The sequence below is a fragment of the Onychostruthus taczanowskii genome, unplaced genomic scaffold (genome assembly GCF_017590055.1).
Source record: "Onychostruthus taczanowskii isolate IOZ18803 unplaced genomic scaffold, ASM1759005v1 scaffold57, whole genome shotgun sequence".
NCBI classification, from domain to species: Eukaryota; Metazoa; Chordata; class Aves; order Passeriformes; family Passeridae; genus Onychostruthus; species Onychostruthus taczanowskii.
The window spans coordinates 5,022,832-5,093,602 of NW_024503346.1; the positions used below are offsets into that span (position 1 = coordinate 5,022,832).

A 70,771-nucleotide genomic window follows, 5' to 3' on the forward strand; every position below is an offset into this window, starting at 1 on the left:
TGCTTTATCATCAAGACATTCTTTGCTAAAAGTCATGGTTTGTCGTAGACATACATAAGAAAAAGAACAGTTGCTCAACCCTTATTTCCTGTTTATTCATCTCTTTCTGCTGTGAGGAAAACTGCCCTTTTGAGCATTTACCAAGCAGCTCTTAATGCTCACAGTGAGCTGGGCACAGGCTGCAGACAGAGCAGCAGCCTTGGCTTGCTCCTGTCTCCTTGTCCCTCCAAGGAGCAGCACTGATGGCAAATCTCCAGCACGGACTGGAGAGCTAAAGATGATGTCAGGAGCCACCTTACATCTTGGTCCCCTGCCCAGGGACCAGGCAGCAGCACATGCACCAGCACAGCTCCAAACTGTCTCTGCAGCCCCAGCCCTGCCTCCCTACTTGACTAAACAGGACCAGAGGATAAACCCCCCCACTAACACTCAGTGCCTTTATGTTGTGATCCATGCTTGTCCCCAGCTCCCCCAGGAAGCCCACACACTGTACAACAGCCCCAAGAGAAGTGCACACAGGTACAGAGCCAAAAAATGTCAGGTTTGAAATTTAACTGATGCTAAACCCAACTAAGCAGAGACAGTCTTTGTTTTCCTCATTTAAGCAACAAAACCCATTTTTCTGTATTAGCTATATATAACCTTGCCATCCTACAAGGTTAAAAATATTATAGGCAAATTCCTGTCTTTGCCTATTTTTAGTTGCTATTGTCCCCTCTGACATTTTGGTGCACATATTGACTTGGATGCTCATGGAGCTGGCAGAGGTTCTGCAGGGGTTGTTCAGTAGGAAGTGACCAGGGAACACAAGCTGTGATGCATTTCTGCATTTTAATTCATTAATTAGAGCTCAGTCCAAGGGAAACTGGTGCACTTCCTCAAGCACCACTGTACCTTCTCCCCCAGGGACCCTTGGTTTTGGAGGGAGGGAGGAGGTGATCACACTGCCTGTGTGGGAGCAGCCCTAGACAGTGGAGTTTACAAATGAATATTTGCTTTTTGCTACTGTATTTTCCTCCTTCAAATGACTCCCACCTCTCTTTCCTCAAACATTACCTGGCTGGGGGCAGACTGTGCAAGCAGGCTGTGTTCAAGTGAAGCAGCATCAAGTTTTTCAGTCCCCAGGGTGTTTCTGTTGCATCATCACTTTCTGGTGAGAATTTTTATCTAGGATTGCAAAAAGTGCTTTCTCATTCAGTCAGTGCAGTACAATGTTTCCAACATCAGCTCTTGGTCCCTCTCTGTTCCTTTGGAACACATTTTGAAGCCACTGATGGAGAGTGTAAATGGAAATGCGAGAAGCTCAGAAGCTGCACCAAGCTCCTGCTTGTTTCAGTAGAACCTCAGCAAAAAAGAGTGAAGGTGTCTACCAGACACTCCAGAAACACTGCCTGGATAAGCTTGGGAAAACTGGTAACTATTAATGATTTAGTTGTCTTTGTAACATTGCAGCAACCTCTGAAACACAGAGCCAGGCAGTCTTGCCGGCATGAGTCATGAAAATCAGACTTATCCTCACCACGTCTTGATCCACATTATCCCATTCCCAGCCACTTCCCTTCCCACAGCTCTGAAGCACCCTGCACCCCACAACTGCTCTCCTTGCCAGAAAAATGTCTCCCTGACATTTGCACACCCTCTCCCGTGACCAGCCTCGGCAAAGTTGGAGTCTGATGCAGAAGGGAAAATATTCCCTTCACTTGGCATACCTAGGTGTTAAAATGGAACAGGCTCGTACAGGGAAAAACCCTGGCCCTTATCAGTGTGACATTGTGGAGTCTCAGGATCATAATCCAACATTAGTGTGTGATAGAGGTCCTGCTGGTGGTGCAGCCCATGCTGGGCAGAGGTGGGACCTTGTGAGTGACCTCTGCGAGGGTCACCTGCCTTAAGCCCCCTGCCCCTCCCTCAGATGGGGATTTGTGACTTTGGGAGGGGAGAGGAAGGTCTAGGACACCTCCTTCCCGGTCACTGCCCTTGTGCAAAGTGCTCTGCAAGAAGGGCAAGCCATGGGAATAATCAGATCTCTCTCCAAGTCTCCTTCATGCCCCAAAAGCTCCACAAATTTACATCAGGAAGGAGTGTGGGAAATGCGGACAGCTCTGTGCTGGAGAGGTGCAGAGGGGCTGAAGAGGAGGTTGGATGCAAATCAGTGCCTCTGTCCACCAATCCAACCACCAAATCCACCCTTTCCCCCACTCTGCAGGCCACAAGGTCATTTGGGTTCCTGCCCTTTATCTTAGAATTTCTCAATTACTCCAGGTTTCAAGGACCTCACCTTTTTGACGCCGGAATAATCCATCCAGGGGCAATCTCTGCACTCTGTGCCCGCAGGGAGGGCAGTCCTTGGCTCAAAGGTTATTGTGTGAAACAGAGTTTGGCCCCTGGTCCTGCTTCTGGATAAGGATGTTGGACATCAGGAGGCAGCTTTCCGTGGTCTGTCTGCTCTGAGCACGTCAAGGCTTTGCTGAGGAGAACAGAACAAGACCGTAAAAATCCCACATCCAACTGGGATCCATGAAATTCACCTTGTTCCCTCTTCCTGCCATCAAATCCCAGCCAACAGAACCCAAAGGGACTCTGAATCTTTCCTCTTTTTGTAAATAAAGAGATGTACATGTCAAGGCATTGTACTTGGATGTGAACCTGGAAAAGCCCTGTGCCAAATGATGGCTTATGAGTATTAAATCTCTGCACTTTAGTCCCTCTGGCACCCTGGCATCCCCTAAGCCTCCCCCAAAACCCTGCTATAGCTGTCAGAGCCAAACTGGCCACATGTGCCTGATTAGACAAAGATGTTTATCTTTGTCTAATCACTCTGGCTCAAGGAAGGACATTTAGCATGTCAATCATATTCCCATTACTGTAGCACTTCATTAGTGCAGTAGAATGAAACCCTGAGAGAAATTCTCTTGAAGGAAAGGGGTGGAGAAACAGGCTGGGGAGTCTGCAAGGTTAATTCCCTGGGGAATTGCCTTACTTTTTAATTCAGTGCAAATTCAATCTTGTTTGGCAGCTATTTTAGGGAAAAAAACAATTACCTTGGGTGCTAAGACACCATGGAGACGAGGATAACTTGGGACTGGTTTGAGTTATACCCCTAAATACAAACCAGATTAAAATTGTTCCAAACCAGGACAACAAATGGCACTGCTCACATAGGCAGCCACACACCACCTCCCCCAATGGTGAGACCTTAACCTAATATTAAAGTTTAGTGCGAGCATGGGTAGATGGTGCTAGAAATCCTTCTTTCCCTTTATTTTCCACAGCCTGTACCAGATAACTCCATCAAAACAGCAGCCCCTGCTTATTTGCACCCCACACAGATCAATGGGAGCACAAGAGCTCCTCAAAGCCCAGCATTTGTCCCTGGCCCAGACTCCAGGGCTGCTGAGAGCATCCATTTATAGCAGAGACAGTGGAGATCCCTCTCAGCACTCCAGAAAGGCTCTTTACGTCATAAATTGTGTTTAAAGACTCTTTCAAGGAGACAAGCAAATTTAAGAGGGCAGTTAGCTCCTGGCACTTAGATGCATAACTTTATTTGAGTATTCAATTTCCTCCTTCATTCATAAAGTAAACAATCTGAGTTATCTGAAAGTGACTGTATACTCCTGCAGTGTTTTCTTAAAAGAGTCAATAGGAGCAAGGCGACATAAAATGCTTCAGAGAGCATGACACAGGAAAACACCAGCCTTTAAATTATACACATTCAGGAAACGGTTGAATTCAGCGTTTTAGATGGAAAGGTTAAAATGTTTGTGCTGAATTGTATTAAATCTTTCACCAGTAAATCCTGTAGGAAGCAGAACATTTGAAGGAACCTACTTATTCCCAGTGTCTAGGAAAGACTCCCAGAGTTTCAAAGGAAAACGTTCATTAATCTCATTGGACAAGTGCAATCTAATAAAAGCTGTTGTTAAGTTAAGGCAACTTGGTTAAGTGTTTTCCAAATTTAGTTTATTCCCCCACACCCCCCAAAAATCCCCTTTTGGTCTGAAATGGAGAAGCTTTGCTGCTTTTCAGCCTGAAATGACTTTTTTAAATCTAATAAAAGCTGTTGTTAAGTTAAGGCAACTTGGTTAAGTGTTTTCCAAATTTAGTTTATTCGCCCACACCCCCCCAAAAATCCCTTTTTGGTCTGAAATGGAGAAGTTTTGTTGCTTTTCAGCCTGAAATGACATTTTTTAGGAAGATTTTGCCAGCCTTTGGGGAACTACAGCTGGGTGCTGGCAGGAGTGGCCAGGATCCTCAACAGCAGCTCAACTCCACTCTAGGATGGGTTGGTGGGGTCAGGTCCCTCAGCAGGACAAACCCACTGTCCACTAGCAGTGGTTTCACTTCTCAGGCACAACCCAAACTTTATCATATGGATTGGTTTTGCCCCAATTCCACAACAAAATCCAGAGCCAAGAAAGCAGGGCCATTCCTGCCTCTGACCTCCTGCTGAACCTTTCCCAGGTCACTTTGCCTCATGACATCCCAGATCCAGTCACTGATGAAATGTGGACGTGGCAGATGACTTCTGACATGAAGATGACACCACAAAGTGCCCTCATAACTACAGGGTTAAAAATGGGGAGCCAAGCTTGAAAGTCTGACAGAGTTTAAACATTTTACCGCTGTTTGACCAAAAATCTCTCTGGGGAAAGGAAGGAAATCAGCAAGGCAGCATATTCACAGCCTCTTTCCAAATTAGAACAGAATTAATTATTTCAGTGGAGGACTGAAAATGCACAGCTATAATTTGTAAAAAGGAATTCAGCACTTCTGGAGTCCGGAGTGCCTGATGATCCAAAGCTGAAATTTGTGAGCTTCCCTATGGTCAGTTCAGCCTTGGCTGGGAAGGGAAATTCTCAGCTTTCTTACAAAACAAACTAAAAGCAAAATAAACCACTTTTCCTGGTGAGACTTTCATTCAATTCAGCAGACTCAGGAAGCCCCTGAGATAAGCCTCCACTCCAAGGATACACTCCACACTGAAGCCTAGACCTGACCTGGCAATTAGCAGGAGCAGAACATGCATAATGAGCTACCACATTTGGGCAGCCTGGCTCAGGAGGGAGAAATAACCTAAACCTTTGCCTTGTGCTTTCTGCAGACCAATTGTGCACTTCAATAAAAGACATCAGTGAAAATGAAAAGCATGTCAATCCCTCAAGAAACCTTCTGAGGAAGTCCCTAGTTTTCCTGCTTCTGAGCAAGATTGAGAAATCACAGGAATTTCTCCCTGATTTTTTTTTTTTTTTTTTTTTTTTTTACTCCTAGTTTTGGGTTTCAGTGAGACATTCAGAAGCACTTAAATACTGAGTTTAAAAAGCTTATAAACCTCAGATCAGATTCTGGTTTGTTTGGATTTGTTTTCTGATTAAGAGGTAAGTAGATTTCTGTTTTATCCAAACCAATTTGCCATGAATTAGGGACTGATCTTTAGCCAGTTGCTCTTTGAAAAATCAAAACTAAATTTAATTACAGGAGTGGAAGCCAGCTATTTTAGAAACTGTGGATGGTATTGTGGTTTTATTTTTGGCTTTTGCCTCTCGCAAGTGGAAGAGGGTTTGGTTGCCATTTATCCAGGCTGCCTTTAAAAACCAAAACCAGCTCCATCTCCAGTGACCTCTCTCAGCTTTCTCCAGATGTGTCTGATTTTGTGGTTATGTTCCAGCCTCATTGACACCACTGTGGCCAAAATGATTGGTGGGGCACCAACCAAGCCACAAAGGCAAAGCAAGACAAGAAAAGGGAAGAGGTATCTACGTTTCAGAGCAACCAGAGGGTTCCAAAAGTTTAAGAAAACATTTTGTGTGAGCAGAGATTTTCTGAAAGCTGGAGCTCCTGAGGAGAAGGTGCCAACATCTCAAGGCAGTTGTGGTGTCTCCAGCCTGCCCTGGCTGTCCCAAAATGCTGTAAAGCAGTGCTTTATAAAAGTCCTGTTTGCACTTTGGTTTAGATATGTCTAAAATTTGCAGGGGCAGGAAACAAGGGCAGGTCCAGCACCCATGAGCACCCCAGGGTGCTCCTGCTCTCCCAGCTTTGTGACCTGGAGGTGATGGGGCAGATGTGGCTCTTCTCTCCCCAGGTTTGGTGCCATTAGCACCACAAAGGGGTCACTGTCCCTGAAACTGGAGTGCCCAGGGCACCCCACAGAGCAGGGAAAGGGGGGAACACAGCTCTGCATTCCTGTCAGGAGGTGAGGGCAAGCAGCAAGGTCAGAGTCAGTGACCTCAGAGCACAGACCGTCCGAGGAGGAGCACTGGTATTAAAAACTGTCTGCTCAGAAATGAGCTACCCATTATTAATATTTTAAATTGCTAAATCCTCTCTAGTCGTGTGTTAATATGAGACAAAGCTGCATGACTTAAAAGTAAAGCTCAAGCCACTGTCAATCAGTCCTGGGCATGCAGCAAAGCCTGCTGCAGGAATACTGATGGGACCAAATCTCCTTCTGGGATAGATGCTTCTGGAACAGCTTTGCTGAGTCCTCAGCCTCCTTCCAGAGAAGGTGATGGATCCTTCCAGTGAGGGACCTTTCATGTGTTGGGACTGTCCTGTGACCCACCCTGAGTGCAGAGCACAGGACAGAGCTGGCACACCAGGCTCCCTCTCACAGACCCCTTACTGTGGATACAAGGTTGGATTTAGGAGCAAGCTCTGCAATGGACCAAGAGAGAAACACACTCAGGAATGATGTCATGTCCCTCTACTGTTTGTTTTTACCATGGGCTTTCTACAGACTCCCATGGAGCACCAAGGTCCTTCTGGCACCTCTGCACAGAGGAAGGGTTTTCTCTGGGGCAAAGCCTCAATTTTGGGCATGAACTGAAGAACCCCAAGCTGAAGACAGGAAGTTCTGGGCTGCTGTTGGCTGGGGCGAATGTAAAGATGGAGGAATGACAGCTGTATTTATAATTTTTTCCTCCTGAAGGAAGGTGATGGCAACATGTTCAGCTGTACCTGGGTGCCAACTCAATCCCAAATCTCGGCTTGTTGTTATACCTACATTATTTAATAAGAAATAGATACATATTATAATATCCACGATGACCTAATTTGTTAAAAATGCTTTAGCACAGCAGAAAAGCCAGCTTACAGTGCTTCCAAAGCCATTCCCACGGAGTGAGGCTCAAACACCACCGTCATTCCTGACTCACCAGGAGCTATCACCTTCCCTGTAAGTGCCCTGCTCCTGTTTGGCGCTGTGACACTGTTAATCAGGGAGGAAAGATGTCAAGGCCAGGCTCAGGAGTGGCAATCACCCTGCAGCCCCCATGCAGTGATGGCCTTGCCAGTGACAGAGCACCCACAGCACAGGAAATGTTCTCCCACAAAGCAAACAAAGGTGGATCTGAATCAAGTGCCTCCCCAAAAGGCCACTCTCAGGCGCCCTTTGAGCAGCAGCAGCTTCCCTGTTGAACATTCCTGCTGCAGATCCCTGCAGACACACACGGAGTGTCTGTTACAGCCTCCAGGGGTAAATGATTAACACCCATTCCACCCTGGCACTCGCCTTAGTCCTGCTCATGCAGGAGGGGTGGGTTCTCCAGCAGCACGTCCCAACCCTCTGGCTGAGGCCACAGCACTAAAAGTAGCTTCAACACCCCTCAGTTAGTTCAGTTAGCACTAAAAGTAGCTTCAACACCCACCACAGTGGGCTCCTGGGGCTAAATTCCCATAATATTCACTCATTTCACGAGATGGAGCTGTTCTTCACTGCAAGCAAGGAGGGAGCAGATGGCAGGAATGACACCAACACCTGCAATGACAGTGGCACAAAGGCCCTGCTCCACGTCCTGTCTGTGCCCACTCCTCTTTTCCTCCCAACAGTCTCTCAGGTGGTCCCACAGAAGGGTCAGACCCATGCCTTTCCCTAGGGAAGGGAAATCTGAGCACAGGTGAAACGAGCAAGATCTGGAAGTTTCTACCAGTGTTTGCTTGGAGCCATTTGCTTGGTTTGGAGGAAGAAAAATATAAGAAGCATCTTACTTTTCTGTTTTCTATCCAGCTGTCCTCCCATGTGTGCTTATTTGCACTCATTCCCAATACAAGGGCTTCCAAAGCTTTCCCAGGCATGAAACAACTAGTTTTACACCAAAACCAAGACAGAATCTTCCACTTGGAGGATAAAATTTTCCTACTTTTTGCTGTTTTCTTCTAGGTCATCAGGAAATGCAAATAGCATCCCCTTTTTGAGGTTATTGTATCTGTGGAAGAGTTGCTGAGGAGGATTACCTTGCACCAGCTCAGAAATTGGCCCTGGAAGCAGCTCAGCCTCCAACAAATATTTTCAAACAGCACAATGACCAAGGTCTGCTGTTGGCCACATTTAACACTGCTGTGGAAATGCTTGCTGTAAAATCTTTCTTGAAATTCCAATATTAATGCATTTCCCAATGATGTTAAGGAGAGCGTGCAACAACAGGGCAAAGGCTGGCAAACCCCAGCAGACCCAGGGCATCAGAAAACTGTAGGTGAAGATGCTTTTTGCCAAGTTTGACCATAAAAACTGCCCAAAACTTCTCCCCATCCTTCTTCTTAGCACCTGCTGTATCCCTGACACGTTACCTGTTATGGTGCTCTTGGGTAGAAGTTTTACTAGAACATGGAATTGCTGTTTTTCAGAGAAGACAGCTGGATGAGGAAAAACTCCCTTTAACAAGACCCTTTCTGGAATGTGCTGCTCAACAAGCTTCCCTTTGAGGAGGGACTTCTTTGAAATAAAATCACTTTGCTGAAGGTGTTATTGCTCCTCATTAAGTGTATTCTATGCAAATTTGATACTGAACAGAAGAAATTCTTGGGGACACCACCTCCTACCAACCCCTGGCCACAAAGCTTTCTCCAGGAAGGACCACCTGATGTGATGAAAGGACTGGTGCTGTTTGTTTTCTTCTTCTATGCATACAATGGTGAGATTGAATATTCAGCTCTGCTCTAGCTGCTGCACGAGTAAATAGCCTGGATATTTAATTACTGCAGCACATTGACCTGGAAAGCAACGTGAGTTTTTTTCCTTACTGGCACACGACACCAACTTGGCAAAAAAACCCCAAAACATTGGAGAGGAACAGTGAATCAGTGGACAGGGAATGGGAAGGAACATTAAATTTACCTCTGTGTATCACCTATCACTTCCAGAGAGATAAAAACCAGCAACAGAGAGATAAAAACCCCTTCATCCCCTAGAGCACTGCTGTACCTGGCTTCCACCTTCTTTCCAGGAGAAATCTCTTGGATCCACACAATGCTTCAGAGGCTTTTCAACCACAGGACCAAGGACAGGAGGTTTGATACCCCCATCCCTCAGAACCATGGTGGGGGTGTTCCCCAGCTGGCACAAAGCAGCCAAACCAGAGACTTGGTGCACAGCTTCTCCTGGGGGCTCTGTGTCCCCAGGGCTTGGGCAAGGAACACTCAAACCCCTCACCAGCTGGGTGGTATTTGCAGCTCAGGCAGAGCCCAGGGAGCAGCTGAGCTGACACACAAGTTGTGCCGAACATTTCTGTGTGCAGCACAGGAAAAATGATGGTTCTGTGCTCCAGCATAAATGACACCCCATTAGGGAGTCTGGGGCTTTGGGGGTCCGGCAGACATGAAACCACAACTTTCCATTTTCCATGCAGAAACCTAAAAGAAACAAAATATTTTTATTTTTTTTTAAAACAACTGCTTGGGTGAGCAATGATTTTATTGTGCTATTAATATGACCATAAACAAGAACAACATGTGTTTATAGGCTCAAGTGCTTCATTACTCGCTCGCTGACATGGTAGAAATCACCGTGGCATCAGTTTAAAGTGCAAAATGGAGCAAATCATTGTAGCCACGTTGTAAAATCATCTGGGCAGGCAACCTTTGAACAAAGGCAATTGATAGCTCTGAGGCAGCTGTACAACAGCAGTAAACAGAATAGCTGTCCACAAGCCACCAGACCTGCAGGAGAGCAAATACACCCCATGCCTTGGAAGGGAAGGGAGCACCAAGGGGGCTGAGAAAGGTTTGGGAAAGAGAAGTAAAGGTTGTTCTCTGAAGGTGACGGAGCTGCTGTTGGCACAGAAAGTGGGCAGATGGATGGAACTAAGAGGGGTGGGACATGCCTGCTCTGGGGGGAGCCCCTGCTCAGCTGCAGGGTCTGGTTCTCCCAGACCTCAGTTTTGCGTGTGATCTCCTCCAGCCCTGCCACCCCAAACATTCAAATTCCTGTGACAAACTGTGTGGGCTGAGCTGGGCTGTGCCACCAGGAGGCTGTGGGAGCAGGGCTGAGGATGTACCCTGAGCTGGGAAGTTTCAAACTTTCCCATGGCTTTTGTTCACATCTGCTGGGGCAAATGCTCCTCTTTGCCATGCACTGGGGGGTACAAAGGGACGTGGGTTCCCCTGGGGAAGGACTTCAAAGTGACAAATGGGGGAAGAATGACTAAATATTGCATGGATCTCCTGGATGTGGGTCTGCAAGCCTGGGACCTGCATAGGGGTGCTGGCTTCTCTGTGGGTGCAAAGACCTGGAGGGAAGGAATTTCCTCTGTCCCACAGGGCTGGGCAGACGCATTGCCTCTGCCATGAGGAGACCAAGGGACACAAGTCTGCAGGAGTGGCTCCTGCCCTGGGAATGGGAGTGAAAGATTGGAAGACGTTGCCAAGAAGTGAAAAACCGACATTGTGGGTGATGTCACCAGTGAGGGCAGGGAGTGAGCAGGAAGGAAAATTACACATGTCCCAGTTGTTTCACTTCTTGTCCCTCTGCCTCGTTTCGTCTGTCACCAGCCCCCGGAGCATCCTGACGCTCGGTCGACGGTTACCAACAGGCAATAAATAAAACCTCTGGAGCCACTGGTGTCAACATCTTGGCATTGTTTAGGTCTCCTTGTTTGCCTTTAAAATAACTCTCCTCCTCGGGGTCACGCAGATGAAAAAGCAAGGACCCCCTGCCACCATCCATAGAAATCATCATGCCATGACTTGTGCTGTGCTGCCTTTTTTTTTTCCCTGCCTGCAAAGTTTGGGGTTTGGGGAGCTGCCTGGGAGCTCTGCTTATTACCCAGGCTATCTGCCTCTTGCCAGCCTGCGCCTTGACACGTCACCCTGGCTGCTGGCAGGTCACCTGAGCTCGGGCCACATCACCCACTTCCCTGGCTCCCAGAGGCACACTCGGGGCTGGATTTGGGATGGTGTACCCCGTGCTGCTGGCTTATCTGCTGCCTGGCTGTGCCTGGCTCTGCTGTGGATGTTGGCTGGCTGGAGAGTGGAAAAACAAACGGTGGAGATGTGGATCCACGGTCAGAGCCTGGCCCTGCAAACACGGGGTGCCAGCACCGGGCCTGGTGCTGGAGGGAGGCCATCCCATGACAGCCTTTGCCCTGGCACTGGAACCTGGCATCATGCAGGTTGCCAATGAGGCTCTGGAGATACAAGAAATACTCCTCCAAAGACAGTTTTCATCCATGGGCTTTGATAAAAGGGTGGCTTGAACCCTCACCATGCCTGCACAGACCACTGCAGGGCACCAGTGCTCCCCAGTGCCTGGAGCATCTCCTTTCCTCCAGCAAGGGTTGCATGGTGGAAAGCATCATCCTCCCTCCCAGCTGAGTTGTGACTTGATGTCAGATTCACTCTCCCTGATCCTCCTTAGCCTGTTGTTTATAATAAAAATCAAACGATCCATCTCTTCTGACAAGAGGAAGAGTTGCTCCAGGAAGCCCTGGACAGGTCAACTTCTATATAAAGGAACTATTACTTGACAGTTTCCTGGCCATAAATAGCTGTACAGCGAGGCTGGGGATTTTATTTAGAAATAACAAATAAAGTAGGCCATAAGTAACTTCATGACCTTGCTCCCGCCTCACTTCCCACCCATCTCTCCCCTTCAGTAGGGTCTATTCCTCATCTCCAGGTTCCTTGGGACTTACAGAACCCCCATTTCCCACTTCTGAGATGCTGCAGAAACATGCTGTTGCCAGCTTTTGGAAGTGCGGTGTGGGTTTTGCATCACTGAAGATTTTTTGCTACAGCTCAGCTCCAAGAAATTGTTTTTTACCTGGCCTTCATTAAAATAATTAAAAAGCAATCTGCTCTGCATGGCTGAAAGCTAGAAATCTTCCACTCAAAACATCCCCAAAACTGGATTCAAACAATTACACCTCCAACACACCCCTTAATTTTCAGTCCCTCAAGCCTTTCTTTTAAATTTTGGAGGACTAACTTCTGATTTTCTAATGTTCATACTTGGCAACATCAAAACCAATCAGGAAATACAAAAGAAAAACCCAGCATTTTAGTATTCTTTTATTATTGGGACGTTTTGACCACTTTTGTCATGTCGTTTGCCTAAAATAATAATATAAAAATCTCTTTGTTTGGAGCTGGAAAGGGAAGAGCAGCGTGTTTATTTCATGTATGACTCATCAGCTCAGTGTTGATACGCGAAACGCTTCAGAAGCTAACACTCTGTAGAGATGATTGTTTTTAATACAAAACAGTAAATGTTTAAAACAACCATTGTTTTTTTTTTTACTCTCTCTTTTCTTCCTGTTGCGGCCAATAAAACATAAGGCACGCCACGTAGCTTACATTTTAATAAAATTAAGTTATTTGGTGCCATGTTATTACAGTCTTTTATTGGAAAGTGGAATAAATTGCACACAGTGGAGTCATAGGAGGGAGAAATCACTGCGAATAAACAGATTCTGGGATGCATTTATTTGCTGGTTTCATCTCAGAGGAGGAAGGCTCTCCCCAGGAAAACGGCGGTTCTGGCCTTGGGGAGGAGGCCTTGGGGAGGCAGCCCTGGGTCTCTCTGTGGAAGGATGAGTTTTTTGGGGAGCTGGTGCCACAGTGGGGTCATCCCAGCCCCATCCAGCTGGCGTTTCCCATGGGCATCCTCCGAGAGAAACTGTCCTGTGGCAGCGCTGGACCTGCCGCAGGCCGGGGCGCTGGGGCAGCTTCTCCTCCTGCCATAAACGTTGGTCCCGAGGCTTTCTGCCGGGGGCTGGCGGTTCCTAGGCCAGCGCCAGGGCACACCAGGAGTCCTGCCGGAGGGGCACGCTCAGCCCGGGCTGGGGGGCCATGCTGCTGGGGGAGAAGCTGTAGTCCTCGGGCTCGAACTTGAACTCGCCGTGGCCGCCGGCCAGCGCCTCGTCAGACTGGCTCTGTGCCTGCCCCGGGGAGGGAAGCACAGCGGGGTTAGGAGGGCTGCCATTAGCCACTGGCCTGTTGTCGTAGTGTAGAGGTAGGGCTGGGATGGGTTGTGAACAGGGCGGGTTATCCCTGATGCTAAAATTCCCTTCAGAGCAGTACGGAGTTGGGCAGGATGGCCCCTGCAAGTAAAATGACCAGGCAAAGAGGAGGCATCTCAGAGCCCATCTGCATTTATTCATTGATTAAGTATGTCCAGGTTGGAGATCTTTAGGTGAGTGCATATTTTTTCAGAGCACAGCACAAACCAGATTTCTTGGTTTCAAACAAAAACCCCACTCTACATAACCAGTGCTGCACCAGGCCTTTGGCTGCTGGGGCTGAGATTCCTCTGCATACACACATGTCCAGCTCAGGGAGAGCTTAGACTCAGCATAAAGATAGTGCTGGGACGCAACATTTTTATGTGTTGGTGGATTTATAGCCTTTTTCTTCCTATATCAAGGTGAAATAGCAACTAGCCCCTAAGAAAAGCCCGGGACAGAAGTGGGGCCTCTGACAGCATCACAGCTCTGTGGTCAGTGAGCACCTCAGGGCTAAAAGGTGCAGGTAACACATGCCCAGGATGCCTTTTCTTGGGAAGTACAGGGGATTCCACCCTGGGCTGATCTCATCAGCTCAGCAGTGTTATGTTTTCATGGTGGGATGTGGGAATTAACCTCAGCTCTGCACTGAAGCCACAGCAGAGCTTGGACAACATCCCAGCTCTCCATGGCAGGGTGAAAGATCCTGTGGCAAGCCAACAGGCTGGAGACCTTTCTATCCACCCCATCTTGGGAGCTTGTGCTCCTTGCTTTCCTCAGCCTAGGGAGCCCACCAGGCTGGTGGCCACAGTACAATGAATTAATTGCTTCACCTCATCAAGGCCCCCAGGACAGCGGCCATGGAGGTGTGTGGATCTCCCACCCCAGCAGGAGATGTCCCTGACCCTGTCCCTTACCTGGGACACCGACACGATGGTTTGTCCGGGGTACTGTGAGGTTGTGCTGGGCTCTGACTTTAAAGTGACCGTGCTGTCTGAGGTGGTAATGGAAGAAGGGGAGTTAGTGGCCGAGGTCGTGGATCCTGGAAGACAATTGCAAGAGGGCAGTGAAGCAATGTAGCAAATCTGCTTTAGAGAAATTTATATTTCACTGTTAAAATTACAGTAAAATGACCATGACATCTCACAGCATGAAAACTCTACTGTTTTCTTTCTAACACACCTGTGTCAGAAAACACTTTGTATTAGGCTGTCAATATGCTGATGGAGGAGGAGCAACCCTTTCACAATCGGGCAGTGTTTTGTTCCCATTACTCAATTTAGCCCAAATCTGCTCACACATGAGCACTGCTCACTGGAGCCAGGTGCCCACAGCCCAGAGGAACCTCACAAGAATATGACAACACTGAGATTTCCCACCGAGCATCTTCCTATCACACAAGGTCTGTGCAGAAATACAGGCCCCAGATCTAAAGCAATCACCAAGGAAAAATTCTCATTATTTTCTAATTATCGTAATTTCTTGCAGAAGAGGAAACATTGTGAAGTGAACTGTGCTCCAAGACCCCAGGATGGATCATAACAGCACTGTACCTGTTGAGGCTTTGCCTTTGGTAATGTTTTTAGGCTTCCTTTTCCTCGTCTGGATGCTTTCCTTTTTCATGGCCAGGGGTCGTGGTACCTTGACATTCATAAAGTTTGAAATCATTAATATTGTATTTTATTCAGCTCCTTCCCACACGTGTTGCTTTCCTATTTCTGTGCTGCAGCTCATGCAGAGCACCTAAAGTCCTTGTCCTTCACTAAGAGCTATTTTTCTCTGCATCAGGCCTTGGCTGGAAGATATATAAGGCTAAAAGCTAAGGCTTTCCCACAAATTTTGTTTTTTCCTTTATTTCCTATTTTTCTTTTCCTGATTTATTAGTGACCTTTGAGACAGGGTCTTATTAAATTACCCTGACAGACTGAGAGCCTACAGGGCTCAGAGGGAATGGGCATGAGGTAAAGAGGCTTCAGACTTTATGGAGAGATGGAGTCTCCTCTTGGGCTGGTGGACACGTCACCAACAGCTCCCATCCTCCGTGGGTAAATTTCATCAGCCAGCCTCCATGTGGGCTCTTCAGCCTCCTTCACACATTCTTAACTAGGACATAGAGAAAAAAAATATGGTCCTTATCTCAGTCTGGATTTGGGGAGCTTCAGCCTCCAGCTGCTGGAGCCTGGTAAGCTTTCATTTCATGGAATCCTAGGATGGTTTGGGTTGGAAGGAATCTTAAAGATCATGTAGTTCCAGCTCCTCTGCCACAGGCAGGGATACCTTCCACTACCCCAGGCTGCTCCAAGGCCCATCCAGCCTGGCCTTAGACACTTCCAGGGATGGAGCATCCACATCTCTGGGCAAGCTGAGAGCATTCCAGCACGCCCTCAGCCTCACCCTGGAGAACCTCCACAGACTGAGCTTTAAACTGTTCAAGGGGATGGGACTGTGGTACAGCTCTGCTGGGCCCAGTCTAGAGGCTGCTCCTTCCAGAGCTGGGCAGTGATTCCAGATCCCAGAGGGTCCCTCCCGGGGTGGCCGTGCTCCTCACCCCGTGGAGCTTCATGTACAAGCCGCAGGCGTTGCAGACGGGCTCGCCCTCGGCGTTCCTTCTCCACAGCGTGGTGTTGGTGGTGTGGCAGTTAGTGCAACAAAGGCCAGCACGTCTCGATGAAGACTTCAAAACAAGCAAACAAACACGTGAGTGCACACGCAGGAGTGATGAGCTGGGAAATTTCCCCTCATATCAAAATGAAATCTCCAAGTACACCATATTCCCGGAAAATGCGAAACGCGCAAGAGCCAAATTCAGATCAAAGAAATGGCATTCAAATGAGATCACTCTAATTTGCAAGTGTTTGTTTGCCTTGGGTTTTTTAAATTTGTTTTTGTTTGGAGGTTGGGTTTTTTTTGGTTTTTTTTTGAGACTGATAAACCTGAAAAATATCCTTGCAACTTATTTCACAAACTTCCAACAAATCTGCTGGAAGGGCTCAGGACTCAGCATAGAGAACTTCCCTCCAGGACATCCACTCAGATGGAGAAAGAGATGGAAAATGCCAGCTGGGCTTTAAATGCATGAAGAAAACTCAGGCTTTAAGTGAACTCTTCTGTTTTCCTGCACTCAGAACTACCACTAAAGTTAGAAACATCCCAATTAATCTCTAGGTTATGACAAGTGGAATCAGTTGGCTGAACTGAGCAGAACCAAACTGAACTGGTCCATGATGAGACCTGGGAGGTTATTCTTCAAGTCTCACAGATAATCTGTTCTCTTACAGGCTGTAGAAACACTCTGCAGGCATTAATTAATGACATATTTTGTGAGTGCAGTGATTGCTGGCTCTTAAGCATTAATAATTCCAAATGGAGAAGGAAAATATTCTGGCAGAAGCAGCAAACTAATTTCTGACAGGTTCCCTCCAAGCAGCTGGAAAATTCACATCTCTCTTTATACAGACTTGTCAGCTCAATAGGCATTTCATTGGAGAGCCTTTTAACACCAGGTATTGAAACTATTTTAATAAAAGTCCTCACTAAGTGTAAGATACCTCTGGCATAAGTAATATCTCAGGCTCTCTACATTCAGGTGTCTAAATATGTTCTTCAGCCACCAGAAAAATAGTTTTGAATCCGCTCAAAGGCAGACAAAAGGTGATGGAGGCAATAAAGAAGTCCCTGTTTGTTTATTTTTCCATCATTGCTTGATATCCTGACTGAGCAATATAACGAATGAGGTGGGAAGAGGAGGATTAAAAATTAAATGTTTTTACAAGGCTAGCAGTCAAATAAAGATCAGCTTTGAATTTCAAGAGGCACAAGTGACATGCCCTAGGTTTGATTCCCTCGTTGCTCAGCAAAGAGATCTCAGCAACTATTTGCAAATAACGGCACCACTTTGGGAATTATTCAGCTTGCAAGAAACAACCAGGCAAAAATAATAATACACCAAAGCGTGAGCTGACAAGCCTGGCACAGAGGATGAGACAACAACCTTTGTCCCTGACATGGTGCCACAGCAAGATCCTGGGGCAGCTACACCGTGCCCTTTAGAGCCTTTCAGCTGCCAGGACTGTGCTGCTCTTCCCTGCGAGCAGGAGGGACCTCGGCTCCCATGGGAGCAGAGGGAGGTGCTGAGCACCTGAAGGATGCAAGGATTCCAAAGTCCAACTGCTGCTGTGGGCACGGAGGGGAATTTGGAGCCACTCAGCCCTGGGATATCTGCCTGCTGCAATCTGTCCTCGCCTGCAGATGGGGGAAGACCAGTGCAAAGCCCTTTGGAAAGTCTCAAATTTTCTGGGCCGCCACAGGTCCCTGTGAGGGAGGGGCACGCTCTCCCCATTTCACAGAATGCTCTGTTGGCAGCTTGCAGATGAGGTGACAATGAGACCTGTGGCTCTGGTGGCCCAAGGGCAATGCCAGCCCTGCCAGAGCTCTGCCCACCCTGCCCAGCACTGCGTCACAACCTGCTCGTGGCCTTCCTGCAGGGACAGTGACAAGTGCCTTCCATGCATCCTGAACGTCACCCTGCAGGCTGGCTCCTCCTCACACAGCCAGGGAGAGGAGAAACCATCCTACATCACCAATATCACAATTTAAACCTCAGAAACCCCGTGAGAACCTGCACCACAACCTGCCAGCTTAGCAAGAGACAGTCAAGGCTAGCATTGCTCACTGAAGGACGAGGGTACAATACATTATTGCTGGTTTCCCAGCAATTCTCTTGAAAGAAAATGCATTTCTGCCTGTCTCCACCCCGTTGTCTTTGTACCATTCTGACCTTGTTAGGAAGTTGTTGACTTCAACATTGTGCTCAGTGTTTATTTATACAAATGCACCATACACTCAAACAAAAACTCTTCACAGACCTGGCTTGACAGCCAAGTGCTGCTGATAAGCTCAAGCAATGGTGACTTGGTGCCTATTGAATTAACTGCGTGTGAGAGCTGCTTGGAGAGCCCAAAAAATTCAAAGCCAGCAGGGAAGGTCCTTCTGAGGGAGACCAAGCTGTCAGGGACTTTGCTTCACCTCCTTTTCAAATGTGGAAAAGAAACCACCGGGCTTCACAGGAAAAAAAATAGGAACTGAACCCTCAAAGTTAATCAATGCTTCTATGCCCCCATTTCCCACAGATTCGAGGGGACCTGTGGTTTGCTGGAAAGCAAAGTGTGCTGAGATATCTGGGCTCATCTCCTGAAAGTGGGGAACTCAGAGGCTCAGAGGCAAAGGCAGCAGCATCCTCTCAGATTTGCTTTGTTACTGCGGCTCTGGGCAAGCCTGCACCTTGGGGGATGAGGGAGCAGTGAGAACTGAGGGGCAGAAGAAAACCAAAGCAAACACCATGAGATGTCTCTAGGATCCTGTTAGACTGTCCCAGGGCTGTGGTGCATCCCATCCCACCTTCCCCTAAGGTGTCACCAAGCCCACTGTGCATTCCAAACCACAAAAAAGGACAGGCTGAAAAAATTTCTCATGGGCAGAGGTGGAAAAAGTATTCTCTGAGCCAAGCTGGAATAATTCAGCTCCAGGTTAGTCTTTCAGCTGTGGGTGGTGTGGGAGCTGCTGAGCACAGGACAGATGCTGCTGAGCTGCATCTGCCCCCATGCCACACTGTGCAGAGCAGAACCTCTCCTAACAGGGGAATTGCAGCTGCCTTCACCTTCACCAGCTGCTCCTGGTTTCAAAGGTGATCTGGATCTTCAGACTAGGTTTAAGATATCATTTTGTGAAACACACCAAGAAACTCTGGCTAGAAAAGGGGCTGCCTAAAATAAAGTGCTGCCTCCATCCTCCTCTAACACAAACCCTTTCTGCTGAGAGCCATAGCCTTTTAAATCCAGACACAGGCTGGAGCAGAGTGGCTCTCCCTGCTGTGTAGAGGATGTTGCCCTTATCTCAAAAAGAAAAAGAAACAAAAAATGAAGTGGAAACCACACAACTGCTGCTCTCCCCCTCCCATGCAGGAGCAGGCTGAGCTGTGGACATCATTCCCCCAGAGTTATCTGGGCCATACTGTGTCCTCTTCTGGGGGACTTTGCTTTGTGAAAGCAGAAGTCAGGATAACTCCCAGAGCAGTGTCTACATACGGAACAAAGGTCGTAACGTAAAGGATGAAAGCAACTTTTTTTTTTTTTTCCTGTGTCTGTATTTAAGTGCACTGAGAAAATGGATTTCACTGTTCCTACAGCCACAGAGTCACTGCATTCACTGCTCTGCTCCCAGAGCTGGCACACTTTTGCCCATCATCAGTAGATCCCTCTTCTTCTAAAAGGGCAAAACTTGCTGCAGAAGACGTTTCACATCCTTGGGAAAACCCAAGGTTTCAAAATGTCAGAATGGAAAGTCAAAATTGCAGCCCCTTTTCTAATCCATAAACCAAAATCCCCTCAAATATTTCAACCCTAGCAAAATGCTTCTCCTGTACAAGAATCAGCTCTTTCATTTAAGCTTTATCATTGTTGCATTTATTGCCAAAATAATAAAAAAAGTTTGGAAGTACTTTGGTAATTCCCAACTATATTTGCTCATCGCTGGGAAACGGTCTTAATTCTGCAAACAAGCGTTTTCCATCAGAAAACTTTGTTGAAATGTTTATTGAACATTTGAAAAATGCCTGATGGGTGCTAGATGAGGCTCAGGCAGGCAATGCACGGCTGTCTCTCTTCCCATGTGCTGAAATAAAATATGGAATAGCAGCGAGATGTCTCCAATTCCCCCAGGGAAAATCTGTTCAAAAATCCCCCAGAATTTCATCCAGTGACACATTTGGATGCCAGTCTGAAATGCAGAGCTGGGTTTGAACTGGTTTGCACCTCTCTGTATGCATGAGTCGTGTTTGCCCTGAAGAAATCAGCAGCGTAACTCTGAGATTTGCGGCACAGCAGCGACCAGGTTCAGATTTAATTTCACCACATTTAAGGAGAGAGAAGGCTTTTGGAGAGACAGGCAAATCCTGTTGGATAATGCTGAATGTTACACAAAACTACCTTGATTTTAATGTGATGAACAAACAGGGGTATTTCCATGGAGCTACTACTCATTTCATTGTGCAAATCCAGAGCTACATTTCCGAGGGTCAGAATCAGAATGAAACATCTTGCTCAATCTCAGCCTTTTCTTTTTTTCCTGACTGATTTTCATACACAGGAACTTGTCACTTTTGGGTTATTGCTAATAATTTCTTTTGCAATACCAAAAAATAACTGCAGGAATACACCCCTAGTGAAAGCCCAAGGAGCTCCCAGCTGTTCCCCAGAACAGTTCCAACAAACATCCTGTTTGTAATGACGGCGTCTGATGACAAGCTCTAAAACCAAAACTGTTACCACCAAATTTAAACATCCCAAAGCGACTCCACAAAAAAATAAAAAAGGATGTGCCTTTCCTCTCTCACCACGGGATCCCAATTGGAGAAAGCCCAATATTACATTGACAGAGGGAATTAATGCTTTAACCAGCAGGGAAACTGGGAACTGCCAAACCCCAAGTTTTCCCTTTAGGCAGGAGGGTGAAGGCAGCGGGGAGCAGGGCACCATCCTGCTCCCACTGTGAGCAGCTACAAAAAACCCGCTGGGCCAGCTCAGGACCAGCCCTACCTCCTGTTCAACTGCTCTGCCTAGACTGTGTCTGCCTGCATGGAGAACTAGGAAATAATAGTAATAGTAATAATAGTAATAATAGTAATAATAGTAATAATAGTAATAATAGTAATAATAGTAATAGGAATAACAATAATAGTAATAGCAATAATAGTAATAATAATAGTAATAATAATATAGAATACAAAGCAAAATATCCACTGCAGGAACAGAGCTAGAGGAAGCCCGCAGGGTCCTGACCACAGGCATGAGTGATTGTTCCTGCTCGACTCTGGGGCTGCCCTGGGACCCCTCCAGTGCCTTCAGCCCTGCCTCCACTGCCCACCACTCATGCAAGGGCAGAAACCCCTCTGGCTTCATCCCACTCCCCCTGACCCCAGCCGGTTCTGTGCTGCAGCGAGTGTCCTGGCATTTATTCTGTGCGAGGACAGGGGGTCAAACAGAGCCTAACAAAAGTACAGAGACCCCAAGGGTGACACAGTGACAGCCCCCAAGCCCCTGCCCTCCAGCCAGCCCCGGCTGGAGCAGGGGATCCCGGCGGGGTCTCCCTCTCTTACCAGCCTCTTCTGCGGCTTGAGCGGCCGGTTGATGCCGTTCATTTTGTGGTAGAGCCCGCAGGCGTTGCACAGGTAGTGCCCGGTGCCGTCCTTCCTCCAGAGCGGCGTGGACATGGCTCCGCAGTTCACGCATTCCCGGCCGTCCCCGGGAAACTCCTCCAGGTACTCTGGAACAAACACCGGCGGTGCGAGGCTCAGGAGCCATCCCCAGCGCTCGGGATGTCCCGGGGACACAGCGGGGGAAAGGTCTCCAATTCTCTGTGCCCCAATACTAAGGGAAATCCCTGTCCTGTCCGCTTTTACCTCCACCCTAAAAGCGTGACTCAAACCTTTTATTTCCTCCACACCTTAAACTTATAATATTTTGTCCAAAGACCTCCTATTCCCCCATTTCTTCCCCGAAAGGCACTGAACGAGGCTGGGCTCTCCTTGGGATGGGGAGGCGCAGGGTCATCAGCGGGACAGTGCGATGTTATCCCAGGGTGCAAAAATAAATGTGAGATGGAGCAAAATGGGGCGATTTTCCTGATTTCCATCACGAAACACACCCAGCCTCTGGCCGGGGGGACTCTGAGCTGCCCGCCGAGAGATGCCGGGCTGGCACCCGCGGGCATCCCGGGCTCCCCAGGAGAGCATCACCGGCTGCCGGCGGCCCCAATTCCTGCTAGAGAAGCTCTTCCTCACTTTTTCGGGGAAAAAAAAGTCCAGGGAAGGAGCCGCAGAGCACCGTCCGCTGTGCATCCCTGCCCCGAGCACGGCTCAGCGGCAAACGAAGCGAAACGGAGCGAAATCGGGACACCTTTCAATCGAGAACCGGTCCTTTTGTTCCGACCGCTTTTTTCTCCCCTCTTTTTAAAAAGAACGTATTATTCTTGTTCTATTCTTTAGAGGAAATATATATTTTAAATTTTTTTTTTTAAATCTTCGATCGGATTAATAATGATGCAATGGAAAGAAAAAGGAAAAAGAGCAAAACTTTTTAAAAGGAGGGAAATGGAAAATAGAAATAACACATAAAGAAAAAAGGTAAAAAAAATTGCGTAATTCACTGAATTAAAAAAAAAAAAAAAGGAGGGGGGGAAAGAAGAATAGTTTAGGCTACTTGAGAGAGTTTACACTATTCAAGAGCAAAAATAAACGGCAGAGAGGACGGCAGCCGCTATCCTGGATCCTAAAGCACCGAATTCAAAGTGCTGAAAAGATTTCGGAGGCATCACCTCCCTGAGCAGAACGATCTTTTCCCGCACAATACAAAGGATTTTCACCAAGAGAAAAACCTGGAAAGAAACCGCTGCCCAGCACCTCCGGCGTGGCAGGAAAAGCCGAGCCGGGGAGGGAGCTCGGTGGGGAGGGGGCTGCTTCCCTGCTCTAACTTTGTTCTTGGGGTGAAGATAAGATAATTCCGTTCACCGCAGTAAAGATGATAACGCGGCTGAGATCTTGAAGTGGCTTTTGAAGGACTTTGCAAACCACAGCCGGAGGAGGCTGGTGGAGTGCCCCGGGGTTATAAACCCCGCGCACGAACAGTCCTGTTAAATCAAGCCCGAAACTTTATTTGCTCAGAGCTTGGTTTAAGAGGATTCTCGGTGTGGGTGCAAAGGAATTGAAGTTTATTGTTCAACGCCTGAGCGCCTTTCGGTGTCTCCCCAAAGGCCGCAGAGCAATGCAGCTGCGGACCTGTTTGGGCGAAGGCAAATGAGGAGACCGAGAGTCTGTTCAAATATAAACTAATTTACCACAATAAATTACTTAAAAGGGAGGGAGCTATAAATCTGCCCCGCTAATTTAAACACAAGGGTAAGTATTGAAGCACAGGCACAAAGTCGATATTGTGGGAAGGAGATATCGCGGGAGTGGTGGTGGGGTGGGGAGGGAAGGGGTTGAACGGCCTCTGCTTCTCCAGCCTCCGGGGGAATTGCTCGGCTTTGAAACGTGGTCTTTGCCCTTCTTGTCACACACGCACCCCCTCCCTTATCCCACCTCTGTCCGGGGTCAGCCGCCCATATCCCATTCCCGGACCATCTCCCTATCCCTGGATAAAATCATCCTCTCCTCTCCCGTCGGGAATGCCAGCGGGACAGCTCATCCCGGGGCCGGGCCACCGACACGGAGAGGAGATGGGGCATGGGATTGGGATGGGATATGGGATTGGGATGGGGTAAGGGATCGGGATGGGGTAAGGGATTGGGATGGGGTAAGGGATTGGGATGTGGTAAGGGATCGGGATGCGGTGTGGGATCGGGATACCTCCCACCCGGCGCCCCGAGACGTCGCTGAAGGGCGGCGGCCACCTACCGAAAGTGGACCTGCGGCCGGGCAAGGCCGCCTGCCTCGTCTGCAGGCTGTGCAGCACGCTGCTCTCAAAGTGTCCGGCCGTCCAGGAAGGCGGTATCTCGGGGGTCACGTAGGCGGGGTAGGGGCTGGAGTAGGACCCGTTAACGGAGCGCACCAAGGCGTTGCCGTACTGCTCCCGGCCCCCGCCGCCCAGCAGCAGGGGCCCCTGGTAGGCGCCGTCGCGGCCCGAGGGGCTGCTGCCCGGCGGGCTGTGCGAGTACGAGAAGCCCGACGGAGGGTGGGGGCTGCCGGCGTTGAAAGCCGCGGCCTCGCCGCCGCTCTGCCCCCAGCCCGGGGGGTTGCCGAGGTGGCTCTGGTGCGGCTCGCAGCCTTGCAGGTAGGGCAGCGTCTGGAGGACGGAGGGCACCCGGGTGGTGGGCACGTAGACGGGCGAGCCGGCCGACGAGTGGAGGAAGTTGCTGGAGTCGTGGGAATAAGCCGACTGGCCATGGTTGGGGGTGAGGGCCAGACCCTGATACATGTTCCGTCCTCGGCGGCGGCGGCTGCTCAGGGCCCGGCCGGCTGCGGCCCGGCGGTGCCGAGGGGCTCACTCACACGAACCTGGAGGGAGAAGCGAGAGCAGCGGGCTGAGACCCCGCACACACCGGGCACCCGACGGCCTTTCCCCCGCCGAAAACGCCTCTTCCCTGCCTCAAGCAGAGGCTGAAATTTGTAATTTTGCTTTTCCTTTTGTTTTGTTTTCCTTTAAACTTTCCTCTGAGCCACGGCGAGGATTAACCTCCTTGGAACGGGAAGCGACCCCTCTGGCACATTCACCCTTCCCGCCGCCCGCCTGGGCACCTCCAAAGGGCCGGAAAAACACTCTAACAATTCAATTTTTTTTCCCAATAGTATTTCCCTTCACGTCCTTTTTTTTTTTTTTTTTCCCCCCTCCCCCGCCAAAGCAGGGCCTGGAGCGCAGCTCGGGGCCTTGTTGGCGAGGACGCGACCGCAGCGGCCCCTGAGGCTCCCTGCGGGAGCGGGGTCCCGACGGATCTGGGCAGAGATCCAGGATCGGGAGCATCCCCGTTGTCCCCCAGCCACCAGCGCTGCCGCTTTCCTGTTAAAAAGCGCAATATCCCTCGGGCAGGCCTCTCCGTGCGGACGGAGGGCTGCAGCCACCGAACCCCGCAAGAGCATCCCGCCCTGTCCCGCTCCTCCCGCACAGGTACTCACATGGCAGCGTGCCGGGAGCGGAGCCGGGCATGGCCGTGGGGGCATCGAGCTGTGCTCAGACCATCCAGGGAAATCCCAGCAAAATAAAAGTAATAATTAAAAAAAAAAAATACAATGAAGTTCACGAAGGAAGCAGGAGAAAAAAACACCAAACCAGTGGGACCCCCTGGAAGAGAGGGGCTGCCCTCCCCCGCTGTCCCCCCTGTGGCCTCCCCGTCTCCCGTGGGTGCGTCCTTGGCTGCGCCCGGCGGGGAAGTGGCGGCTCTGCCTCTGGCCCCGGCTCTTTACGGCGGCCCCGGTGCGGGCCGCCCACGTGACGGCCGGCGGGGCAGCCCCGGTCCCGGCCGGGATTGGGCGCCTCCCGGCAGGGGGGGACGGGATAAGTCCCGGCGGCTCCGCTGCCGGCGGGGGGGACGCGCCCGCAGCCTCCCCCTGGCGCGGGGCCGGGCGGAGCGGGGCAGGATGCGGCCCCCGGAGCGCCCCGCACCGCCCCGGGCCCGCCGCGGGGCTGGAGGTGTCCGCCCGCCCCCGGGAAGGGCTGGGAGGTGGCTCCTTCCTTTGCGGGCTGCGTTTTTGGGGTTCGCTCCCACACCCCGTCTGGAGGTGATGTCCCCCCGCCCCCTGCAGCTGGGAGATGCTGGGGAACACACCGAAAACTTCCCGGCGGGGATCTGCTAGCCGAGGGTGAGAGCGGGTGGTTTTCTGCTCCGAGCGAGCGCTCCGGTTCTGTTTCGACATAAACCCCATCCTAACGGGGAAGGGGCGTCTCAGCCTGCCCCCGGCCCGCCCTGACTTTCTCAAGCGGCCCACGGGCCCGCCGAGGATTTGGCGATGCTCGCAGCCTGCCCGTCCCGGCCGTGCCCGGCTCAGCCCGGCTTTGCCACGTTCGGACAGCAGCTCCGGCCCCTCACCGTCCCGTCGGGGCTGCCCCGCTTCCCGGGGCTCTGCTGTTCCCCGGGGGAAGCAGCCGAGAGAAGGGTGCTCCTCCCTGCAGCCCCCCGGCCGGGTCGCTCTGCTCTGGGACAAAAAAAAAAAAACCCTCTCCCAGTTGTTCCCTGGGGACAAAAAACCCCTCTCCCCGTTGTTCCTTGGGAACAAAAACCCCCTCTCCCCGTTGTTCCTCGTCGGCGCGAGCCGGGAAGGGCGCTCAGAGGGGAAGGAGCTCTTAGTCCCAGCAGCCCTCTTACCCCGGGTAATTCAGCCGATTTAACTCTCCTCCGGTACCGGACAGCGAGGAAATAATTCCATCGTTACCGGGATTTGTTCCCCGGAATTACTGCGCTTTTGCACAAAGTCGCCCTGCCTCTATCTCCTCGCCAGAGAAACGGGGAAAAAACCCTCGGCGAATCTCGCCCGTCGCTCGCTCCATCCCCGGGCAGACAGAATTTTGTCACCCGCAGGCCTTTACCGAGCGGATCGGGCCCCGCTCGGCCCCGGGAGTCCTCCGGTAACGCAGCCGCGCTGCCCGCCCGTGCGGTCCCGGCGCCCGGGGGAGCCCGTCCAGCCTCGCCTCCGCAGGGAGCAGCGCTGCGGGAAGGGTGGGAAATTTCAGCTCCAAAATAAACTGGTGCAGGAATGCCAGCTATTTCCCTCGGAATAATGCAATGCAACTGGCTGGAGATGTATTTATTTGCTCGCGAAAGCGGCCGTTTACGGCTCGCAGGGTATCCCTGAGTCCCTGTGCCCGCAGAGCAAAAGAAGGAAACAAAACCAAAACAACTAATTCCCCCCCAAAGAAACAAAGAAAAAACAAAACAGAATTTTTAAAAGGAGAAAAATAAGGGGGCGGGTGGGTGGTGGTGGTGGGGGGGAAAGGATATTTTTTAAAAGTCAGAATTTTTTTTTTTTTTTTTTTTTTTTTTTGTGAAAAAGCTATAGAAAAAGAAAATAAAACCCCGGGAAGTCCCAGCCCCGCGGCGGCACGAATAAAACCATACCTACAGAAAACCAGCCCCAAACCCTTCGTTGCTGTGTCTGAGCCACCGCTGGAGCTTTCTTCGTTTCGTTTCGCGTGGGTTTCCAGTTTTCACAGTTTCAAGATGTTACTTAAGTGTAATTTATTATATATAATTTTTTAAAAATACATACGAACTTCCCTCTCCGATCGCTTCAGGCGTTCAAATAAATGTGAAAACGTTGAAATAAAAGAGGCGCTGCTAAATCCGGAGGGATGTACCCGGTGAGGAAACCACCGTGCGCGAAAACCTGCCCGCGGACCTGTGGCGTGTCTGTGGTCAGATCCATCCAGCTGTTGGGGTTTTCTGTTTAATTTTTTTTTTTTTAACTAGTTTTTCAACGCAGTTTCTCCTCCGGTGGTGTCGGGGCTGCCGAGGCCGCGGCGGGTCCAAGGAGCGGCTCCTCCCGCGGCCGCGCCAGCAGCGCCCGCGGGCGCGGAGCAGCTCTGGGCAGGTGCTGCGACACCGAAGGTTCCAGCACCGCATCCCAGTCCCGCTGGGCACCGGGCCGTGCTGGTGTCACCCACCAGGGTGGGAACTGCCTGTGGCGTCCGCGGCGTGCGAGGCCCCGTGGTTTGGGGGTGTTTGTAGGATTTTGAGTAAAGGGGGCACGCAGGGGGCCCGGGGGTCCTTCCCCGTGAGGAAGGCCCCGGTGGGCGATGCTCTGTGTGAAGTGGGAGGGAAGGTGCCAGCGTGGCAGCGGCGATGCCCTGTCCGCAGCCCTCGCACCGGGGAAGTCACCCCGGGCTGGGGGACACGGGGACACCGGGGCTGTCCCGGGGCTCGCTGCCCCACCCAGGACACCCCGACGTGGCGGCCGCACACCGCTGCCAAGCTCACGGAGAGGACTGGATACAGGTATCGTAACACAGCACGGGTGAGGGTGATGCCCGGCATCCCCGGTCCCTCTCCGCCATCCCCGCTGCGAGGTGGGACAGCGGGAAGGCCTCTCGGGAGGGGGACCCCTGCGGTGCCTCCCGAGCCCTGAGCCGGGACACGGCCCCTGCCGGGCTCACGGTCCATTCGACGGGCTGAGTCCGACCCGGCTCCGCTCTTGCCGGGGGTTCAACCGCTTATTTTGAGGGGTTTGGAAAAGGATCGACATCTTCCTAAAGGCTCCCCGTGCCCCCTCACCGCCCCGTCCAGGCACAGCTTGACTCCGGCTGAGTTCCAGAGGGGCCGTGCGGCTCGACACGGCCCCGAGGGAGCCCTGACCCCTCCAGGTGAGGCTCCCCCGGGCCGGGACAGACTGCCCGGCGCCCCGGCCCCTCGGCCCTAATCCTGCTCCGGCTGATTTGTGAGTCCTGCGCGGGCCGGACGCGTGGGAGCGTCCTGCGCCGTCCCGGAGGGGGCTTTTAGCTCCCCCTTCCCCCACGGAAAAGCCAAGGGGGGAAAAAAATAAAAGAAAAGACAAGTGGAGAGAGAAGGCCAGAAACGTTTTCTCTCCTGCTGCACCGGGCAGGGCAGCAAGGCTCAGCCCGAGCGTGGAAACTTCGGTTACCTTTCCCCTCAGTGCACTTGGAGGCGACAATGATGTCCCCTTTCCTGCCTCTGCTTCCTCCTGGCTGCAGCATCCTCCCCGGGGCTCAGAGGTGTTTCACAGCCCCCTGCCCCGGGAGATGCCGGGCAGGGCGAGCTCTGAGCTCCGAACGGAGCCGAGGCGGTGCCCGCTCCGGGCTCTGCCCTGGACCGCCCGCCCAGCCGGCACCGGCCCCTCCGATCCCCCCGTGCCGAGCCACCCGGTGTAAAGGGAAAAAATCCACCGAGTATTTCAGCCCTTCAGCCCTGATGCGTGACATCGGGCTGCTCCCCGGCTCTGCTCCCAGCTCCCAAACGAAGGACAAACTGCTCGGGGGCACAGGAGCTGCTTCCCCTGCCCGTGAATGAGGGAGATGGACAGGAGGGCACCAAGAGGGCCTGCATCTCCTGCATCCCCTGGTCTCCATTGCTGACATGTTCCCAAGTCCACATTCCCAGGTCCCTCCATCCTACCCCCAGCCCTTTCCTACCCACTCTCCAAGGGATGGGCTGGTCCCTGCCCAGGGACCAAGCTCAGGTACCTCCTGCACTCGAGGCCAGGCTGATTCCAAAGGTAGGGCTGTGATGGACACAGCCAGGGCTGGGGGAGATCCTGTGCAGAGAGAGGCTGTGGGCAAGGACTGAGCTGGCCCAGCTCAGCCAGGCAGGGACAGACGGGTTTTGTGACTGGAAGTGTGAGGGGATGCCAAGAGCTGTGTCTCAAAAGGGTTAAATAAACAGCAGGGACTGCCAAAAATATTTATCTCCTGTTATATGCATATGGCTGTGGCTCTCAGCAAGGGGGGCTGTGATAGAGGTGGGGGAAAGTATTTGATTTTTTCCCCCTCTTGCTCTGAGATCCTGTTTTCTTCCTTAGCCCACAAGGATTTCACTGGCACGGGAAATAAAAGGTGTCCTGCAGGGATTGTTGTTTGCTGTCCCCTACAGATCCTTTGTACTGCGATGCTTCAGTCTCAGCCATTTCTCCAGCCTCCCACGAGCCAAAAATGGCTACACAAATCAGCCCTTTTTGTACAATATTTAAAGGGTACAAAATGCCAACTGCAACGTGTGCCCGCCTCAGATGGGCAATTTGTACCTCCTAAAAGTGACCTTTGCTTGCGTGATTTGGACCTAAATTCTTTAAAATTCATTTTCCTTCCAGGTGGATTTAACAGAAGTTCCAAGTTGCAGAGCAGTCAGGAAATCCTCGGGCTGACATGGCAGGCCCAGTGAGCCCAGGAATACCCTGTGAGGGACAGACCACATCATTTTTTTGCAGATGGCCAAACTGCTCTCCACGTTCGCTTTATGCAGGGGACTCTGAGGACTTTAACTTTGCCCCAAGCCCAAAGGACATGGACTTCCAGCCCAAGGAGGACACAGACCTAGGAGGGCTCAGCATCTTGCAAGGGGTGAGGGTCTGACGTCGGGAGGTTCTCCAGGAGTTGTGCCATGGGTGGGAGCAGCGGGTGACTCAGGACCCAGCCATGTGGGCATGCTGGGGGACGCCCTGGGTAAACGTCTGTGGGGTTGAGAGCACAGAGAGGCACCAGCCAGGCAAGGAGAGGCAAAAATCTTCTGTACTCTGTAATGGAAACTATTTCCCTGTACAAACTCCAGCCTGGTGGGCTGATGCTGGGCATGCCAGCCCAGTCCTGGCAGAGGTCTGATATCAAACCACTTCCAGAGTCTGCCCAGCTAGGCAGGGTTTTCACCGTGCTCCCCACTGCCATTATGGGCAATAAATGGGGGAAGAAAAGAAAAAAAAAAAAGGGGGCTATTTTGGTATATTAACCTCTTTGTGGCCAGGTGAAAGGTTAAATTCACATGATTCATTGGCGGCTGAGAGACAGCACTTTGTTGCTAGGATTTTGGGGAATGCGGAGGGCTCCAGAGAAGGAGTCTCGCTAATCTTTAAGGGAGGGAGCCAGGCTCCTGTCTGACGGCTGCAGGCCCAGCAGCTCTGTGTTTCATTTCAGACTGTCACTCTCCTATCTCTCAGCTCACTCCCAGCTCCAGCTTGCTGCCAGATCTTGGGAACTGTTAACTCAGACAAATTTATAGATGGAAAAAGAACAGTTAGCCATTGTTCCTGGGGTGGGGGAGGGAGGAAAGCGAGAAGCTTCGGCCACCAAAGTCATGATGTAACCTGGTTGTTGCTTGGTTGGGAGAAACGTGCAAAGGATCTTCCTCTTCCCATGCCAGGGAAGGAAATTGGGACCATTATGTTACTAGTAAATGTTGGGAGGTGTGATGTTGGTGCCCAAGTCACTTGGAGATATTTGTACAGTGTTTCCATAAAGTGGAATATCCCAGCTGGACATCTCTGGGGTATGAGCTCATTTTCTTCATCTCAAGTCTCGTGATACTGGGTGTTTTTCCTTAAAGCTTTGGGCTCTGGAGTAATGAGCTCTAATATCAACAGCAGTGTTCTCATAAACAGAGCCCCTCACTGTGTGGGATGCTGGGAGGAAACTGGAAATGGGAGCATGTCAAGGATTAAAAAAGAAGAATCCATCTGGCAAATATGGAGACCCTCAGATTCGTTATTCCTTAGAAGTGCAATGATTTTGAGGAAACATTGCTGATTTCATCTACCTTGGAGAAAAGTGGGAGACTGAGGAGTTGTCTTGACTGGTGCTGTGGCCCTGCTCTCTGGATGGATAACTCCCAACCAGCCTTCATGGTAGAAAGACTTTAAATTTTCAATACATGAAACCCCATACCTTGAAAATGAGACAGCACTCACTCACCTTAAGGTTTGCTTTCTTGATTTTAGATGGTCTGTGGCTCCTGAACATGGGTCTCTTTTGGAGGTTTGCCTTCCCAAACTACCAAAGAACAGAGGTACAGATTTTGGTTGTGTTCACTCCTACACAAGTGTCCCTGCAGCAAGGCTGTACCTGTGCTACCTTCCTCATGGTTTCTGTGGCCCTTGCCCATCTGGAATCATTCCTGATTCTTTGAGCATTTTTGCTTGGAGGGAAGGATTGTGAAGGGTCTGGAGGGTGTCACTTTCAGGTGAGTCTACCTGGCCACTTCTACATGTAGTTCAGGACAGGAGTCCCTGCATCACTGTGGGATAAATCAGTTGTGTTTCTTATAGCTGCTTTGAATCCAGATCTCCACTTTTTTAATCCTTTCACGTGTGTACAGAGTAGAAGGAAACAAGAGATTTTTGATTTAAAATATAAATAGTGAGAAGTTATGCACTTAGTAAATCCAACCACTTGAGAATCTGGCTACGTAGAAGGTGGTTTCTTTCTTCCAAGATCTGAGGGTTTGCAGAAGCCTGTTGTTTTAATCAGGAGGCTGCATGGATTGGATTCTGAAGGCCCAGAATACGGCATGATCCCAAAACATGACTCTCCCTCATTTTACTTATTTAACTCTGCACTAACAGGGACAGAATTTCACATCTTATAGAATTTCTGCCCTAAATAACCTATGCTATTAATGCTTGCTTTCTGCTTTATTTGGTATCTGTAACTAGAAGCACTTTTTTTTTTTTTTTTTTTTTTTTTTTTTTTTTTTTTTTTTTTTTTCCCATTTCAGGCTTGGTGTCAAGCTCCTGACTCAAAAGCCCAGCATTACACAGATGTGTATTTCTACATACAGGTCTGAATGAGCCTCTGGTGGAAGTCTTCCACTGGAGTTGATACAGGTGCCCTAGGGATGAATTTAGGATAGTATCTTCCTTATAGGCTACTTTTCATTTTACATCTCTCTCCTCTTGTATTTTATGGGTCTAAAAACAATTTTCAGGAGGAAAAAATGGCACTGTGACTTTTCAAAAGCAAGGTACTGAAAGGATGTGACAAATGAGTGGTGCAGCCTTCTCTACCTATCAAAACTAAATTCAGTGTTCCCTGCACTGCTTTGCTGTGCTTCATTTGAATATCCCCATTCCCAATATTCTTCCTGCCCTCACTCACTGCAGGCTGTGCTGTCCTTTCACAGCTTCTCTGTCACATCTGAACTGTCTTGGTTTGGGTCAGCAAATCTCTTCTACCTCATGGAACTTCCCACTCCTCTCTGCCTCTTTGGTTGCATCCCTGACCTCTCCCAGCCTCATTTTTCACCTTCTCAAAAACCTCTCAGCCCTCACCAGCTGCATTTTTCATCAACTTTGGCATGAAAACATGGCACCAATCAGTTGGAGAGGTGGTATGGAGAGGAGAGGTGGAGAGCAGCTGGTGTGGCCAGAGTGGGAAGCAAAGCACCTCTTTGTCTCTCTGGGCTGCCCAGGAGATGCAGTGCCTTCCATGGTTGAAAGCTCTGGAGTTGAAAAGTGACAGATGAAAGTTCTTTATTGCTTTTGCAAGTAGAAAGTCAAGCCAGAACCTGGGCTTTGCAGCATGGGAGTTTTAGTCCTGGATCACAGCTGGTCCTGCCCAGCTGCTCTCTCCCAGCACTGTGGAAGCCCACCAGAGCTGTGGCCAGGGAGAACACGGCAAAAGGCCACTCACAATCTCCTGATGGCTCTTGAGATTTCACAGGAACAGCCTGAGCAAAGCCATGTGTTACAAGAAAACTCTGGAACGATTTTAAGAGAGCAGAGATATGCAGAAGCAGAAGTCCTGGCAAGCTTTCATTCAGTTCCCCATGGAAGGGAAGAAAATTATGAGCATGTATATCCCATCTGACTGTACCCAGGCCAATCTCTAGGTAGAGTTTAACCATTGTCCAGCTCTTCCAAACCTTCAGGCTCGCATCTGGTCAGCTGGTCCCTTCCTGCAGCCAAAAACTGGGGGTCATCCTTTCAGGGGCCATTGCCAATCTGCATACAATTGGTGCTGTGGGTTGAAACGGAGGTCACCATTGAAATCCTGTGTTTCCAAGAGTTGTTTGGCCAAACAGAATTTACAGACCAGGACAGTTATTGACAGAGCTGACAAAAGAGATGCTCCAATGATTTACAGTCCAGGTGTGTTGTCAGAGCAACATATTTACCTGAGATCCCAAGAACTGTTAAAATTTAATCCCTGGGGACCTTCTCTGCAGCCCCTTGAAGGGTCACACCTCCAGGACCATTTGAAGTCACCATGCAAATAGCCAAAACTTTAGGAATTTCCAGGGGAAATAAGAGCAGACACAGTGATTCAAAATGGTTTTAATGGGTATAAAATTGGAGAGGTGAGCTGATATAGGATGCCCTTTCCCTTAACCCAAATGTACAATTCTCCGCAATAAAACTCTTTGGATATATACACATTAGTCAGGATTATCTCTGAATGTCTAGCAGGCTAAGAGTATGGATCCTGGAGACGTCAGCAGGAGGATTCATTAGAGGAGATGGCAAGTGCTTGGAAATGGGAAATGTATTCTCTTATAAACACAGTCTGCACTGGGGCTGACCTTAAGACTGAACAGAATTGGCTGGAGAGGTGGAGAAGGCAGGGAAGGAAAACAAAGTTCATGCACAGTTGTCTCAATTGTTTTTACAACAAAACAACCTTAATGAAGTTTCTGTAACTTTGTGTTCCTAATTAGGGGAACTCTCACCATCAAAACTGAGACTGCTGAGAAGGCAGTGTCAAATCAGCCCGAGCTTATTCTTTCCTGGTGAGACAGATTCTGTAGGATCTGGGGGTACATGATGTGACTTCTGGAGGGATTCTCCCTCTGCTGATGTGGTGGAGCTTCCACAAGGTCAAAGCACTCCACACTTCTTGTCCCACACACCAGATAACTTGTCTCTCAACTCTTACTTTTCATTTCAGAGTTCATGTATTTGAGTGAGTTCCTGTACTCAGAGATGCTGAATTCAAAGTTGCTTGGGCTGGTTTCCCCTTCAGTGCTGCCTCTCCTTGCTCCTTCATTTGACTACTGAGCAAAATGAGAGGAGCTAGCACTGAGTATGAAAGGAACTCAGCGAGCCAACATTGACTCCTACCTCATATCTATTAGCTGTAAATTACTTTAACATGAGTGACATCACACTTGACTCTTGGTAAAACAGTGTTAAGTTAGTGGGTAATAAAACAGCTTGACACTAATGATGGGTTCTGTGTGATAAATTACTGTCAGTGATCAGATAAGGGTTCTTGAGACTAACCTTGAACTAAATCTATTTTGTTGCTACATCTTGTGTGCAGTGTTCCACTTCTCACTGCGGGGATTAAGGGCTCAGAGCCCAATCCTGAGCTGTGCTGAAGGGGCAGCTTGTGTGCAGGAGCATTTCCAGAAGCTGCTTCCAAGCATCAGGCTGCTCCCACGAGTGGAGCAGGGAGGGTTTGGCCTCAACCTTGAGAGCAGCATCCAGCTCCATGGGCCTCATGGTCACTGAGATGCTGGAACAGTTTCCAACAGTGACTTCAGTATTCAAATCTCTGCTATTTTTAATTAAAAAAAAAAAAAGAAGCATTACACAACTAAGGGGTGGATCCTGAAAGTTTTGGTTTTTTGGGAGTTTCATGTGATGGATTTCATTATGGAATATTTTTTTGACCTATTCATTAGGTCTGTCCTGCAAACCAGGGATGTGGATGACCTCAGTGAGAATGGAGAACATTCAGCAGCTGGCTGGATCAGGTCCTCATTCAAAGAACTTGTTTTACTTGCAAAACTTTGGGACAAAGCTTTATACCCAAGAACTGGGAGCTGGCCAAAGTCAATGTAAAGCATGGGATTTTGAATATATTTTTGCATGTATTTTCTTTGGACTCTAACCAGGGTGCTGCTTAGAAAAGGCTTCTCAAATTGTTTTACATTGTTATTGTTATTTGAGGCTCTGTTTTCATTTATCATTCAGGTGAGATGCCTGGGAGATGTTTTTTTTTTTATACTACTTCTTGTGTAAACCATTGTACTAAAAACATTTACCATCATTCATTTTCATGGATAATCACTGTTGTCCTGGCCTGTTTATTCCTGGAATAATCCTGGAATACTTTTGTGTTAGAAATGGCTGCAACAAAGAGAAGTTTTCACTGTGTACATCCAGATATTCATTAATGTGTGATTACGACAGAGCTCATATTAAGATGCACTGGTTTTAATGCAAGTTGTAATTAATTTTGGAAAGGAGAGTCCTTGAGAGGGTGGCTCCAGTGCAGGAGAGAGGAGTGTGGGGGAAATGGCTGGATCTGTCTGGCTCTGCCAAGGGACACACAGCAGGGGTACAGTTAACTGCTCCTGCTCTCAGTTCTGTGCTAAAACAAAACATTTTTATTGGTGCTTCCAACCCAGCAGTCAAGCAATGAAGAGCCCTGAGACACCATTTAAGTCAAATTATTAATGAATCCCTGTATCAGTCTAAGGCAATGGCTGGTTCTGCACAGAGGGAGATCTCAAGGATGGAGATGAGGGCTGGGCTCTGTCTGTGCCCTGGTCCCCTCTCAGGACAGTGGCACAGGAGCAGGGGCTGCAGGGGTCACAGGCCTTCCTGAAAAACATCCCCACTGAAGGAAAATCTATTTTGTTCCAGGCACTTCTCCCACTGAACCCCATTTTTATGAGAATTTTCTTGGCTCTTCAGTTCCATTTGAAAGGAGTGGGCCTTTTCCTGCATGATTCAATGCAAAAATCATTTATCTTGGCTTTTTTTTTGGTTTGTTCATTTGTATTCCTTCCTATCCTGTATCTGATTCCCTCTGGAAAAAGAAAAAAAAAAAAAAAAAGGTAAGGAAAGAGAAGGAAAGTAACACTTCTGCTTGGAACAAAAGGGAGGAGCCTTTTGTGTGGGAGATGTCAGATGGAGGAGAAAATCCCTGGACTTTTTCCAGAAACCTCCATCCACTTGAGTTGTGGATACAAACAGTTTATCAAAACACCCTCTGGTGCATTGCTGTGAGGGAGTGGAGGTGTTCCTTCATCAGGAGAGGCTTTTAAATGGGTTTATACAGCAGAGGTGAGGTTCCCATCACTATCACAACCCCTGTATGCAAAGCAGAAAGGTGCGAGGGCAGACAGAGAGCAGCTGGCACACTCTGGTGTGCCCCAATGGAGCTGGCAGGAGATTTGGGTGTGGTGGCATCGGTGACACTGGGCACACTGGCACTGCCACTGTTTGCTGACCCTCTCTGGAGATGCAGCCTTGCTCCCTCCTGCTGTGCCTCACAAAACTCCAAACCCACCCATGCCCGAGCCCTCGTGGTCCCTCCTCTCTCTCCTCTCCCCTCTGCTTCCCAGCCAGCTGCTGGCCCGAGGGGAGAAGCCCAGAGCTCTCTTGGTCTCTGATAATTTGCTCCCATCAGCAAAGGAGCACCTGCAGCCCATCCTCCCAGCACTCAGTGCTGCCCCAGCTTCCTGCAGCGAGGGTTTGGGGGGCACTGGGGACAAGAAATCCTCACTGGGAGCTGCTCTGCTCCCCAGACTGACCCATGTTGGGGAGCACACCAGCAACATTTGGGCAAGATCTGCAGGTGTAGCCAGAGCTGAGGAATTCCTCCTTTCTTCCATTCCATCCTTTGATTTACTGAGCACAAGTGGGGGCACAGATTTTACATCCCTGCTTCTGACAGAGCAGCTCATGAATGTGTCACACACATGCTCACAAATGTGTCTGGGCTTAAACACTTTTGTCTTCAACATTCTCCATTTTTCCCCCCTTTCTTTCCCTTCTCTTCCCTCCCTTCCCAGACATAACTTAGCCCAACCAACCAGAGACACTGTGACTACCATGATGTAGGAAAGAAACAATCCCTGGATGGAGCAGCAGGCTCCAAACAGCTTTTCCAGCAGATGCACGAGCAGGAAATGCAGTCTCATGTCCAATTTCTCATACCTTATCCATGACTGCTGCACTCACAGAACACGTGCAGCCCAGCAATGCGCGGTGCAGAACGGTTTTGGTGTGAGCCTTTCCCCTTCTGCTCCAAACCAGGCACTTTTTCTGGGAGGGAAGAGGGCTCTGGAGAGGTGCTGATTTGGCTGAGATGGGAAATTCCCCTGGGCTTAGGTAAAACAGCCCAGGCACTGGGAATGGAGCCGTGCCCACGTTTGCTTTGCTAATTAAGCTTAGCCTGGGCTCAGAGGGACTTGTTTTGGAGGGGTAAGTGAGATGAGATGGAGCAGAGCCCAAACGCTCTCGCTGCTCTGTGGAGCTGCCTCTGGGGCTCAGGCAGGAATTTGTCTTATCCTTTTGGACCTGGATCTGGCCTCTCCTTCCCCAGAAGCACCCTGAGTCCATCAAGCAGTGAAAACACTTGATGTCACAACTTCCCGAGGCACAGGCAGGACCTCGTGCCCCAGACAGCCCAAGCTCTCCCCAGCCAGCCTTATCCCAAAGACAGAGCAAGGAGCAGGGGCCAGAGTTCCACAGCAGCAATGCACTCCAATGTTCTTGGATTTGTGCAAGGAAAATGTTTTCTATCCCCATCTCCTGCATGACAGCAGCTTCAGGTCAGGTACCAAACTGCGTCCTACAGTAGCTGCTCCCCTGCTTTGCAAGGGGAGCTTTTCAAAGAGCAGTAAAAAGTACTGTGGTTTGTTGGGGACTCTAATGTGGTCTGGGCAGAGCAGCATGAGGCAGCACTCTAAGGAACAAACTGGGACCAGTTTCCATGCTGGGATCTTGGTGTAAAACAAGGTTTAGTGTTTTCCTGACCTCTCCAACACCCAGTTTTAGCAAAAATATTTTTATCATCTAATTTTCTTTTTTCCATATTATACTGTGCCATAGAAAAAAGGATTGAGTGACTAGTCTAATCCAAATGAAATTCCTCTGGCAACAAGAGCAGGAGAGCAAGGATTGTGCCCTGAAACACAGCACTATGCAAGGTTGCGACAATAAAATCATTGAGAACTGTGGGAAAGATGAGTTCAAAGTTTTAGAGAAATCCCACCTGGGTGTGTTTGTGTGGGAACACCTATTTATGCATGTCAGCACCACTTGCACAAGAAAAAATTAGCAAATCTCAGCCCTGACCACTATTTTAAAACCTTATTTCTGCAGTTTAACCCACACGGTGAGTTGTTTTTCTGAGTAGAGTTCACTGGTGCTTTAAATAGGTGCCCACAAATTTAATAACTATCATGACAAAGTTTCTACATTCTTGCCTAGATTCCAGGGCTTTCCTCTAAGCTGGCTGGCCATACTGTAAAAGTTGGTCATAAATATCTGTCTTTGGTATAATAAAAGCAATGTTTATACTCTTGACAGAATGCATTTGTGAACTTACAGTCATTAGAGATGTAAACTGAAGGCAAGAAGATAACCTCTCTCCCAAATGTTCTATTTATTTCTGTAAAGTAATTTGTATGATTTATCTTATAGACTAAGGTTTATGGTTCACTTTGAACTCCAGGTTCTTAACTCAGCAATTGCCTGTTTGGGCAGAAGCGTATAAGTGATGGCATGACCCAAAGTGCTAGATGAAAGGAAAAAGACAAAAACAAGGCAGGCTTCTGGGATTTTAACCATCATTTCTATATTCCATTGACATCTCTGGGTTAAATATTTTCCTTTGGAGGCCAATATGATCATTCCATCTGCGTGCCATATCTGTGGTGGCAGGGCAGAGCGTGGAGCACGGGCACCTCCAATGAGCCATGCCAGGACGTGTCCGACCAGGAATGCCAGGGGGTCAAACCTGGCTTCACTCAGAGCTCCCGGTTTACAAACATCCACAAGCACTAAGGCAGCATCTATTTCATGATTCATAAAAGAAGAATTTGGTGTGGCCCTGTGTGCTGCTGCTGTGCTGGGCTGGAAAGCCCATGATTTTTAAAGCCCATGCTTTTTAAAGCCCACAGTTTTTAAACAGGCTCCTGATTCTTTGCAGGAGATAATATTTAATACTGAATAGACACAATCTTCCTGACTTTGCAAAGTCTGAAATGAATCTCTAAGAGCTGTGACCTGCCCCATTCACCCAACAGCAGCCAGAGAAAGCTGTTGATGTAGCAGGAAAGCTCCTACAACACTCAGGCTTGGGGCAGATGCTCCAGAGCAGTGCTGGGGGTCTGCAAACCTGAAAAGGTGGTTTTGTGTTTTTACCACCATTTTTAAAGTAATGTCTCATTCTGACACCTTGTAAGAAGGCAGTGGATGTGCTGGGCTAAAATATTTAAGGTTGGTTTGGCTGTTCCCACCCCTGAGTGTCTTTCTGTAAGCAGGGGTCCATCCTCAGGGAGAATTGCTGGAGGCACTGTAGGACCTGTTCCCACCATGCTGTGGGTGCTGAGTGCAGTTCCTGGGGAAATGTTTGTTTTATTTCAGCCCAAATTTCAGCAGATTCCTGATACAAGGCTGTAATTAAACACAGCTCATTTCTCAGCATCTCCACCAGTGCCATCAGAAGGGATGAAGAAATTTCTCCATCACTTAGGCCTGGCAAAAATGTATGAGACTCAAGTGTATATAATGAAATTTATCTTTTTTTTTTTTTTTCTTTTTTTTTTTTTTTTTTTTTTTTTTTTTAATAAGTGAGAAAATCTGGAGTAGGAGAAAAATTATCATTCCCAGACCTGGCTGGAAGGTGGAGTTTATATTCTGTAGGAAACTTGGATTATTCAAACCATTTTTCATTCCAAATCAGTGTCAAAAAGTCACCTCTCCTCCAAGAACAGCTCATAAACTGGCAAATTTGAACATTTTCCATTGAGAAACATCTGAACAGGTCAATAATAGAATAATATATATCATATATAGATATGAGCTATAGATATGAAATATCTACCAAAATAAAACCACGAAAGTCAAACTATTCATTTTGTTGCATTCCTCCCGCCTGTTCTCAGAGCAATGGGGTATCTTCATGTTTTCAAGATGACTAAAAACAAAAGCAGCTGACTTTAGGCAGATTATTGTGCTTTGAAAAACAGTCATGTGAATTTTTAGTTGTTCTGGGCAGCTCTAACGTAGAAGAGTGAGATGGCTTTGAGAGCTGTGGGTAAATTTAGGAGACATTTATAAAAAGTGCTGGCTCAGCATGCATGGAAAGTGTTCAGCCACCAAACACACCCAGGGACAGCCCCATCCTCTCCACAACTCTGCTGTAATTTTGGTTAACATCAGCACTGGTTTAACTGTGATTTTATCTGGTGGCACTGGAATGTAATTCCAGTTGGGAACTGTCAGGGTGCCTGCAGAAATCCCTCCTGGATGTTGCAGGATTTGGCCCCTGGCTTTCACCAGATCAACAGGAAAAGATGCTCTGTGTACCAGATAGGCAGCAAGGCTGGAAGTTATTGAGGCCATTTAATCTCCTAATTGTTCTCTTATTAATTACCTGTCCTGCTGGGCACTTCTGCTGTCCAACCCAGCTGAATGTGATTTCTGAGAGTGAGGAAGAGCTGTGTGCTAAGTGCTGCCTATATTTTGGTGCATTTAGTTATCAATATGTGGAATTCTGTCCAGTCCTGGACATGAAAAATCTGTATCTTATCTGGCCTCTGCCAGGTCAACATTACTCACAATTCAGACACCATTTACTCTGCAGGGCTGAGACCTGTGTGATGCCTGGCTCTGACCAGTACTATTATTCACTTACTCTTGAGAACACTATAATTAATCAGAAATGCATGTTAACACCCTGTCTTCTCTCCCCTGCCTCCACCAAAAGTCCCCACCAGCTACCCAGCTTCTGAAAACCAGGATTAAGCCCTTAGTGAAGTTAATGGGAAAAAGCTCAGCAGGAATTCATCATGCTGGGGGTCAGCCTTCTGCTTTTCCTTGTCTCCTAAGGTAGGCAGAAAGCCTGGAAAATGGGAGCAGGGTTAGGAGCTACCAGCTGCCTGTGTCTGGTGTTTGCTGTGCTGGATGTGGCCAATGCTTGCTGTGCAGAAGTGAAACAGAAACTTCTCTGGAGCTGGGCTAATTGGAGACAGAGTTTGATACTGAAGCTGATGTTGTGTCAATGAATTATTACATAGTACAATAAAAGTTGGGAAGGGAAGGTGAGAACACAAAGTTCCTTGCAGGTGTAAAAATTAACCTTTTTTTTTTTTTTTTTTTTGGTGATAGACATAATCCACTGATATAAAAAATCATACTTCAGAATTTTCCAGCTGCAGTAACACCTAAGATGTTACTCAATGATTAATAGGGCTGACAAAAAGGTCACCTGCAGGCACCCCAGGGGCTCCTGGCTCAAGGACACCCATCCCTGCCCCAGGGATCATCTCCCACCCAATTTCTTCAGGGAAATTTCTTGTCTAGCAGGAAAGCCATGCCAAAGCAGTGTGACTGAGGTGCTCCCTCCCTCAGGAACACAAGCTGTCCTGCCCACATTCCTCTGAGCACATGCATTTAACCTGAAACATGGAAAATAAGAGGCAAGACCTGGCCCCAGCAGCCGGGTGTTGGGAGCTGGTGCAGGCAGGAGCAGAGTGTACAATGGACCATCTGTTTCCCTCTGTTTTTATTCCCAGATTGGATCAGCTGGGCTAAAGGAAAAATAGAGAGAGATGGAGCACCAGCACAGCAGCTCTGACAAGGGGCAGGGGCACTAGGAAGGTGCAGAACTGAAACAGCCTCTTACAGAGGCAAGTGGAATGGAGACAGTCCACCAGAACCCAGGAAAAATGAGAAAGCCTCCAAAACACTGAGTGTTGCATTCATTTTAGACAGCTGCTTTACCCCAATTCTGAATGATTCTGAGTTTTCTATAAACCCCAGACTGCTTCTCAGAGATGGGAAGATTGTTTCTCCTGAAATTGTGCCCACTTGTCCCAAAACATCTCTCAGCAGGGCTGCAGAAGGGCTCTGTGTCCCAGCACAGCAGGCTGTGACTTGGTGCTGCACATGGGAATCATTTCTTCAGTGACAGGGAAACTACTGGTGGCCTTGATGTTAAGCACAGGATTAAATGCTTTGTTCTTTTAAGCCTTGAATATATAAATAGTCGCAGGTTGCAAGGTGCAGGAGAATAAAAACGGGCAGGAATTGGAGCCTTCTATAGGGTTACCCTGTGCATCAGCAAAGCTTCACTCTCTGCCGGGTCAGCCATGAAAACTGACACAATTCTGGCTGGAAAAGCACCTTTTTTGGGTGGGGCAGGTACTTGCCGTTGCTCAGTGTATATTGGCTTTATGTCAGAGCTGTAAGGATGCGGGAGCTGGGCACCGAAGGGGATTGAACTGCCTGGAGCTCTCGGTCCCCCAGCAGAGCTGCCGGGTGGTCACCCAGGGGTGACCCTCGGGCCATCCCCTGCTGCCACCCCACGGGTGTCCCTCCGCCCGCCCCAGGCGCTGATAAGGGCAGGGATCGCTGTTTTCTCTCTTTGGGGCTGACCCGCGGCTGACCCTGCTCTTGACAGGTCACCCTGCGGAGCTGGCACTGCAGGGACAGCGGGACAGAGACACGGGGGGACAGAGACACAGCGGGTTCCTGAGCTGGGGACAGCGGGGACAGAGACACGGGGGGACCCCGAGCTGACACAGCGGGGACAGAGGGACAGAGACACGGCGGGACCCTGAGCTGGCACTGAGGGACCCCGAGCTGGCACTGCGGAGACAGCAGGGACAGAGACACAGCGGGACCCTGAGCTGGCACTGCGGGTCCCCGAGCTGGCACTGCGGGAACAGAGGGACAGAGACACGGCGGGGCTGTGCCAGGCTCGGGGATGCCCCTCGGGGACTCTCCGTGTGGTCCCTGCGCAGCGCCTAGGGATGATTCCGGAAGCTGCGGCTGCTTGCTCCTGATGTGTGCACCTTCCCCATCCACTGTGTTTGTTCCTGGCATCCTGGCAGCCTCCCCCAAGCACTCGCCCCGCTTTGAGGGGTATTTTAAGCTAAAAAAGCCCCAGTGGTGCAGGTTCACAACATCCCGGTAGAACCCACTAATTGTGGCTCTCAGTGGACGTCTCGCTGGGCTCAGGGGGAAAGGCTGGAGAGAGCCAGCCTGGGGGACACAAGGCTGGGCCTTACAGCAAATTCCTGCCCAAGCTGGAGGCAGGACCCCCAGTGTTGTAGAGGAACCCCAACACCCCCCCTGGGTTCGTGGAGAAGGGCCCCTGACCCTGTCTCAGCCCCATGAGCCCTGCCTCGGGACCTGCCCCTTCTCAACACCTTCGAATGACTGAAACACCAGAGCTCGCCATTTCAAGCTCTTCTTGGCAGCCACAAGGTATAGATGATAACAAATAAAAGCTGAGATAATTGCACAATCACACAGCTCCAGGAGTAGTGGAAAAGAAAAAAAAAGAGAAACACTTGTTGCAAGATTTTGCGTTTTATCATCAGAACTAGAATCGTTATCATTAAAAGCAAATATTGCAGAGCAGAAGTATCTCTGTTATAAAGTCAGATGGGAATTGTGCCCTAAAAATACCTGACATTTCTCTTAGCTGTGCCATAGGAGAACCTCTGGACCTGAGCTGTAAATATGTGAGGTTTCTTATAAACAAATCATATCAATATCTCCTTTGTGGTATTTATAACCTGCATAATACAACAGAAATTAAAGCCTTTGCAAAAGAGGGCAAGGAAGCATAAAGAGATTATGAAATGTGCAGAAGAACTCACTGGGAGAGACGTGAGTGAATACAGAGAGTTTTATCTCTAATATCATTCCTCTTAGAGGCACAGACTATTTAAATATGTATTTTGAATACAGCCAAGAAATATAAAGGTGACATAGCAAAGTGATTTTACATAAACAAGTAATAATAATAGCTTGAATATATCAACAATGAAAGCACAACAAAAAGGCTCATATAAATGAAAGTATTGATGGCAGAAATGCATTTTGCACAATGGTAAATATAATAGAAATGCTAACACTTATTAGTATCATAGAAAGATTTGCAGGAATACTGTTGGGGGTTCAGGAGGTTACTAATTTCAGAGCTTTTGACTGTCAAACTCCTTCAGAAAAATTACACACTTCATTTCAGCTCCTGAAAATTACACACCCTTTATTTTTTCCATAAAAAATAATACCATTCAGGTTTTCAGAAATGTTTTTTTCCTGCAAGTGCTTCAAACAATCTTTCACAAATAATCCCTCGTTTTGGCTTGTATTGCTCTGACAAATCACTGAAACAACACTCTAAATTATTACACTCAGTTGACTCAAGGAGTTTAACATTTAGAATTGAGATAAGAACCAAAAAGTCACCGAAGGCAGCTTTGAGTCCAGGAGTAAAACGAAGGAAAATCTGTAAAGGGAGTGTGGAGTTAATGGAAACACCACTTGAAATATTTACCTAGTCACTTACAGCATTTTCCCTATAGTTCTTTTGCATGTCCAGATAAATACCAGCCTCTCTGGCTAACAGCCTTCTCCAGGGCTTATCTCCTCCAGCAACCCCGTGTCCTTGGAGCTCTGATCCTGCTGCCTTCAGGCCCCTGTGCGCACTCCTGGGTGTGCTGTGGGAGGCCAGGGGACTGTCCTGCCTCTCCCAGGACTGCATCCCTGGCCACCCCAGCTGGGTCCAGCCCAGGGACGCCCAGCCCTTGGAGGTGGGATGATGGGGGAGGCTGGGCAGGGGACCATGGAGTGACCCTGGGGTCTGCCTGCTCCTTGCTCCATCCCTGGGCTGTCTCTGGAGGGAGGAGGAGCTGTGTCAGGCAGCTGCTGGCAGCGTGGCTCTCCTCTCCTGCTGAGCCACCCCATGTGAGCTCCAGGCGGGTGCTCAGCCCCGGATTTTGCCTGATGAGTGGTTTCTCCCAGCCATATCCTTTCATGACCCCATTTCCAAGGCTTTCCCCTCACCCAGGAACATGTGCATCCCTGCTTGGGGCTCGGGAGAAACCCACTGACTTATTTGAACCAGATCGAGAGGGTGTGAGCGGATTAGGGGAGGATGTAAAGAGGCTCTGCCCAGGCTGCAGCTGTCCTTCACATGGGACCTGATGGAAAATGCAAGAGCTGCTGTCTGTTCCTGCCTTTGACCCATCCCAAAAACGATCAGCTGGAGGCACCCATGGAAACCTCACAGCCCACGGGTACCCATCATACCCTCTGCACTGCTCTGACTCCAAGAAAACCTAACCTAACGTCATTTCCTGGCATCTGGGAAGCCTGAACCCATATCTATTCCTGCCCTCTGCTTTTTATTAATTAGTTCCCAGCATCAAAATATGTGTTCAGAACTTTCCAAACACTTTATTTATCCAAAGGATCATGCAGGAATAATCAATCCCCTGAGCATCTGGTTTCTTTTGATTTCTTTTTGGTGTTTCCCCTCGCTTCTAATCTGGAAACCTGCTGGGGAACCAGCAGGAGACATGTATGATACTGAGCAACTTCATTTAAGGGGCTTATTCAGTAAAAGCTCTCCCAAATGCATCCTGCTGGCAGAAGCCAAGCAAGGAGAGAAAAAGAAGGGCAGGGAAGAGATGTTCATCTGAGAAGGTGGGTTGAGAACAGGCATGGGTGTAGTGGAGAAATCATGGATATGAAATGTGGCTGAGGACAGGGATTGTGCACAGGCAAGGAGAAGCTGAAAGGTGAGAACTGGGAGGGACACACAGGCAGAAGGGTGGGGAGGAAATCACTGAGTGATAACAGGATTTTCCATTACAATCCTGGTGCACACAGTGTGGGGTGAAATTATACTTAAAGCATTGGAGACTCCATGGATGGGGCAGGTCTTTGGTTCACAGTGGCCGCTCATGCTGGGTGAGCTCACGCCATTTTTCTGCCAAAGTTGTACAAAACCAGCTCTATTATGATGACAGCACCTTTTCCAAATTTAGCTGATTTGTCTTTGAAAGTGGATGAGGATAAGCCAGGAAAACACCATCATGAATATGGAATGAGCATCCATACAGAGCGTTTGTCATTTCAGATGACATAAACATCAGGGGTTATGCTGGTATGATGTTAAAGAAAAGTCCATTTTTGGGGCTGTGGGCTGTGGTCTTTCCACCTTGAGGAGATGGAAGTGCTTCTTAAAATCTTGTCCCAGCTGAGCCACTGGGTATGTGACCCAGTGTCACCCCAGGCAATGGAGCTGCTGCACATCCAGCCCTGCTCCAGCACGTCATCCTGCCTCATCCTGTCACATTAATTGGCTGTGCTTGGGCAGGATCCATCAGCCCAACGCATTTGAAGGTTAAAAAGAAAAAGTCCCACCCACTCTCTCCAGCTCAAGGGCTTTCACCCCATTTTCTTGGAAGGTCGATCTCGGTGAAATGACTCCCATTCGGCCGCAAAATAAATACGTGTGTAAATCTACGGGGCACACTTCAGACTTTGAACCGCAGAGCCGCAGAGCCCGGACCGGTGTTTTCACAAGCTCACGATTGAGCTCTAGCCCTTTGTAAACTTTTACTGGATTGCCTTGGACGTGGCAGGAGCAAACAGTCTGCCTCAGCAATTGCAAACACGCGGGGAGGCTGCGGCGGCGGCCGGGGAGCCGTGCATGGCACCGCCAGACACCGGGCCGGTGACTCACGGCCTCCCCCGGCCATAAACCCCGAGGGACTGGTAGGAATTGCATCCTGGAGGGGCTGGGACCGCGGCTGGGGCCTCGGGAGCAGCTCCACCGAGAGGGCATCTGGGCGATGCTGCTGCTCCCCGCACTGCCTTATTGACCGCTTAAATCCTCTGCAGATCAAAGAGGGGCTGAGAGTTTCTTCCTAATGCTGCTTGAACTACACTGACCTTTTCCTCTGGAACCTCTGTTAACTCCTGCCCATTACTCATTGTAAACAAAAGGGAGATCCAAAGGGTTTCCAACGGCCGAGATGGATGGGAAATGTTAGGAAGCTGGTGAAGGATGCTCAGGCAGATGACATGATTTAGGGAAAGGAAGGAATTCAGACCCACACGGGCTGGCAACCCCACTCTTCATTGTGGCACCTTCAACTGTGTCCATGTCTCATGCAGAAATGGCTTAGAAACTGATGAGCTAAAATGCTGGAGTGGCTCGAATATGGACTTTAGAACTCAGTCGTGGGTCAGACTGGTAGGTGATCCCAGCCCTGCTGAGCACATGACAGTGCCCATGGCATGGTTTGCAGCTATAGCTGACAAAATCATGCCATCAAGTGGGAGGGACCTTGAACTCTGGAGCAGCTCTGCTTGGAGTTTTGAACTTTGTGGCTTGTCTCTGCCTCCAACACAAATGCTGCGCTGCCATATGGACACTTGGCACGGTGGTTTATCCTCTCCTTTCATATCTTATCCTCTTTGGGAAGTCCTCTGGTAATACCTCACGTGCTCTTTGCATTGGGAAGACCATGTGTACAGGCTTGCAACAACATTAAACCCCATCATGGTCCATTACTCTTGTCGTAAAAATGTCTTTTTTCACATAATACATCAGAAATATCTGTTTAAACTTCAGGAAAGCTTCTGCATGGGTTGCAGAGGGGAGGAACAGCAATACACCCAACTCCCCACACATGAGTCTGTGTCATCCTGCAGCATGGAGGTGACAGCTGCTGATGGAGAGCAGCCACAGCCAGTCCTTGACTGGGACTCAGATTCTCTTGAGACCTTACTGGTGGTCAGAAAAGTGCTGGTAACCGACAGTGAGATGGGTTTTGTGTACTACGGCTTCTCAGGTTCACTTCAGGAATGTGACTTATCTGACAGTTCAGATCAATTCTTCACCCTCTCCAGTGAGCTGATGTTGAGCTGATCCTGGCTGCCGTGCTCCTGCCTGCTTGTCCTGCCTGCAGTTGATGCAGGAGGACTGGCGGTGCCCTCCTGGAGCAAGCATCCTTCTCCTGGCCACCTCCAGCAGCCCTGCTTCCCGGTTTGGATTTAAGCAGGCCTTGTCTTTCCCTGGCCATAACCCCCACCCTCTGCCTGCACCGAGCCCTTTTTCTGCCCCTTTTTCTGCCCTCTCGTGGAAACAAAGGCGCGGGGTGTGACCTGGTGCCGCTGATGGTGATGATAACGCGGAGCCGCTCTCCCGCTCTCGCTCACCGCTGGCCAGGCGGCTGCCCCGTGCCCGGGCACGCTGCCTCCGCCGGGCCTCTCGTGGACAAAAATCAATTAATCTCTGACTTTTCCCCATCCCCTCCCTATTGCACCCTGGCCCTTGGCCCAGGAATTTCCCCCTGGCTGCCCATGGAGTCTGCTGGAAACCCTCAGGAAAGCGCTTTTGAAACATCTCCGCCTGGGCAACCTCAGGGCTCTGGGGATTTTGGGCATTAATTCCTGGGGATTTAGATTATTTGGGAGCCACAGTTCCTGGTCGGGTACAGTGGGAAGGAGAGGATTCGCTGTGCGAGGCTGGGTGATTTGGTAACTCCTTCCTGTTGTGGCTTCTTTAAATGGAGCTACACGCATGGGGTAGGGAAGGACGAGAGGGGGAATAACCATCCCACCGTGCTACCCCGAAATGAGAGGGTTTGAGATCATTCAGCACTGCAACTGCCCCTGTGAGATTCTGCCGTGCCATTTATGGGGGAAACTAAAATTGCTGCTGCAGTTTCACCAAGTCAGGAGCAAGACGGATGAAACTCATGAACACGAAAAGCAAGAGCTCTGTTTCTCTTTGGGAAGCCCGAGTTTTGCAGGGAACAGGGAGAGCTCAGCTTTCTCCCGGGGATTTGGGGGTTGTGTCTGTCGGGCACACAGTGACCTCTGCTGTCCTGCCCCCCAGCAGACCCCAGCCCGGCAGACGGACCCGCATTTTACGGGGAATGGGACTGGGATTGCGGCTGGCCAGCCCTGGACGGACGCTGCGATGCGCCCCAGCCATTCTGCAGTGCCATCTTCAGGCAAAGCCTCACCACTGCCGAGATCAAAGAGCCGAGCGTGGCACCAGCCCCGCAGCCCCTGCCTCCCCCTGCCTGCCCCGGGAAGGGCTGCGGGGTCCGCGCAGGGCAGTGGCCGAGGTCAGCAGGGACTTTCCGAGGACTTGTCGATGGGTAATGTCTCTTGCTTGAGATTAGAGAAGTTTTTCCAGGAGCTGGAGCCCCCAGCGAGCTGGAAGCTGGAGTAATGTCAGTATTAATCCTGAATAAGGGGCTCAGCAGCAAAAGCTGCCTTTGGGGTCCTGTTTAGAAAGGAGGTGGCAGCCAGGGCTGAGGATTCCCACTCAGGGAATGGATGCAGGGGAGGATGCAGCCCTGCATGGGCTCCAAGGACAGCAGCCCTGGCACTTCAATCCCTGAAACACTTTACTGCCCCTCGCTTCGCCCAGACTGCTCCCAGGAATATTTGCTGGTGTGCTGCAGGTCTGGCTGCGCAGCCTGGATGGCCGGGAATGATCTCTGCTCCCTCAGGGACCTCCGAGGCTCTGGAGCAGGCAGGAGCTGCATGGAGCAGCCACACAACAACCTGGCATGCACATGCTGGGAGCACGGAGCTTAGGATTCCATCCGCATCCAGAGCTTGCAGCAACTTCTGGGGAGCTCCCCAAAGTTTCCAGGGCTCTGGAATGGTCGTGTCTTAAAGCTGTGGCCAGTTTTGCTGGCTCAGGGATGCAGGAGGAGGGAGGCTCCAGCCTGCCCTGCCTGCTGCACACATCTGGCACAGACATGGAGCCGATCCTGCGAAGTGCTGCTCGTGCTCCTCTTCCGCCCGAGGATTTTTCAAAGACCAGGCTTCCTCCAGCTGATTTACAGCGCTTTTTAGAGCAAAGGGGCTACTCCAGAGAAGCCACCAATTATGTTGATGAAGAGCCTGACAGTAAACAGTGTCTTTTCTCTCTCTAAAAGAAAAAGACATGGAGGGAATTCAGCATCTTCCTAACATCAAAGCTAATAACAGAAGTGAAGTGAGACTCTGACCTTTAACAGCCTGCCTGTTAGTGTGGATTATATCATGTCAGCAGCCATCTGCAATATAAACTATACCTGGCTTTGATGAGACCTCTTATAGACCTTTAAAGGGGTGGAAATACTGCACAGCTTTCTGCAGAGAGGAAACCACTGGAATACCAAGGCTTTAGCTCTGCAGCACATGGGATGAGGGTGTTCTGCCAGGGCTGCTGGGATCCTCACACAAACCTGTCTGGGATGCTGGAGCCAGAGCAGGTTGTGGCTATGCCTGCCAGTCCCAAGGTTCAGATATTATGGAGTTTTGGGGCCTCTATCACCTCCTGGGCCTTTTCCTGAGGGCAGAATGTTGTTGTGTCTCTGCTTTCATGTGGAGTGATTGGATATCTGGAGACTGTAAGGGTTTGTCAACTCTCTTGACAAATGAGTCTGTTTGCCAGCCAGCAGCCTTAATTCCCCCTTTTTTTTTTTTTAGTATTTCTTTCCTCCCAAAATGGCACCCTTCAGATGCTTTGGGGATGCACAGGCACCTGATATTCAGCATCCCTCTCCCTGCAGTGTTGTCTCTGAATCCATGAGATGCTGCAGTAAATCTCAAGTCCAAACTCAGCATTTGCCCCCACCCTGTTTTTTCTGGGTACTGATTTGTGACCCTGGCAGCACAGGGCTCAGTGATGGGGGTAAACAGGCTGCAAAAGGTCTGAATTGAAGCTTGGGGGTACATAAGGGCAGGGATTGCAGGAGATGGTGGCAGGAATCTTCCTTCCACACAGAAGCATCTCAGTGCACTGGAAGGTGAGAGCCATTGCTCCCCAAAGAGTTTCCAGAAACAGCAGGTCTGATGGAGCCACAGAACATCACTGAGAACATGATCTCATTTCCTAATATGTTGAAATATCTCACCAACTTCTCAGGGTACTTATCCCTAGAAAGGAAGTTTTCTTAGCCATATCAGGAAGAAAAGAAAAATGGAGGAATGAAAAAAGTCATCATTGCTCTGACACCTGGAGATAACATTCAAAGCTAAGCGTTGGGCAGGATAACTCTGCTCCTAAACAAAGCTGATTTATTGGGAAAACTCATCCATTTACAGTCCATAAGTTAAGGGCTCAGGCTCTTTGCACAGAGGTGATTCAGTCATCAAGGAACATGGTAATAATGTTTTATGGGAATGTCTAAGACTTCCTCTCCACAGGACCCTGGCCACTGCTGTTATGAAATGCACAATGCTTTAGCATCTTGAAGTCTTACACACTGAGCCATAAAGACAAACATGAGTGATCTTGTATCTTCTGGGGCTTTATGGCATTATAAAATATGTTTTATGTTCCAATCAGCAGCGACAATTTATGAACAGAGAGGCTCGAGAAGATGTAACATCAGTCTATGTATTTTAATATAGTTTGAGAGAACTGTAATGCCTTGAATGACATTTGCTCTCAGCACACACGGAAAATGAATAGTAATGCAGTGGAGATTGATGGTTTATTTCATCATGAAGGGTCTTCTGTGCAAAGAGTTTTATGGATGTTATAGACAATAACTAGTTGGCTTAAGGAACAGGATTTATTGGCCGTGTGGCCACCTTCTCCTGGAGTGCTCACATTTTCTCAGTGCCTTGTTTGTGAAATTTGTTAGCATCACTTCCAGGAGGTTTGGGGTTTTTTTTCCCTGCCTGTAAGTATTCAAATTAGAGCTGGAGATAGACACCAACCATTTTTATTAATGTTTTGTTTTATTTACACAATGTATCAGCTATAAGAAGGTGTTATGGAGTAACACTAAAATGATCTATTTTATATGCAACTCCTCTGGGGAATGAAAATAAAGCTGCTCAGAAGTGGAAGCAGGGCAGGCGTCAGACAAGAGTTAGAACATGCTCTTTGTGGAGTATTGGTCACAATTAAACATGCTGTTCTTAAGATTATGCTGAGAATTTATTGCTAATGCTGGATTTTTGTGAGTTCAGCATGTTTTGGTAAAAAAAAAAAATCCTCAGCTCTTCTGTTGTAATTCATCTTTGGTTATGCATTGCTGCAAAGAATGATATCCAAAGGATGTGCAGGCTGGCAGTGACTTTGGGGATTGACTCTGCCAGCAGAAGGCAGCTGCTGAGCCTGCAGTGACCAGCCTGTGCTTCTGCTCCTGTGCCCAAAATCTGGGATTTTTTACCCAGGTGCGGGGAAATTTTTCCATCTCCCTCCTGCTCATCTTTTCCCTGCCATTTACTTGTACCCAAACCACTAGCCAACACCATTTCCAAGAGTCTGTGACAAAAGAAGCCATCCTCAGTCTCATATTAAATTGCATCCTTTAGCAGGGAAAATTTGGAAAATGTGTTTCTTTAAAGCCTCCTTGTGAGAAAGCAGGGAGAAAGATGACAGCATTGAGCTTTTGGGGATGCTCTGAAAGGACAGCGGTGATTTGTGGAATGCTGGGCACCACGGATATAATTTTTTTAGCCTGCAGTGAAGCAGAGGAGAAGGTGGCTGGTTTCCATGGAGGAGAGAGTTTGGATGCTGGTGAGCCCCTGCAGAGGCAGGGATGGAGGGAGCAATTTGGGAACAACAGGACCTGTCCCATCACACACCTGCCCTGATGGCCACCTCTGATGCATTTAGGTGAAATTCCACCACCAACTGCAGATTGATTCTTCCAAATCAGTGGGAAATTGTGTCAGGAATCAATGAAGAGAAACCCAGACCTGTGATAAGGGCAGCATTTCAGGCACTGAGGGATTTTAGGCAACAATGGGCTGGGTCAAAAATGTCTTCACAGGAGAAAGGTGTCCATGAAACACCAAAGGGCTGAGATGTCACAGTGACACCCTGGTGTCCCCTCAAGGCAATGCCAGAGGTGAACATTTCACTCCTCAATGTCCCCCTTATTGTTCCTCCTGATTTATTTTTACTCTCAGAGTTTTATTAATGCTGTTGACTCTCCTGTGCTTAGTACCTGCCCCTCCACAGTAATTAAGCATGGGCTAATATCTGCTCATTGAAAACCATAAAGAGAGCTTTATTATCGGGCAGGAAAAGGCTCCATTGATTTAGAAGACAGTTCAGGTGGTAATTTCCATGCCACCTTAAAAATCACTGCAAAGTGATCTCTAGAAGGTAATAAACAAGATGCAAAATCACCATGATAACATAAATCACCTTGAACTCACTTGATAAGGACCGCGCCATGGATCCATCCAAGGGAATTGCTTTGTAATGCAGTATCAATGTCCCATTATTTTAAAGTGTTACTAAAGTAAAGTGAAAATGGGATTCTTTATAGGGTATGTGGGATTTTATTAAGCTCTTGTGTGTGGAGAGGAATGGGAGTGCATGGGTGGATGTAGCAGTGATGACATCTGCCAAGGGTGATCAGTTTGTCCTTCCAAACCTCTGTCACCTGAGTCCCCCCACACAACAGCCTGTCCTTAAAACCAGGGTGGGAGAAGCTGAACCAGAGAAAACACCCCTGGACTACAACCTTCTGGCTGCAGAGCCCAGCACTGGCAGGGAAAGGCCTGTGGAAGCACCTCCTCTCCTGCTGCCTGCCCTGGGCGCTCAGAGAGCAGCCCCAGCTCCCGGGATGTCGTGAGCAGCTCGGAGCAGAGGAGATGGATTAGGCCCTTTTTTCTGGCATGCCATGAATGATGTGTTAGCTCTACATCCAGCCATTCATTAGAGATTTACCAGCTGCTTTTTGCCTAAATATTTGCTTAAAACCCTCGGCATATTTCATTCCATAGATTATTTTTTTCCTACCAGTTATGAATCAGGGGTAAAAGTGTTTTAGAAAGAAAACACACTTTGCTGGAGTCAGATATTGCATTCAGTGAAAATCCATGAGAAACTTAAGACCGGTTGGAAATATGAAGGAGGTAGTTCAAAATTTTGACTGAGACCAGTGACTGGGACAGATTCAGCTGGGACAGACACAGAGTAAAGATGAGCTCACTTCTGTAGTTTTCAGGCTCTCTCTACTCCAGCCCAATCAGTAAGAAAAAATTTAATTATAATTTTTATTTTCACTGTGTAATTTTTCCTTTTCAGTGGTCTAAGCCAATTTTTCTGCCATTCCTCCACAAGGACTTAGTAAATTTTGCTGTCAGTCTGGGAACCCTTCTCCAGTAGCATTGGAGCTCTCAGCTGATGCCCATCTTTCCTGTTGAAGGCAGTTGTTTTGACCCAAATTGTGGTTGGAATTACTGAAATCAGGTATATGGGAAGCCTGCTCTGTTTTATATGTGTATTTAATTTTGTTTCTCTTATCAAGTCAAAATTACAAACTTGCACTGAAGTTCTTAATTCTGCCCACTGGTGGCAAACAAACTTATAAGAGGTTGAAAAACTTGTGCATTTGTCTCAGCTCCCCTTGGAAATTTCTGAACAGAGCAAAGTTTGCAGCAACATTTAGTTTAATCTGATTTTAAATTATTTCAGGATAATTAGATGAGTAAATAATTTTAGAAGTTTTTCTTTTTAGTACAGCCTGAATTTTTATGCTATTCCTGCAGATTGAAAAGAAATGGAGACAACTCAGAGAAACTTCAAATTCCAAATACAAACTTCTAGAACTTGCATCCAAAGTCAGTACTGGTGAGGAACCAGGCTTTGCTCTCATGTAAGTCAACACAACCATCAGGCAATGAACCTGGATGAATTAATTTGTGGAGCAATGCCAATGCTCCTGCAGCAAGGGAACTGGTACCAGCGTGTGCTGCAGGAGCTTTCCCAGCCCAAACCAGCTGCAAATCTGCTCTAAGTGATTTTTTTTTTGTCTTACAGGTCCTTAATCCACTGGGTTAAAGCTTTACAGTGAGCAGAGTACTGAGCAGGACAGACCAGCACTTCAGATTGCAGCTGCTCAAGGCAGTCATCCCACTCATCTCAGTGTTTGAAATAAATCCTTACATGGGGATCTTAAAGAGCAGGACTAACTCCCCAAAGCATTAATGGGTGTTAAGTGGTGTGCTGAGATAAGAGTACATCCCATTGTTAGGAGTGACCGATAGAGCTCAGGGGTCAAGTGAAATTGGGCTTATCTGCTGGCAATTCAGTCTTTTTTCTTCCTGTGTTTGCTGTCTAGAATTTTCTTCTGTGGGAGAAAAAAAAAAAAAAAGGAAAAGGGAAGTGTAAAGCAGCCCATATTTTACTCAGGAGTCAAGCAGAAGATTCTTCAGGGCGGATGAAAGACAGACACAGCACTTTTTGTGGAAAAGCCAGGAGATGCCTTCCCTGGGAGAAGAAATCCTTGGGACCATTGGGACCATTGACTATCCCAGGGAAGGCAGAGCTCCTTTCATGACGGCAGCAGTGCAGGAGAAATCATTTTCCCATTAAGCACGAGCAGACAGAAGTCTCCTCATTAGTTTCTTTGGTGCACAGGAGCTGGCACCACCTGAACCTGCCAACTTCCCTGGTGCCTCCTGGGTGGCTGAGCCTCCCAAGGATGCTGTGGTCAGTCTCTGGACATGGCTCCAGCTCTGGAAAAGCAAGGACAGCACAGCAATCTGGAGAAAAGCTCCACTTTTCCACACTTTGCTGGACTCAAAGGGTTTTGTAGCTGCAGCCAACATGTTTTGGAGTGAGCTGGGTGGGATCAAGTCCCCGTTTCTGGAAGGGACTCGCTGTTCTTGGCACAACAAAGTCCATTCTTGCCACCTGGGACATTCGCCCAAGATTTGATTAAAAGGTTGATGTAACCAGGGCGAGGTGACATTCTTATGTACTGGGATAGGTCCCAGCACATCCATTTCATGGGACTGGCTTTCAGGGTGAGCCCTGGGAATGCTCTGGGACTGCCTTACCCAAGGGCACCTTCACTGCCATTACAGGAGCACCTTATCATGGAGGTGGCATCAGAAGAAAGGCCCATTAAAAACAAATATCTGTATTTTCTGCTTTTGTGGAAACGGACCAGCTTTTGTTTAAAATGAGGAACTTGAAGTCACAAGAGAAACCAGCAGTTGAACTCTTTATTGTGTCTCTCATGACAAAAGCCTGAGGGGTTTTGACCACTGTGAAATGGTTCAGACTGCTGGGCTGCACACAAACTCTTTTAAATAATCCTCCCTGCTTTCCCAAGCTTTGCAGTCTTTCTGAAACTCTATCAGCATTTAGCTGGCTGGGCAAATTCCCAGTCCCACTGAGGTCAAGGGATGCCGTGCACTCACCTGCAGCAGTACCAGGATCTCACCCCTCTGTATTCCACTCTGTTTCCCTGCTGGCTGCCAAACCAGAAGGTTCCTGGATTTGTCATGACCACAGAAATACATTTTAACATGAGTGGTCTAATTCCACACTACCAGAGCTGAGTTTTGAGTTGTAAATGCAACCCTCTGAGCTCTTGACTCTGACCCACTTTTTGCCTAGAGCACAGCAGGAAGGCAACAGCTCCATCCCTCCCTCACTGGAATCAGATGGATCCCTATAAAATATTATTGGAAGGCTAGAATAATTAAATGTGTTCTTCCCTGTGCATTAAAATACAATATCCATATCCAGTGGCAAAGAACAGGTCTGTTCAACACAGTGTGTTAAAACAATTTGCTTATAAATCTGAAGGAGCCCAGGATTTCCTTGCATCTCTCTAATTTCAGTAGTGAGGGAACCCTGGGGTGTTGCAAAGCTGGGTAGGGAGGCTTTTACTGAGCTATCAAGTCTGAGAGCAGGAATAAAAATGTATATTTTCCTTCTTTCTGATTAATAGTTCCAGTCAACATCAGCTAACTTATTCCTATTGACAGATCTATGAAATACTTGCAGAATCAACAGCCATAAAGTGGATGGCAAAGCACTGGCACCATAAAGCCGTAACGTCCGTGTCTATTGCAATCAAGGCTTTTAAAACCTAATTACTTCTGGGTGACATCAGTCATATATTTTCGTGTGAAATTACAGTGGCATGCAAGTGCCCAGCAAAATAAAAGAAAACAAATGATGCCCTATAATAACAGAGAAGTGAACTGTCATTTTTAATCTGGCATGAAAGCTCCGACTGATGAAGCTTAATACAACTTGTTAAAACACCTAACAAGTGAGGAAGTGATTAAGTATTGTCCTTTTGCCTCTGGGAAATAGGATCTGCTCTCAGCAAGCACGGAGTGACTGAGATAGCCCTTTGGAGCTGATTGAGCTGCACATAAAGTAACTTCTAATGATCTCAGTCCACTTTGAGCCATAAAGATTTAGAAGGGACAATATTTTAGAAATGATCAAGTTCCACTCTTTTTATTAGTGAGGATAAAACACCTTTGTGGAGGAAATTAAACAGAATAAATTGCTGAAGCCTTCTGCAGCTTCCCTCATTTAGTGGTGTCAGAAGAGTGCAGCAGACACCAGCCTGGAGCAGGAGCTCATCCACAGCAGAGGGCACTGGGGAGGGAAACTGCCTTGTGCTTCCAAAGAGCTTCCAGGCAGGGTAAAATCCTGTGTGTGGTAAAATCCTTTCGAAGAACTCCATTCATCTGATTATTTTAGCTCCATCACTTCCCTGTGTTCCTGTGTTGCCTCCATCCCTGTGGGGAAATGAGGGATTCGGGAACAGCAGTGGGGTTTGGGGCTGGGCAGGGCACACAGAGCCTGAGGATGCCCAGGATGCCTCTGCAGCCCTGGTGATGGAGGAGCATCCTTTGGAGCAGCACTCAGAGAGCTCCAGGGATGCTCTGCTCTGCTCTCCATGTTCCTGCCTTCCTGCCAAGTCACCTCCAGCACTAATCCCTCCTCAGGGACAAACCTGCTGAAGTTCCCAGTTCCTGCAACGGACCATGGCAGAACCTGCTACAGTTTGTGCTTCTGGCTTTTATTAAGGACACGTTTTTCAGGAGATGTTTCTTTTATGGTGCTTAAATTAAGTTTTCAAGGTTAATTGTCCAATTTGATGGCTTTGGTTCAATAAATAATTCAGAGACAGTTTACGTCCTCCCATGTAAAGATGCCTACTGAGGTTACAGTTGCAGCCAGGCACTTCCTCTGATGTGCTATTAGCTAATGTGCTGGAGGTTTTTCCACTTCTCTTTGGAAGCATTTATGCTCTTTGAGAGGAAATTTGAATGGAACTGAAGTTCAGTGGAAGGGATCATAGTGAAGACAGCCAAAGTCACCAATCTATTGATAAAGTCATTGCCAATGCCCATTGTCCAGCGATTTTCCTGTTGTCATCCACCAAACAGCAATAGCACAGCAATAATTTTAGGTCTTAATAGCAACTTCAGTTCAGCAGGTCAAACTGAGAAGTCTTTACATGCTCTTTGGGGACTCATCCTAGAGCAGCTAACTCAGACAAACCTTTTCTCTGAGGCTCTGAATCTGAGACTCCGAGCTGATAGAGGTGCCATTAGAAATTTCCCTGCTAAACTGCTGTGTGGGATAGATGAAGTTTCTTCTCTTAGTCACATTTTTATAGCTCTCTTGCAAACAATCTACAAGACTGGTTTTCCTATTTGCTGTGTATAATGGGATCATAACCCTGCAGGGAGTTCCAGGTATCAATACAAAAACCCTCCTGTAAATCATAAATACTCCTGTGGTGTGTTAGTGTGAGTTCCAGGGCTGGGAATTCCCAAGGGAGGGTAGCTGGGAATGGTGTTTGCTCCTACCCCAGGGACCTGGAACTGACAAAAGAGAGGGATACTGCTTCTGCTACCAGCACTGGAGGAATCTTGGGGGAGCAATCAGTTACTATCCCTACCATGCTACCAATAAAGCAGAATATTTGCAGTGCTTATTAAACACCATCTTCTCCCTGTTAGTCAAACTCCACCGTGAGTTAACAGCAACAGATTCCCAGCAAACCCACATCCCCAGTGCCTGTAGGTGCTTGGCAATCTCCAAACCCACTGTCCCCCTCAAGCACCAGTGCAGGGCTGTGGCACCACGCTCCCCAAGGTGTCCGTGGGTCTCGGTGCATTCAGGGGGGAGCTGAGCTGGAGCAGCCCTGCTGCTGACACTGCAATGCAGCTCCAATGCAGAGCTCCTGGCAGAGGGACATTGATTCAATGGTACAGTTGCTGTCCTCTAAACAAAGGTCACATTGCTCTGCCTGTGTGTGCCCAGAGAGGATGGCTGGACCAGGAGTCTGAGTTAGAGCGAGGTGCTGTGCCTGCTGCTCGTGCCAGGGCTGGGGACACGTGCCCGTGGCCCATTCACCTGTGCTGAGGATGCCCAGCTCTCCCAGGGCAGAGGGCACAGGTATGCCCTCACTCTGCAAGGGCTGGGGGCTCAGCACGGCAAAATCTGGCACCCAGAGGATGCTATTTCCACAGCTGTCTGCTCATCCCACCACCTATTTTCGATCTACTCATGGAGTAATATAATCTGAATTTCGCCTGCTAGAGCAAATTGTGGCTGAAAATATTCTCACTTAAAAAAAAAAAAAAAAAAAAAAAAAAAAAAAAAAAGCAGTTATTGGCAACCTGGCTCAGAGCTTAGCAGGGCTTGCAGAGCAGCAGGCTGTGAGGTTTGTTACCAGCAATGTATTCAGAAGGCATCTGATCAAAGCTATAAAAGGGGAAAAAAAAATCATCAAGGCAACATTGTAAAAGATGATAGTTGTTAAATCTAATTTCAATACTCTGTGTGCATAACCTCTAACTCAGAGGCATCTAAGCATTCCAGACATGGCCGGTGCATTGTAATTTTTGCATCGTTTCACATTACTCACAAGGTGCATTAGATGGACACTGAAGGATGAATTATTCTTTTCAGCAAAACATTTTTGTGGAGTAAGTAAATTTATCTTGCGGGGAGAGTAAAAGGAAGAAATATGGCATTAAAATGTGCAGATCTGAGTTGAACACATTTCTCTTTTACAGGGAAACCATGATTTAAGTGCACTCTATTACTAATGTTTAATAAAAGCCATAATTCAGAATGTCAGGCTGAGGCTGTGTGCATTGAAACTATGATTTGGGGAAAAAATGACACGGCCATTTTTCAGTACAGTAGGTCTTCTTTAAGCCATTTGTCTGCAGGCCTAAATTAGCTTTGAAGTGTACTTTATCTTTCCTAAAAAAGGCATTGATACAGCGATTATGCTTTATCAATTAATTTTACACACAGCCCTGGAGAGGAGAGGGGTTCTTGGGGCTGGGTGCTTGTCACCTCCCCAGCCCAGTGCAGGGTCATGCCACCTGCATCCTGCAGCAGCCTGCACCTCGAGGGACCCTGGGGCATTCTGTGAGTGCACAGGCTGAGCTTCCACCTTTCTGAGAGATATTTCCCCAAATATTTGGTGTTCAGTGGGTGTCTCCCCATGTGCTCCCCATGTGCTCCCCATGTGCTGTCTGTGGAGCTGGCAGCAGACTGTCCATTGCTCCATCAGTGCTGGCTCTAAGGGAAACGTGGAACTGGCTAATGGATGGTGTCCCTTCCTCTGACTTCACAGACCTGCAGCTGACCACCAGCTGGCCTCCACTTGCTGTGTAGTTGACATCCATTCTTCTAAAAAACTGTGAAGATTTTGGTGCAGAGCAAACCCCCAGCAGTACCTGAGAAACAGCAGAACAGCAGTGCTGAGCTCAGAGCTGCACCGTGCTGCTGCAGCAGCTTGGTGGGACACCAGCTTGGGAACACAGCTGGAGTGTTCCATTCTCCAGCCACACCACAACCCCTGAGAGGGCAGTGGAGCTGGTGGTCCTCCTGCAGCTCCATCAGACGTGCCACTGATGTCTGCATGTCCTCCCTAGGGGTCAGCCAGGGTTATCAGGGCCTCAGGGTTCATCAGATGGCTGTCAAGTGGGAGTTTGTTGCACCCAAGCTGCAAACAGGCTGGGAAAGTCCAACTGGAGCCCCAGGGTGTTCAGGGATGAGTAGCTGTTAAAAGCATTCTGGATTTTGTTCTGCTTTCTTTTACTCTGCTTCCCCTCAATGACAGCTTTTTCTCGATTAAATAAAAGCAATAAACCAGCAGCTTGTCTGATCCCTGCTCTGCACTGTGCTGCTGTCACTGAGCCTGCCCAGCTCCTGCTTCTTGATGCTTTGCTGAATCCCACTGCCTTAACAAGGCTGGGGACAGCTCCGCCTTGCTGCCTGTGACATCCCCAAGGGCACCCACTGCTGCCCAGCACAGCCCTCCTGGGGCACTGTACCAGCTCTGCAGATGGCCACAGATTCATCTCTGTGGCCATCTGCAGACTAAAAGTCACACCAGAAGGAAAAACAAAAATAAAGCTCCCCTTCCCTCTCTTCCATTTTGCTTTTCCCAGGATGCAGAGAGCTGGGACCTGCCTTGGGGTGAGCAGGCAGACACTGAGGGGCTCTTGTGCATCTGCTCAGGCTGCTGTGAGCCCGGAGGGACTGGCTCCTTGCATGTGCTCCATCCTTGGGAGTGTTATAAACCAGCACCGGGCTCCAAAGTACTTGCCAAAGTCATGCCCACAGGTCAGTAACACCTGGATTTAAACCAAGCCAGAGCCCATGCAGCAGCACACAGGGCTGCTTTACACCAGGGGAAGATCCGGGCCATTAAATATCACTTTCATTTACAATCTGACCCGCAGCTGGGACATTTATTAGCACAAACCAATTCCCCTTGGGGCAGGCAAAGCCTCAGAGCTGGATGCTGAGCCTGGCCCTCGCTGAGTGTCTCCCGAGGAAACACTACCTGTGCTGGGGTCTGCTCCCAGGCACCCCAGCGCCCGCAATTAAACTCTCCTTAAACTTTAAAGGCACACTTAAATGTGTGTTTATGGCCCCATTACTTTCTCTTTATAGCCCGAGGTGAAGGCTGGAATCCTGTCCGAGACATCTTAAAGGTTATCCGTACAATTAGCTGGTTCTCATCACGTCCTTTCATATTTCACTTCATAAGCCAAAACAAACCCCGGAAAATCAGCTGGGGGCCACAGGGAACGCGGGGGCACCACTGGGACTGTCACCCCTCCCCGACACCCAGGGGTGACCCAGCTACAGGGAAAACGATGCTGGGTGAGAGCTGGAGCTGCCTCATGGGGATTTCTGCCGCTCCCTGACCTGCCTGTGATGTTGGGGCAGAGTCATTAATGACAGATGTGTAAACTTTTGCATGGAGGGATGCCAATATTTTGCATACTTACACAGTGCTGCCATAAATATTAATGCGGTGCTAATATGGGAAGTTCCACCAGCTGTGTCCATTCTCGGGGGATACTTCAACTATTTATATTCGGGGTAATGAGCAAGCTGTTATTATATAATCAGGCTGTTGGAGAAGCCTTTGGAATAAAAGTCTCACTGAGAATTAGCCAACAACAGGAGCGTGCTTGGAGCCACGAGACATCACAGATTGAGTGATGGAAGGTTTGGCAGAGCAGAGGCAGGACAGGAGAAAAACAGGAGAGGGGGAGAAAGGTGCTGAGACCGAAACTCCTGAGGAATTCTGGTTGAGATGAGGGGTTTTTTGCACCCAAACATCAAAATTATCTACCTGCAAAGTAATCCCAAATTTCTTGTGTGAAAGATTAAGTCACCAAAGGAGGCAAAAACGAGCAATGTTTGCTCAGTGCTGAAAACCAGAAGCAAGAGCAAACTTTGTTATGGTCTCCTCTCTACAAGCACAACCTGCTTGCTTTAATCAGAGTTAGAATGATGCTGCTTTCATCTGACTTTAGAATCATCTTTTCTCACACTGAAGTTGGATTTGTGTTGATTTTATTACTGTTTTGGACTCCCATAACACAAATGACTGATGAGCCAAATCTGTGCCGCATCCCTGGATGTATTAGGCTCCTATTGTCTTTTTTGCATCAAATCTATGCTTTTTAGAAGGCAGACTTCTTCTTCTTAAAAAAAAAAAAAATCTGGAGAACAGTTTGGAAGTGATTTAAATCCTCTCCCCCCCTTTTTTTTGGGAACAATGAATATTTAATTGAGTTGAAGGTGGATAAATGATCATTTTCTTCATCCTATATGGTAGTGAGTAGTAAATTACTTTATCGGGAAACCCAGTTATAATTGCAAAATTGATAACAGAGGTGTGAAAATTTACACCTGTGATAATAAAGACTAGCTTCCCATTGTACATCGACATTATATCTTGTGAGTTATCTCTTGTGCACTATCTAAATATTTCATATAACCCAGCAATCAGAGCCTTCAGCACGCCAAGCAAGAAATAACCTCCTTTTATATTTCACAGGTATATATATATATATATATATGTATTACAAATAACAGCAGGTTCTGCATGCACCTGCACCCCTGCACAGCAGTGCTCCAGGGGTGAGTGTTCGTGTTCCTGAGAGCTGGTGGAGAAACCCAACATTATGCTGCAATGCAGGGTTTGGAGGCAGCATGGCAGAGGGGTGGGCAGAGCATCATAACCTTGGGTAGACCCAGATTAAAAATTGCTATTTGGCATCCTCCAACTCCGAGCTGGACCCTGGTGAGCTGCTGAACAAGAGGAATCTGCCTCCTCCTCCTCCTCCTCTCTGTCCTACCAGCTTTTCCCCAGGAAACTGCTGAGTAAAGGGAAGCACAGAATTTAGGGTCAGTTTTGGCAGGGGCCGTGGAGCTGGGGCAGGATGGGGATCCCTGAGTGCTCCGGGGTCCTGCTCAGAGCTCAAGACCCCTCAGGGGCTGGCACCGTGCCACCACATGCTAAAGAGATGATACTCAGCTGGTAATTAAGCACTGCAATCAGTGGAGCTCTCAGCACAGCCCGCTGAAATGAACTCTGTGCAGACTGAAATTAATACCGAGCATCCTAATGGGCAGGAGAGCACTCGCCAGGATTAACCCAAGAGGAAATCAAACCCTTCAGAGGAAGCTTTTGGCAGCAGGAATCGCCCCCTTATTATCCAGCAAAAGTCTCAGTGCTAATTCTGAATTAATCCATAATTTGGGAAGAATTTCTCAAGGTCAAGGCTTTTTTTTTTTTTTTTTTTTTTTGCTCTTTCCTTTGCAGTTTAGCATAGACTTATGTGAACACAGGTGAAAGATGTGCTCTGAATGTCACATTTGTAAATTTTTCTGGCCTAGTATGGCACAGTTTCCCTCCTTCACCTGCCCACTGCCCTCTTTCTTTCTTTGTTCCTTTTTTTTTTTTTTTTTTTTGCCTTTTGCTAGATCTGATTGCATTGGATCCAGAAAGGATTGGATGTTCCTGGGGATTTCCATGGATTTGGGGTTTGGAACAAGGCTGTGCTGTGGCTGGTGGCAGGCACAGTCATTAAAACACAGGGATTAGAGCTTTCAGCCTGAATCTGAGTCTAATCCATTACCCTCTTCACAGGGAATCACAGGAGGTAATTTCCTATATTTAAGCTAAAAGAGATGAGCTCTTTAAAAAAGTTTGGTCTGGTTAACAGTGTTGTATCCAAGATCTCTGTTTCTGAGGTGCCAAAGCCATAAAACACATAAATTGCCTCTTTCTCCTAATTTTAGCAAGTCATTTCATAGATATAGATAGGCTTTTATATAGATATATATTTTATTATGCTCTATGTGTCTTAAGATATCATTACTTTTATCTTGGCCAGTTTATTAAAGATAATTATATGGAAGTTCCCATGCATTCTCCAAAATTGCAGTTGGCTGAGCTGGATGAGAACATTATGCTAACAAGAACATATTTTGCTGTACACGAGACAATCTTTTCTGGGCAGGAAGAAGTGAATAATTTTCCTTCTCTTTTTCTGCCTTCCAGTATTTTTCTTGAAGCTCATTTCAGTAGCAAGACATCTCCAGCTTCCCCTAGACTAAAGCAAGAGACAAGATGCAAGAGCCATTGATTCACCTTAGGGAATACTTTGGAGAGATCAAAAAGTGCTCGTGTGCAAGCTGTTTCCTGTGGGAGGAGCATGGCAGTACAATCAATCCATGAATGCATTGTAAAATCAATGCTCTGTATAATTAGGGCACTCCAAGGGTAAAAAAAAAAAAAAAAAAAAAAAAGAAGGGGAATAAAAGGGAAAATTAAAAAGCGAACATCTTCAGTGTCTACCAGGACTCTTGAAGGCTGGAAAAAAAAAAAAAAAAAAAAAAAAAAAAGGGGAATAAAAGGGAAAATTAAAAAGCAAACATCTTCAGTGTCTACCAGGAGTCACAAGCACCTGAACAAACAGATTTTAAGCCTGTTTCAGAGGCAGTGAGGGAAGATCTTGGGGGATTGATGCAAAACCTTTTGTCTTGGCTCTAAAATGCCAAGAGCTTGGGGATGGTGATCACAGGTGAGATGACCTCCTCAGATCTCAGCTGGGACATCTGGGGCTTCAACACCCTGACCACCACTTTAGGCTGCCAGTGAGAAACCTTTATGATGGCAAACCCCTTTGGCAGCAGCCAAAAATGATCTGGGAGGAAAAAAGAGACCAGAAACCACCTTGGCTGTGGGTGGAGTGGCCAGGATCAAACCTTCCCCTGCAAATTCAGCCCTCCCCTCTGCCCTGGTGGTGGTGATGGTGGAGATCCTCTCTGTCCCACCTCCACACCCAGCAGTGCAGAAAGGCTCTGACCTTGGAAGATTCCTTTGGCATTTAAATATTTTCAGCCGTTTCTCAGAAACCAAATGGTCGTAATTCCCAGCTAAACACAAATGTTAACTATAGATCATGAAATACAGCAGGGTGTAAATAGTTCTCTTTTATAAGGCACTAAATTATAAGCAGAGACAATTAAGTTAGAAGACAAAAATTCCTTTAAATTAGCAGTCACTTTTGCAAGCTTTTGGTGAAAGCAATAATGTGTTTCTGCCTGAAAAATTCACTTTTTAGGGTATGTGGAGGCTGTTGCAGTCTGCTGACCCTCTTGGCGCACACTGCAGCTCTTAACGAAGCTTGGCTTGATAAATAAGGCTTTCAAATTTAAAGCCAAAGCCACCCTTCAGCCTGATTTTTAGTTATTCAAAGCTAAAAAATCTCTGAAGATCCAACTCACCCCCATAGATCCTCTCCAGAAATTACACTCCCAAGCAGGGGGGCAAAAAACAAACAAACACTGCCTGGAATGGCCACAGCTCTGGTTAATGCTCCTCAGAAGGGTCATTAGGTCTTTTATGGATTGTCAGCATGGAGAACTGATCCTGGTTCCAGGGCAAAGAAAACTACATCATATTAAAATACATGGCTCTTGTGGGACACAGCACTTTCACAGGGCTGCCTGCGAGTTTGGCAAGAGCCTGAAGTTGAGAAAGACAGATAACCCTGCAAATCAGAAAAGGCAGGTTTTCATCAATAGAAAATTACAGATCCCTGGTGAGAACTCGCATCATTATCTATCAAGAAATAAATTGGCCTGAGTTCCTCTTAACTGGTTCATCTGCTGGGGTGTCGTGATGGGAAGGACCTTTGTCTCCTGAGCAGCCACCGGTTCACTGGGTGCTTTAATTGCTTGTAGGAATAACTATTGATGGAGCCATGGTAAAGGTGCTCTTGCCCCAGCTTCAAATAAAAGGGTTTTTTAAAGGATTCACTGTCCTGGAATGCTTTGACTGCAGACACAGGTGGGAAGGGAGAGATTCTTACAGGGAAGAGGTGCAAAGAATAGCCCAATCCTCATCCATATGAAAACAACTCCAGGAGCAGTGCTCCATATCAGAGCTTGGTTTTTAGAGGATGAGAAACATCCTCAGGGCTATGAGAAACACCCCGCAGGGCTGTGGGCCAGCTTTGAGCCTTTAAATCCAGTCTTTGGGAAATGCATGGATCTATTCCAAATAAAACACCCAGGAATGTGGAATGCAGGTGTCCCTCATCCTTTAGGATACTCAAGGCGTGCGGGATGTCTGGTAGCAAGGACAAAGTTTGTTGGCCATCACCCAGCGGATAGCACATGGGCAAGGACAACCCTTCGTTTGGGCTCTGTTGGCAGGAGAAAGCTGGCACGCCAAAATGGATTAATTATGCCCCAAAATAAGCGTAAAGGTACGGCTGGAGAGGAGTACCACCGGCAGGATTTCTGGCACCGAGCTCACGGGCCAGAGGGAGCGGGGAGGGGGAGGAGACGGGAAACTTCACAGCTCTTAAACCTCGGCATCCCCTGTCATTGTGTCCGGGGCGGGCACGCGTGGAGAGAGCCTTTTCCAGGAGAGGGCACTCGTGGGAAACAGCAGCTCCAGCCGCTCCGGTCCGGCCAGCGGGAGCGCTTCCCCCGGCCCCGGCATCCCGCACCCCGCACCCAGCATCCCGCATCCCGCACCCCGCATCTTACACCCCACATCCTCCACCCCGCATCCCGCACCCTGCATCCCGCACCCCGCATCCCGCATCCCGCACCCCGCATCTTACACCCCACATCCTCCACCCCGCATCCCGCACCCCGCATCTTGCATCCCGCACCCCGCACCTCCCATCCCGCACCCCGCACTTCCCATCCCGCATCCCACACCCCGCATCCCGCATCCCGCCGAGCCCGGGCGCGCATCCCTTCCCCGCACCGCCGGAACCCTCCGGGCCGTGGGAGCCCCCGGTTCCCCGCATCCCTGTGCAACGGGCAGCGGGAATCCCCCGCATCCCTCTGCTCCAGGTTGAGAGGGATCCTCCTCCCCCCGCATCCCTCTGGACCGGGAAGGGGAATCTCCCGGTCCCCGCCTCCTTCCGGGCACAGGAATCCCCCCGGTTCCCCGCATCCCTCCGCCACCGGCTGAGCCACTGAGGCATTCATCAGGAGAACATGAATCCTCGCTGATCCATTTGGATCCTCTCCCATTCCCCGTCTATGCTGGGAGGATGCCGCTGTGTGCTTCAACAGCTATCAGCTCTGAAAAAAAGGGGAAAAAATAAAAAAACGGGGGAAAATCCCGATGTAGAGAAAAAAAAAAAAAAAAGCCCTTAGGCCAGTGGTGCACTACGTGAGAGGGAAACATCTTGTATGCTAATTGGCTTTAGGTACTTACAGCAAGATTGAGACTTGTAGCATTGCCACAGATTGTTGGAAATTCCTCCGATAAGCTGACAGATGAATGTGTCTCTCTCATGGAGAGGTGAGAGAGCAGCAAAATACTTCCAAGAGCACAGGCAGTGAAGCAGAGATATTTCTGGCATGTCAACACGCAGGGGCGGCGAGAACGCTGACCACTCGCTGCGGGAAGGATGGGGAGAGAGGGAAGAGAAGGGGGGAAGCAGCGGGCAGGCACGAAATGCTGATCTGCTGGCCACGTCCTGCCACCTGCACACCGAGAAGCAGCTTTGTGTGTGAAGAGCTCCATCAACTTGAATTACTGCTTGTAAAGCGAGGTGGGAGCAAGCAGGAGCAACTGAGCCAGAATCCAGCCCGCAGGAGCACGGCCAGCAGAGGTGTAGGCTGAGATAAATGTCCCAGCACAGCTAATTGTTGGGACCTGTTTAACCATAAACCATGTTTATTTCTTTGGCTGAGATTTTTGTGAGTTTTTTTTTCCCACAAGTTTCAGAATTAACCTTGCCCTTTAGCCATGGGCAGGGTTCATTTCTGCTGGGTTCCCAGCCCTGCTGTTTGGGTGATGCTGGGGAGCTATCTGGCTGCTGGGGCAGAAGTGGGCAAGGCAGAGCTGTGCTGAGGTTTCCTCACGAGCACCCACCCTTCAGGCAAACCTTCACCTCCTCTCTGTGCTGTAAAAAATGAGAGAAAAAAAAAAAAAAAGCCTTGAGGCCCAGGGGCATCATGCATCTTGCACCACAGCCTTACACAGCAGCACAAGCACAATCTGGTTCTGAAAATGCACCAGAGCCCGTGGCTCACTCTGCCTGTTCCAAAGCACTGGGAATAAACCCCACCGGAGTGTGAAGTTGGTGTCACACAGACAGGGCACCCAGCTGGGCACCCTGTGCCTCTGTCCTGCTCCAGCCACCTCCAGCTGCCCCACCAGTTCTTGGTTCTCCCTCTGCTAACAAAGTGTGAAAAGTAATTTCTGATGGTTGAGATGGGAGTTGCTGTTCAAGGCTTTTTGCAGGATATTTAGAGCTGATTGTGAAGCTTTTAAATTGACTGTTTGGGTGTCTTTGAGTGTGGCCCCTTTGCTGAAGCAGGGTCCCCTCCTGGCCATTGGCCGTGCCTGGTGCTGGCTGTGGCTCCCTTCTCCCCATCTGCACCAGACTGAGCCCTGGTTATTGCTCAGGTCAAACAACATTACTTCTTCTCTCCATCTACCTGAAAGTATTTGCACAGGTGATTTGCTGTCAGTTCTGAGTGTACAAGGAGCAGGAATGGTCCTGTGGCAATTTGCAGATCCCCCAGCTTTTAGACTTTGTTCAGTTTCTCAATTTTTGAGACAATTCTGCCTCTGACCTTGAGCAAGGTCACTTTCAACTTCCGTGCCTCAGTTCTCCCAGCAATAAAATGGGCTTAATAACATTTCCTTTCTCCAAATTTAAGTTTTCTTCACCATGTCCTGCCCACAACTGCACACTGTGAATCCAATGGGATCCCTAATTTAATAAGCACAGGGGAGCCTATTATTATAACCTTCATGCCATAGCTCTGTCTTTATCTCTGCCTGCAATTTGCTGTAGGAAATATCACTGCTTTCTCTTTTCAATTGCCATTAGCAATTGCAGCAGCTGTGGTACAGGACCCGGGGATTTTCAGCTGAAGTCTAAATGCAGTTGACAACTGTATGAATCTCAGAGCCAGGGTAAGTAGCTAATGCAAATATCAACATTGTAGTAAGAAACACTCAGGAGCAGTAAGTGACTGATAGAAAAGTGATTATATGGACTTTATGTTGAAAAGTAAATATTTACTCTTCACCATTGACAGATGCTTCAAGCACCATAGATCTAAAAAAGACATTGATTTGCTCTCCTCCAGCCTCTCTTATCTCCTACTTATGAAAATATCTGGTGAATAGTACATCATCTGCTTGCTCCATAGCCTAAGTGCCTCAGAGCAGCCACTCAGGTAATTTATTTGGCACCCAACAGTGCAATAGTTAATTGCAGTGCTTGTGGAATTGCATGTGGGCTCTGCCACAGCCTCCTGAAATGCAGTCACCCAGCACTGCTCCTGCTTCCCTGGTTCAGAGCTTGAACACTGGGTCAGCTCCTGCCCTCCTCGGCAGCCACCCAGGCATTAAAAACGAGGAAAAAAACCAAACAACCAGAAAATAAAAAGTTCATTCTACAAGGCATTTTATTCCTTGAAGAAGTAGAAAAGAGAATGACCTCAGAAAATACAGCTGTGCTCTTTAAGAGCAGGCTGGCCGTCGGTGGCTCCCTGTGCCGCTCTCCTCTTTGCCCTCCTGGAATTGCCTTGAAATAACTTAAATGAAGTTGAGCCACTCGGAGGCTGTCAGATCTGCTGGACCTCCTTGGCAATCAATTTAACCTCCTGGAATAATTTTTTTCTGCCGCCTGAAGTTGCTGAGTCAGTGATGGGTGTCTGGGGGCTGCCTGCAGAGCTGGTTCTGGTCCCTCTTCCCCAGGGAGCCACCCAGGATCATGCCTGTGGGCAGATAAGGTGCTGTTCCTCTGATTTTCTATTTTTGGAAGGGACAGTTATGGATGGTGTGTTTTACAATGACCTGTGTGTGACTGTGCTTTCATCAGCTGGGGGGTGGGACCCTTTTGAGGACAGCTGTGGCTGTGCACACCCAGTGTGAACTGCCTCAGTCTTCCTGCTCCACTGAAGGGGCAGGGAAAGTCCTCTGGGATGCTTCAGCATCCCTGCCCCTTGGGTGGAGCAGGCATTTTAGCCTCCCATTGTCTCTAAAGGAGAGAAACACTCTGTGCTGCCTCACTTTTGTCCCGTTTTGGGGCTCACCTGTCTTTAGAGGAAGCCTTGCAGCTGCAGGTGGCCTTGGTTGACATTGGCAGGAGACGTCCATGCGTGCGTCCCTCCCGCCCCTCGGAGCTTCACTGCTCTTCACACTGCAGCAGCTTTCTCTCTACAGCTGATAATTACCTCAGAAATAAATAATCACAAAGTGGAGGGTACTGAGAATTGTTCACGGAAGAAGAG

At 48.6% G+C, this 70,771-nt stretch overlaps 1 protein-coding gene across 4 annotated transcripts; it reads right to left on the minus strand.

Moving 5' to 3' along the window:
• Nucleotides 1–12,269: 12,269 nt before the first annotated feature.
• On the minus strand, nucleotides 12,270–28,351 carry GATA5 (GATA binding protein 5). 4 transcript variants are annotated; one of them, XM_041417902.1, is made up of 8 exons: nucleotides 28,333–28,351; nucleotides 24,877–24,925; nucleotides 23,662–24,261; nucleotides 21,367–21,533; nucleotides 15,763–15,888; nucleotides 14,768–14,855; nucleotides 14,132–14,256; nucleotides 12,270–13,151 (listed from the first exon to the last, which is right to left on the minus strand). In XM_041417902.1, the coding sequence occupies exons 3-8, from the start codon at nucleotides 24,179–24,181 to the stop codon at nucleotides 12,996–12,998; spliced, it is 1,182 nt and encodes a 393-aa protein (XP_041273836.1). In that variant the 5' UTR covers nucleotides 24,182–24,261; nucleotides 24,877–24,925; nucleotides 28,333–28,351; the 3' UTR covers nucleotides 12,270–12,995. The 4 variants fall into 4 exon arrangements, with proteins under 4 accessions (XP_041273836.1, XP_041273835.1, XP_041273834.1 ...); XM_041417901.1 differs by lacking the exon at nucleotides 28,333–28,351 and adding an exon at nucleotides 26,814–26,832; XM_041417900.1 differs by lacking the exon at nucleotides 28,333–28,351 and adding an exon at nucleotides 26,064–26,387.
• Between the last annotated feature and the right edge of the window lie 42,420 nt (nucleotides 28,352–70,771).

Excerpts from the sequence above, each read along its gene's own strand:
- GATA5 (XM_041417902.1), bottom strand. The coding sequence starts at position 24,181 with ATGTATCAGGGTCTGGCCCTCACCCCCAACCATGGCCAGTCGGCTTAT. Across the intron at positions 14,856-15,762 it reads TGTACATGAAGCTCCACGGG|GTACCACGACCCCTGGCCAT; the intron begins GTGAGGAGCACG and ends ATGAATGTCAAG. Across the intron at positions 13,152-14,131 it reads CCATCGTGTCGGTGTCCCAG|GCACAGAGCCAGTCTGACGA; the intron begins GTAAGGGACAGG and ends TCCCCGGGGCAG.